Below are 72,089 nucleotides of genomic sequence, written 5' to 3'. Positions count from 1 at the left end.
GGGTGCTATAGCTGACAATTATCTATATTTAATCCCAATGGCCCTGCTCTTCCCCACATGCCTTTCACTTAGTTTAGTTTCTACCCTGACTCCAAAGAGGCAGGTGAATAAATAAGATATGTCACACATGTCATGTAAAAAACCAGGATATATTTATTCTGTCTGCGGTAACTAGATGGAGGGGAAATTATGCACTGCACTACATGGAAAGGAATGGGATATGTAGATTGTACTTTGCACGTTCATCACAGAGTATCCCATATGCCAAACTTGAAATCAAATCGGGTACTTTCTAGTTCCACTTTACTCACTGGTCTCAACCATCATCACAAATTCTTTCCAACAAATTGATTCGTTGGGCAGTAAGGAAAGTAAAGACGCTTGACTTACTCTACTGCAGAGTAAGGCAGGTAGATTAGGCAGGTAGGTGGACCTTTTGCTATAGAAGAATAGAGGGACATCACTGATCTCTCTACAGAAGAAGAGCTCCCTACTTTCTTCATCCAAGCAATTATTCAATCGTCCTTTCATTCTTCTCCTATATACATCCGTAGCCACCATTATTTGCCCTTTACTTTTTCTCATCCAGTCTTTCACCCAAATTCACAATCCTTTATCCATTCATTCAGTACCCACACTATCCAGCCTTTCATGCAATCATCCTTTCACCCACCTACCCACCCATTTACCCAATTCCAATACTCACCCATGCATACTTTTTCATCCCCCACACATCCTTTTCTTTCACTCTTTTCACCCATCCTTTCTTTTAACCTTCTGTTCTTTCACGTTTCCATCAAGCCCTCATTTTTAGCATATATTATGTGTGCTTTTTCTGAGTTTCAGATAGAAGAGGCCATAAGCAACCAAACCACCACTGTAGCCGTCATGTGGGGTGGTTCATGAATCTGATCATGACAATGCCCTTGTAGCTAGTAAGTAAGAGTAATTGTGAATAAGCAAACAATGTGACTTACCATCCCCTGCTCCATCTGCTCCTGCAGCAGACAAAATTGAGCCAGCTCCACTGGTTGGTGTGGCTACAAAAAACAGTTTACAGTTTTTAGAAGCCAAGTACAGCTCCCATTCTTAAGTTTTTTAAATAAAAAAATGCAATTGCAATGTTACAGTTCAGTCAGCACTGCAGTATCTTCTGTCAAAAATATCAATGTGGGCATTTTATTGGAATGTTAGAAAAGCCAGGTAGTCAAGCCAGTTAAAATCTTTGCATAATAGAGGGACAGAGTTATAGACTATGATTGACGATGAATCAGAATAATTGAAAAGCAAGGAAGGGGTGGAATACAAAATGGTCAATGAAAGACAGAATAAAAGATAATGCGGTGATAGCAGGAATGAAAACTTGGATAGGGGAGTTGGAAAAAAGGGAGACAGTATAAAAAATAAACAAGTCAAAATTAAAAGTAGTATAAAAGTGGGGAGAGGTAAAAGTTAGGGAAATAATAATAATAATAATAATAATAATAAATATTAGGACTTACTGGGATGAGAAGCCCCATCAGCATCGGTGCTGGTGGTTGGCGCCTTCCCAGCCCCTTCTGGTCCCACCGGTGCAGTGCCCCTCTTCTTGCCCTTGGGTGCTGATGTAAGATTAGAAATGAAGATACAAAATGCTTTAGGGTTATCGTTAATCTCCACACAATTACTTTATAACAGACAGCTGCAATAACATTGTACTTAAATCAGATTGCCTATGGTATTATACTAGTATGATCAACTATGTTGAGTTGACTATACTTCTAAAATCCCTATGCCAAATTTCCTTAACAAAGCCTACATTTGGAATTAATGCATTGCAATGAATGATCTTTCATTCTATTCTCATTTCTCAAGCCCCTTGATGGACCAACTCAGGCTCTATTTTTTGCAATGCATGCATACTCGCATCACTGTGAAATTGCTTGGGACTGTACGAGCTACATAAACTCACTGATATCACTACTACACTATGGAGATAGGAGGACAGAGGAGCCTGAGCTGCAATGGCTTTCTAAATAATACGCCAAAATGAGTACCTTCCTACGAGTACGATTATGTAGCGCCGAGCACCTGCCTAGCTCTAACTGGATCATATAATAAATAATATTCTTAACATAAACTAAACATAACTCACCTCCGGGTGGAAGTCGCATGTTATTCAGAAAAAAAAGTTAGCATTGTAGAACACAACCATAATCAAAATATAATACTCACCAAGCCTCGGGATCTTGGCGCTTAGCAGGTCAAGCAGGTCCTGCTTCACGGTCAAATATAAATGCCCATTGGTGCGTCAGATGCTGGGGGGTGCGCTGGACCTGGATGGTGGCCCTGTCTAACAGACGCACCCTAGCCCAGCGCTACCAACGCTCCTTCAGTGGGTAACCACTCCAAGAGTAGCCGCCTGCTGTCAGTGTGGAGGGGAGGTGGCACTGCACATAAAAAAATATTGCTGCCACCTACTCCTCACTGAAGATCGGCCAAGGCTGCACCCCTTGATGGAAGCGCCTCCCACAAGGTAGGCAGCTGCTGTTGCCCTGCTCTTCCATGGTTCTGGGTCTGGTACTGGCGGTAGGGTGAAGAAGACAATAAAAGAAACAGGAGTAAGAGGAAGGAAGAAATAAGGGAAAAATAAACAAATACAAAAAGTCACGGAAAACTCAAAAAATTAAAACAATGTAAAAATAATGAGACACAAAAAGATACACTAATACGATAAATAAAAAATAGAGGTAATAGAGGTAGATCAAGTTTAAGATTAGACGATTACAAAGATTGGGGTCAGAGTGAAAGTTGAAGGCCCAGAACCATAAACAGAGTGAAAAACAAGATGGCCGCGCCCATGCTTGATGTCATTCGCATGCGATTTTGAACGTGAGTACATACTTTGTGTTGTGTTTCACATCAAATGCAACACAAACAGGCGAAACAGAGACCTCTGCCTCTTTGTGGAACTCCACGTAGCGTGGCGGAGGTTTTTAGCTTCACAGAGTTTTGTGTAGCGCAACTCTGCTCACTCTGCCCAGGCCTAATTAAAAAGACAGGCTGAACTAAAAGGCACCTAGTACAAAGTTAAAGTAAAACACAAAACAACTTAAGACATAAAGTATAAAAGAAATGGTTTCCTTTACTAAAAAATGTCAAACAGTAAACCTACCCTCTCCACCCACAACAAGCCCACCTGTCCCCAGAACACTATCTCTCAAATGTATATCCAAAATGTAAATGTCCATAACACTCCAAAATTAAGGCCTCCCAAAAAAATACCATGCCTAATTTCCACCCTCTCCAGCCACAACAAATCTCCCTCCCACTAAAAAAATGTAAATAAAAAAGGGCTTAGAAGAGGGCATTCTCCAGTAGGGTCTGCATGTCTTTAACCTGGGCCTTGAGGCGTGCCGTACTACAGTCCAAGTGCACCACCTCATGCAGCACTTGGAGATGTAGAAGCCAGTCCTAAGGGGCGCGGGGCAGCAACAACAGCGCTGCTGGCACTGATGTGGCCTGGAGGCTGGTGGTACAGGTGGCTGGCTTGCGGAACTAGAGCTCAGGGCAGGAGCATGTGCCTTTTCCTTCTCCTCCACCAGCCGTTGATACTCTGCCTGGGTTGCCTCCAACTGCTGCCGACAGCGCTAGTGTGCTATCTTCTGCTAAGTTGTGTAAGAGCTTGGCAACTCACCTGAAAGGCATGTTGTCTGCAGGGGTGATGACTGTTCCCCCTTTCCTTCCAGGACACCTCTTGGCACTGCTGATGTAATATGGGAGTCCCAGCAAGTGTCCCCAAAAGGGTGTGGGGATTGGATGGAGAAGAAAGATGTTGCCTCTGCTGCCTAATCCAGCAGGGTTCTTGATGCTTTGGGGTGTAGCTAATTGCTGTCAGCGTTAGTTGTTGAGTGACCAGAGCTTATGTAAACAGCTGCCAGCGTGCATAGGCTGAAGAAGTTGTTTCCTCTCTTGTTGCCCAGCTACAATACAGAAGCTTTCCAAGGAATTCCCAGGAGCAAACTCTCGATGTTAGCTTCAAGAACAACCGGAACAAAGCCAAGGCTTTTTATAGTTTGTGCAGGAATGAGTCATGAGTGATGAATCATGATTAGCACATGGCTTTTGAAAATACGAGTGCTGCCTAACAATCAGAGAAGACAGCTGTCCAACAACGTGCAGGGGCTCAGGTGTTTCTAATTAACCCCGTAGGTGCTCCAAAGAACCTCATGGAGGGTGAGTAAACAAGCCTTGATCAAATCAAGCAACACTGAGTAAACAAGCCTTGGTAAAAACATGGTGTACATATTTCTCAATCTACAAAGACAACAAGCTTTGGCCAAATAACTGTAAACATTACACTTTAACATAACTACCCCAACTGAACATATTCAAGCCAACAACCCAATGGTTGTTTATTAGAAACAATACAAGAAGCAGATAAAGGTGAGGGAATCACAACAGGTTGGTCGTGGACCAGCAGGAGTAGCTATATCAAGAAAGTAAAAAAAGAAAAAAGACAAATTGTAAACAATGTTCTGTGCAAACACCTATTTAAAATTATATAGTGGCACAGTAGTAGTACATCGCTGGTACCATTGTGCCATTGGAATTTTCGATGTGATTAGGAGAGTCACAGGGACATGATTTTACCAACAAATGCCTCACATAAAAGCACTGACTGGCTGAAAGGAATTAAGGCAGCATAACCCCAGATTAAAAAAACAGAGTGATTTTTTTTCTTATGAAGAATTTCCTAAAAAGGTAAACCACACAGACACTTTGCATGGAAAAAGAAAAATAACTCTCATGAATGAGTAAGGCATCATCCACCGTGGAGTACAAGTATTCTATTCTTGCATGAAAACAAAGGAGGCGTGCTAGCTAGCGCATTGGGTATTAATTTACTACTCTCTGCAGTCTGTTGCTGGGGCAGCTGCAATAGACAATTATCTTACTTTGATTGGGATGACCCTGCGCTTCTTCAAATGCCTTTCAATTCTACCCTGACTCCAAAGAGGCAGACAAATGATATATATCACACACCTCATGTTTAACATGCGGATAGTAGATATCCTGTGTGCCGTAAGTAGACGGTGGGAAAAACGATGCACTGCAGTACAGGGAAAGGAACAGGATATATAGATCTTATTGGACACATTCATCACACAGTATCCCATCCGCAAATCACTAAATCACAGGCACTTAACCCCACTTTACTTCCAGGCCTCGCCCTCAAATGCTAATTCTTTGAAGTAAACACATTCGCATGGCAATAAGGAAAGTAAACTTACAGGGAAAAGGCCGGGTAGGTACGGTAGAGGTTTTTCTATAGAATAGTGGGGTGTCACTGATCATCATGTACCTAAGCTTTGGCATAGTCACTCAATGTAGTTGAAACTGAAAGTTGATGAATGGGCGTAAATCTATTATGGAAACCATTAAATAAATATATGAGCCACTTGGCCCGTGACATGTAGTACATGGCAAGAACATTTTTTTTCAATGTTTTTGGCAGTCCGGGACAGATCTTAGGAACAAATAAAGGAGTGAAGTAGTAGGAGGTGACCGGGTGGGCACTGGGATGGAAGGGAAAGGGGTAAATACGGGCCCTTGTTCTTATTTAAGAAATAAAGAAGAGTACAAAAATATATTAGTGGTACAGTTATTCTTTTAGAAAATATTGTGACAGCTAAAGGCAAGCTCAGTAACACATTGACATTGTACTTTTTCAAATCAAATCAGATCACCTATATAACTAGTATTGAGTAGACCTATTCCTAATTTCCTAAACCTTTCCTACGCCCTAATCCAAAGTTCCTAAACAACATTTGGAATGGCTAATACACTTCAACAAATGATCTTTGGTTCACAACCCCCTTTGATGGGCCAACTCAGTCAGTTTTTCTTTTCAATGCATAGATGCATACTACATATCACTGGGAGGTTGCTTGGGACTGTAGGAGCTACAAAAAAAGAAAGACACAGAGAGACAGATTTAAGAAGCCCCTAGTGCCACCTTGCACCACAATTACGTCATTTTTTTTACACAAATGTGGCATTAAGGTGGAATTCCCCCACACCATATTCACATATTCACAAAGTGGCGCAACACATGCATTGCGCCACTTTGTCAACCCTTGCGCCACATTATTCCTGTGCCAGGCATAATGTATGCAAGGGAGGTATTCCGGTACTAAGAGGTCCGAAAAAATGGTGCAGATAAATTTGAAAAATATCACTGCGCTATTTTTTCTGTCATTTTTAACGCCTGCTCAGAACAGGCGTTAAACGACACACCCATTTAAATCAATGAGCCTCCTTGCACTTTGCTACACTAGCGTCAACATTTTTGATGCTAGTGTAGCAAAACGCCACAAAAGCGTAAAAAATATTGATGCTTTTATTATAACTACCACCATGGTGCGCCGTATGTTAAACACGGTGCAACCATGGTGTTGTTAGGTGCCGGTAGAGTGGGCACAGTAAAAGTGTAGCATCAGAGCTGATGTGCCACTTTTTCATAAATCTGGGCTAGAGAACGCTAACTCCATATTATTACTACTACGACAGTATCACTGTCTTAGTGACAGGGCAGAAGACCCTGCATAACTTCCTAAATAATCAGCTCAAGCAAGCACCTACAGCGATGAGTACAACTAGGTAGCACTGAACACCTGGCTTGCCCAAATTCAATTACATAATATTTGTAACATTACTTGAACTTAATTTACCTCTGTGTGTGTGAGCAGCAATCTGGGCCAGAGAATGCTAACTCACTAATATTACTACTACAACAGTACCACTGTCTTAGCGACATGACAGGGCAAAGGAGCTTGCATAACTTCCTAAATAATCAGCCTAAGCGAGCGCCTACAGCGATGAGAACAACTAGGTAGCACCGAAAACCTGGCTTGCCCAAATTCAATCACATAATATTCATAACATTACTTGAACTTAACTTACCTCTGTGTGTGAGCAGCATGATATTTGACAAACAAATTAGCATTGTAGGACATAACAAATTCATAATGAGTAATTATTCACCAAGCCCTGCAACCTGGATGGCCAGCAGATCAAACAGGTCCCGCTCCTGGTCAAAGATGTTGACCCAGCAGTGCGCCAACTGCTGTGGTATGTGCCGAAATCTAGTACACCTCTGCACACACCGGTTTATCCTACCCCACAGCAGCCGATGCTCGGCAGGCTGTACCCACTCCCGGGCCTGCCGTCTTCTTACAGCACTGAGGGAAGGTAGCACTGCAAAAAACAAACTAGTGCAGCCACCACTGCTTTGGAGGAAATGGCACAGGGCTGCACCCTTTGGCAGTGCTGACGACTGCAAGGTGTGCAGTTAGCACCTCCTGCATTGGCACCACCTCGCCCATGCTCTGCATGGCGCTGGGTGAGGGGAAAAAGACATAGGAAATAGAAGGAATAGAAAGGGAACAATGATGAAGTCAAGGGAAAACAAAAAAGAGCAAAAATTCACAGAAAATAAAAAGAAAACATAAAATACTCAACTCAACACACCGGTACATACGCTAATATAATAAAGGTAAAACAGGGGTGGATAAGTGGGATAGGAGAAGTATTACAGAGATTGACAGTAGATTGAAAATTAGCCCCAGCACCATGCACAGAACAGGAAAAATAAAATGGCCGCATGTGCATGCGACAGCGTGGTGCCTTTTGTAATTGTAATTGAATTTATATAGTGCTTACTACCCCTGACGAGGCGTCCAAGCACATTTCGGCGAGTAGCACACCACTCTGGAACCCAAAAGGAATTACTGGTGGATTAGTATAGGGAAATATGAGTACAGTATTAGTATTATTATGAGTTAGTTTGAGCAGAGGATATGTGAATTTGTTAGTTGGATTGACTAGAGTAATGGCGGGATAGAGGAGGGAAGAATCCAGAAGTGTTAATTAGGAGTTATAGTAATAGGATGAGGCTTGGGATGAGTAAAGGAGAGATGGATGAGGGAAGAGTCTGTGGAAAGGGTTAGGGAGATCATAGTAGCAGGAGGGGTTTTGGATGAATCAAAGGTGAGATAAATGAGGGAGAATTTAGTAGGGTTGTTTGGGAGGTAGCAGGAGGGGTTTTGGATGAGTCAAAGGTGAGATTAATGACGGAGAATTTAGTAGGCTTGTATGGGAGGTCATGGTAGTAAACTGAGGTTTGGAGTGAGCTAGATGTGGTAGGGGAGGGAATATTTGTTAAAAAACTATACATATCTAGAATATACACATAATCAGGTTATAAATATTTATCAACACAGACATATGCAGCCATTTGCTGTTTGAATATGGTGGTTATGAACGAAAGAGCCAATTCTTGAGTAGTGTTCTGAAGGCAAGATAGTTATCCGTGGATCTAGTGTTTGGGGGTAATGAATTCCATAGTTTGGCTGCTTGAACGGAGAAATATGTACCACCTATTTCTTGTATGGTAGTGTTCTAAGGCGGGGTGTCAATCTTGAGTAGAGGTTTCTTTGTTGAATATATTTGGTTATTTTGTTTCTGATGAAAAGCGGTCATGTTCCATGTATAGCTTTGTGGGTGAGACAAAGCAGCTTGAAGGTGGATCTTCTGGCAATGGGTAACCACTGTAGTACTCTCAAGGCAGGGGAGATGTGGGCTTGTGGCTTTACATGTAATAGTAGCCTGGCAGCTGAATTCTGAATACGTTGTTATTTTTTCATATTAGATAGAGATGATCCATGGTAGAGGCCTTTGGCATAATCCAGTTTGAATAGTACAAGAGAGATAGTAGCCTGCACCTTGTATGGGAATCCAAGGTGGGGGAAGATGCGTCGCAGAGGCTTCAAGGTGATGAAGCTTGATCATGCTGATTTGTCCACTTGGGCATTCATTGTTAACTTGGAGTCCATTGTAATTACAAGGTTTTTAACTTCCTTGGATACTTGAGGAGGTGGTCCAAGATTGTCAGACCAGATGCACAGTGGGTCATCATTTTTCCAGTTGCCACATGTGAGTATTTCCATTTTGGAAGCATTCAGTTTGAGATGGCTCCAAGTCATCCACTGATCAAAAGCTCTGAGGCAACTGAAGATTTGTGAGTTTTCAATGTCTTTGGGGCATTCCAATTTAAGTAGTATGCGTGTGTCATCTGCATAGTTGTAGCATGTGAGTTGAAAATCATTGATCAATTCTGGTAATAACATCATGTAGATGTTGAAAAGCATAGTTGAGATGATTGAGCCTTGTGGAACCTTTGCTTTTGTGAGGTAGGGTTTGGACGAGAAGGGGGGAAGAATAGATAATATTAGTTCTGTTTTGAAGGTAGGATGTAATCCAGTTGAGAGCAGTCCCTTCCATGCTAGCTTTGTGGAGTCTCTGAATTAGGGTGTCATGGTCAACAGTATCAAAGGCAGCGGAGAGGTCCAAGAGAAGTAGTGCAGCAACTCCATTGCGGTCGACTGTGTTTTTAAGATCATCCCAGATTGCTATGAGTGCTGTTTCAGTGCCTATTTCAAGGCGGAATCCAGTTTGGTAGTCTGAAAGTATAGAATTGTCTTCAATGAATTGCAACATCTGGGTGAATGCTGCTCTTTCTATTAGTTTGCCCAGGAAAAGTCGGCTTGTGATCGGTCTGTAGTTGTTGGGGTCCTGTGGGTCTAGGTTTGTTTTCTTTAATAATGGACGTATGTATACCTTTTTCAGTTCTTCAGGAAAAGGTCCTGTAGTTAAAGTTATTGATGATTCTTTTTACAGGTGTGTCAGCAGAAGTAGATAAAAGAATGTTCTTGAAGATGTGTGGTGGACAAGTGTCAGAAGGGCAACGGGAAGGCTGCTTGCTTTGACCAAATCCAGAAATTCACCTTGTGATGTTTGTTTGAAGGAGTGCAGAGGCTGGGTTGGTTTATTCTTGGAGGGGATATCAGGAAAGGGGTTGGTGCTGATGGTTTTTTAAATTTAAATAGGAGTCCAATATGTCTGCCTTGGTTGTGTAATGAGTTGCTAGTTTGTTTGTGAAATCTTGAGTAGTGGGATAACTTCCTTCCGTGCATTTAGGTTTTCGAAATTCATTGAGTATTTTATCAAATTCTTTAGTTGCAGATTTAGCATTTTGAATTCTGTCTGAGTAGTACCTTTTTTAGCTTTTTTAATTTATTTGGTATATTCTGTTAAGTTTGTGTAGCTGAAATTTGTCTTGAATGTTGTTTTGAGCCAGGTCCGTTGCAACCTGCTGATTTGTTTTTCGCTCGCTTCATAATGTGGAACACGCTACTCACTCCAATCAATGTAAACGGGCAGCTGAACAAAACTCTGTCCATTCACAGAGTGAGTCGGAGCTCTTGCTGATTTTTCAAGTCACTTCATGGAATTCTGCTCAGCAGAACTCCTCGAGTTCTGCCCAGGCCTAATTTATTTACACTATGTTTCACATGATTTAAATATAAAAGATCTTCTTTCTTAATATTTGTCATAATGTAAACTTGTTCTTTCTCACAATTGGTCCTTATGATGATATGGTTCCCTCAGCTTCATTCCATTATGAATAATTTGAATTGTCACCTCTTGAGGACAAACAATTCAGTTTAATCATTGCATTTTTGTGAAAATGATATTCTTGTCAGCAAATTACCTTTATTTTGGTTAATACCCAAGCCCGCAAGGGGTTATGGGGTTGCCCATTTATTTGTGAAGTTTAGATTCCAGCGCATTAGGAAGTCCCAGGAGATAGATTTGCCTAGATATTTAAATGTGGTGCTCTTACTTTGGATTTGCTTGTCACTTCAACAGCATGGTTCCACCTCGTCCCTCAGCAGAAGTAGTGTAGATTTCCCTCTGTTTACTGTAATACACAACACTTCACCACAGACCCTAAGCATATGCATCAGACGTGCGATACATTGACTCCTTTGGTGCACATATAGCAGTACATAATCTGCATAGATTGCATTATGATCTGCAAACCCTCCAGGCCGTTTTATGCACCAGACTTGCACATCTTGCCTCACCCATTCTGCAAGGGGCTCCATGATGAAGCAGATAGAAGGGGGAGATGGAACAGCCATGTTTCGTACCCCTCTGTATATGGAAAGGTTGGCATGCCTCGCCGTTAAACCGCACTTGAGGCCACATTAATGTGTAGAGCAGTTCCACATGTGCTTTAATAAGGGTGCCAAATTTCCTCACCTACAAGGCCCCATGGAAGAAGGACTGGTCTACGGAATCAAATACTTTCTCAGAATCAACCCAGAGAAGTGCTGTCAGGGGTTGGACCTCCTCCACTTGAGCCAGTGCTACTTGCAGCTGCCGGATGTAATGTCTTGTCTCTCTACCTGGTGCTAGAGATTTCGATAAAAATACATTTCATTTAATTAATAACCTGCATACGTGAACTGTAGGCCTAACCAAATGCTGCATTTTAAACATCCATTTTCCTTTCTAAACTCTGCATGGCCCGCACTTGCTTGACTTGCTCGATTTGCTAAGGTTAACAGATTCCAAAGTGCTTTAGCCTATCAGAAATGTTTTTATTGTGATTTTCTCATGGCCTTCTCATGACACAAAACTTCCTATGCTAAAATAGAAAGTTATATTTTCTATTCATTAACTGCCTGACCTACATTGGAATCTCAAAATTTGTTAAACTATTCTTTAACTTGCTTCATTCTGAATAGGTGAAAGGAGATGATTTAATGTGATCATGCCTAAAACTTACATGAATGTTCTTTCTTTCAGAGACCTAAGCTGCTGAGAACATTGTGCGAAGTATTGCTGTAGCTTAAAACCTTTACAAAACGTATCTTGTATTTAGAACTCTGTTTGTTAGAAACTGCCATCTAGATGGAAACTGTCACTGTCCCACAATGTTCTTGCTTCCTCATTGGTTATTTGCACAACTTATACCAAAAACCTGTTATACTGTTGTATCATTGTATTTTCATATAAAGGTCTCCCAGGGAAAGAACAGCGACTAGACTAGACTCGCTATCAATCAATCAATATTTATAAAGCACAGCTTATCACCAAGGGGGTCTCAAGGCGCTAGCTGGGGGGGTGTGGGTAAGTCGAAGAGCCAGGTCTTGAGGTCTCTCCTGAATTGAGCCACAGATGGAGACAGTCTGAGGTGGAGAGCCATCGTGTTGCAGGTCTGCGTGGTGACATTGGAGAAGGATCTTCTTTCAGCCATGCTCTTCTGGATCCTGGGGGTGGTGGCGAGGGCCAGTTGCGCTGAGAGGAGTGGTCTGGAGGGGGTGTAGAAGGAGAGGTGGTAGTTGAGGTAAGCAGGTCCGACATGGGGAGGGTTTTGGTGTCTGGGTCAGAAGTTTGAAGGTGATGTGTTTGTTGATGGGGAGCCAGTGTAGGCCCATCAGGTGGGCGGAGATGTGGCTATGGCGGGGGATGTCCAGGATCAGTTTGGCCACAGTGTTCTGCATTCTCTGGAGTCTTGATTGTAGATTTATGTTGATTCCAGCATAGAGTGCGTTGCTGTAGTCGAGTTTACTGCTGACGGGTGCCTGGGTGACTGTTCTTCTTGCATAGATGGGGATCCACTTGAAGATCTTCCAGAGCAGGCAAAGGGTGTGGAATCATAATGATTAGACTGTGTTGACTTGGCGAGCCTTGGACAATGATGCTGAGGTTGCAGGCGTGGTCTGTCAGAGGTGAGGTAGTTCCGAGACTACTGGGTCACCAGGAGTTGTCCCAGGTGGAAGTAGCGGGCCCAGGATAAGGAACTATGGCCCTCATTACAACCCTCGTAGTAAATGCCACTTACCGCCGTGCAGAAGACCGCCAAACATACCGCTGCGCACGCGGAATTCCGCTACAGCTATTACGACCCACAGCTCGGAATCCGCCATAAAACAGACACCCACACAAGTCCGCCACACCAAAGGTCAGTGATAAACTGGCAATAACAAAACCTCCACCGTCACGCCAACAGGAATACGCCCACACTATCACAACCCACAAATCCACGCGGCGGTCTTTCAACCACGGTATTCCATTGGCAGTACACACCGCTGCGCTCAAAATACACACACATTTACAAAACACAACCACATTGGACAATTCGAAATATGCACACCTGATACACATACACACACCACACCCACACACCAAATCCAATATAAAACACCCACCCACATCACACACAAACCCTTACTACCAGAATTCTGATACCACGCCAGAGAGAGACACCACCATAAACAACACCAGCATCCATAGACACACAACACTATCACTTACACAACATCCACGCACCTCAAACAACACACAACACATCCCCTCAAACATCACAACACACACCACCTCACCCATCACCCACACCACATCATGGCACCTCAACGACACCCCAGGTTCTCTGAGGAGGAGCTCAAGGTCATGGTGGAGGAAATCATCCGGGTAGAGCCACAGCTATACGGATCACAGGTACAGCACACCTCCATTGCAAGGAATATGGAGCTATGGCGCAGAATCGTCGACAGGGTCAACGCAATGGGACAGCATCCAAGAGCACGGGATGACATCAGGAAGAGGTGGAACGACCTACGGGGGAAGGTGCGTTCCGTGGTCTCCAGACATCAGATTGCTGTTCAGAGGACTGGCGGCGGACCCCCACCTCCTCCCCCACAACTAACAACATGGGAGGAGCAGGTCTTGGCAATACTGCATCCTGAGGGCCTCGCAGGAGTAGCAGGAGGACTCAACTCTGGTAAGTCAAAGCTTAACTATTATATCCCCCACCCTACCTGCATGCCATCACATACTCCCACCCTCACCCTCATCCCTATCACTCCAACACCTCACATATGTCCCACTATCACAACCCACCCATCCCAACAGCAAGCCCTGCATGCAACACCAAAGCATGGACACCCATCACCAAAGCATGTCCACTACAGATACCCACACAGACCCCAACCCAAATATCACACAAGGACCAAGACAAGAATGCAAGCATTGGAGTACAGGGTCACTCACCCATTGCACACGATGGCACACACAGATGCAATAATCATGCCTTTACATCCCTGCAGGACCCCAACCCAACGTCACCGGACAGGAGGTACCAGACATGTCCAGTCCGCCCACAGAGGAAACCCACAGTGATGACAGCAGCTCTGCACAACTGGATCAAGATGAACAGCCCGGCCCATCAGGGACCTCAGGACAGTTGGTTCCCCTGACACTGGCACAAGCCACCACAGAGCCTTCCCCCTCAGGAAACACCAGCACAGCACCCACCCAGCGGGCCCATCCCTCTGTCCCCAGGACGCGTCAATCAGCAGCGTGTCCACCACCACAGGGACCCCAGGCAAACTCACTAACCCAAGACAATCAGGGACCTGGGGGCAGTGGCAGTGGGCACATGGTTCAGGGGACAGAGGCTCAGGAAAACAGAGAAACTGGAAGGACTGCTGTGCGACAGGGGGAGGACAGGCCCAGGGAACCCACTCTCCACGAGGCCCTCTCCAACATCATGGGAGCTTATCATCATTCCCAGGAGACGATGGCAACGTTACTGGCCAAGTTTCAGGAGACCCAGCGGCTGCAGGAGGAACACTATCTGGGGATCAGGGAGAGCCTGAAGTCCATTAACAACACCCTGGTCACCATTGTAGGGGTGCTGCAAGACCTTGCCAACACCAGGGGGGACACTGTGGCACAACAAGTGGGCCCTGACACTAGCCTGGATGATGAACAGCCACCCACCTTCACCGGCGCTAGTGGACAGGAGGCACCACCACAGGAACACGACACCAGCACCCCACCCCTGCAGATGGAGAACCACCCCGCAAACGGTCCCTGCGAGCCAGAAATAAGACAGAAAACATTGCCAAGACCCCCGCCAGGAAATTAGACCCCCCTGAATGTCACCCTTCTGTCCCACTTTGTCACCCTGTCCATCCTTCAACTGCCATTGCTCCACTTCCTATGTCCCTTTGGACAATGCACCTGTGAAACAAATAGACTGGACTCTGCCATGGACATTCCTCCACCATCATCCCTGCCCATTTTACAACCCCCTCCACTTATTTGCACAGAAATAAACACACTTCAATCACAAAACAATCTGGAGTCAGTCTGTGCTTTCACAAACGTGTAATTGCAATAACCATGGAATATAGCAGTCAATTTGATTGTTCACATACCGATGTAACACAGCTGTAGGGCTGGAGGTAATATAGCAGAGGGCTCAAAATGGGACCCACATCTGTGAAATGGAAAGGCAAAGTGACAAGTCAGGGTCCATACACTGAGTGAAAATGACAGACTTATGCTAGCTCCAACAATAGTATGAGATGTGGCAGACAGTGACATCTTCTTACCTGTGTCTCACTGGAAGTATTGCATGATTATGTTGTTTCTGTTGTCGATATCCTCTTCTTCTGCCTCCTCTTCTTCACCGTCCACAGGCTCCACAGCTGCCACAAGACCACCAGTTGGACCATCCTCCTGCAGAAAAGGCACCTGCCGTTGCAAAGCCAGGTTGTGCAGCATACAGCAGGCCACGATGATCTGGCACACCTTCTTTGGTGAGTAGTAGAGAGAACCACATGTCATATGGAGGCACCAGGACCTGGCCTTCAGGAGACCGAAGGTGCGTTCAATCACTCTCCTAGTTTGCCCATGTGCCTCATTGTAGCGTTCCTCTGCCCTTGTCCTCGGATTTCTCACTGGGGTCAGTAGCCATGACAGGTTGGGGTAACCAGAGTCACCTACAAATATTGAGGGACAACTGTTAGACACACACTAACCCGTAGGGACAACCCCATACCCAGACAACTATTCACACTGTATAGGGTCCATGTCCTCACCTATCAGCCACACACGGTGCCTCTGGAGTTGCCCCATCACATAAGGGATGCTGCTATTCCTCAGAATGTAAGCGTCATGCACTGAGCCAGGAATTTTGGCATTCACATGGGAGATGTACTGGTTGGCCAAACACACCAGCTGCACATTCATAGAATGGTAGCTCTTCCGGTTTCTGTACACCTGTTCACTCCTGCATGGGGGTACCAAGGCCACATGTGTCCCATCAATGGCACCTATGATGTTGGGGATATGTCCCAGGGCATAGAAGTCACCTTTCACTGTGGGCAAATCCTCCACCTGAGGGAACACGATGTAGCTGCGCATGTGTTTCAGCAGGGCAGACAACACTCTGGACAACTCGATAGAAACCATTGGCTGGGACATCCCTGATACAATGGCCACTGTAGTTTGAAAGGAACCACTTGCCAGGAAATGGAGTACTGACAGGACCTGCACTAGAGGGGGGATTCCTGTGGGATGGCGGATAGCTGGTATCAGCTCTGGCTCCAACTGGGCACACAGTTCATGGATTATTGCACGATCAAGTCTGTAGGTGACTATTACGTGTCTCTCTTCCATTGTTGACAGGTCCACCAGCAGTCTGTACACCGGAAGATGCCGCCGCCTCATCACCTGCCCCAACACAGGTGCCCTATTGAGGAGAACAGCGAGCAGAGAGTCAGCCAACACTGAGATATCACAACATGTCATTTGCACACATTTGTTAATCCGCAATGTGTCTGTTACTGTGTGTATTCAAGGCCTACATTGGTGTGACACAGTTAATATTAATGCCATGTGGCCCCCTGAAATGGCGGCTGCCTGAACTGTAAGGTGGGACAAGGGGATGTGAGGTAACTGCGCTGGCGTTGTACACCGTCGCGGTAGGCGGTCGAAGACCGCGACGCAATCCTGCATTGGTTAACATTGGACCCTATGGGTCCGAGGAGCCAATGACGATGTACGCCGGCGGCGACGGTATGCACCGCCGCGGACGTGACCGCCATTTTCTGTCTGTTCACTCACTTGATACCTGACCTTCAACAGGAGAGGACCTACACTGCAAGTGCTGCTGTGACCTCAGTCTGGAAGCGACGATGGCTCATGTGTCTGGGGAAAGGGCCCTTGCCTTCACTTTGGAGGAGTTAAAGAAACTAGTGGATGGGGTGCTCCCCTAGTACACACAACTGTACGGTCCTCCAGACAAACAGGTGAGTACACTGTGAGCATGCGGCATGGTCAATACCTGTTTGGAGTTGTGTGGATGAAAGATAAATGGGGGGAACTGAGGCCTGCATGTGCGGACGGTGAGTGTATGTGCGTCAGGGCAAGGGTGGGAACGTGGGCCAATGAGTATGACGGTCCAGACGGGTGAAGATTTTCCTTTTCTCCTGTTCTATTCCTCTAAGTCAGCGCCCAACAGAAGAAGGCTACTTGGCGTGCCATCGCCAAGGACGTCCGGACCCTGGGGGTCCACCACAGATGGAGCACCCACTGCCCGAAAAGATGGGAGGACCTTCGCCACTGGAGCAAGAAGACAGCGGAGGCCCAGCTGGGGATGGCCTCTCAAGGTGGGAGGGGTGCCCGTCGCACCATAACCCCCCTGATGTTCCGTGTAGGAAGGTAGCCTCTTTCTAGCCTTGTTACCCCCACTTTTGGCCTGTTTGTGAGTATATGTCATATATATTTTGGGGTTCCAGGAGATCCCTATGGGCTGCAGCATTTCTTTTGCCACCCATAGGGAGCTCAGACAATTCTTACACAGGACTGCCACTGAAGCCTGAGTGAAATAACGTCCACGTTATTTCACAGCCATTTTCATTGCACATAAGTAACTTATAAGTCACCTATATGTCTAACCCTCACTTGGTGAAGGTTAGGTGCCAAGTTAGTTAGTGTGTGGGCACCCTGGCACTAGCCAAGGTGCCCCCACAGTGTTCAGGGCAAATTTCCCGGACTTTGTGAGTGTGGGGATACCATTACACGCGTGCACTACATATAGGTCAATACCTATATGTAGCGTCACCATGGTAACTCCGAACATGGCCATGTAACATGTCTAGGACCATGGAATTGTCCCCCCATGGACAATTCCATGCATCCCCGGTTCTCTAGCACAGAACCCGGGAACTGCCAAACTTCCTTTCCAGGGTCTCCACTACAGCTGATGCTGGTGCCAACCACTCAGACAGGTTTCTGCCCCCCTGGGGCATGGGCAGCCTGGTCCCAGGAAGACAGAACAAAGGATTTCCTCTGAGAGAGGGTGTTACACCATCTCCCTTTGGAAATAGGTGTAAAGGGCTGGGGAGGAGTAGCCTCCCCCAGCCTCTGGAAATGCTTTGATGGGCACAGATGGTGCCAATCTCTGCATAAGCCAGTCTACACCGGTTCAGGGATCCCCCAGCCCTGCTCTGGCGCAAAACTAGACAAAGGAAAGGGGAGTGACCACTCCCCTGACCAGTACCTCCCAGGGGAGGTGCCCAGAGCTCCTCCATTGTGTCCCAGGCCTCTACCATCTTGGATTCAGAGGTATTGGGACACACTGGACAGCTCTGAGTGGCCAGTGCCAGCAGTTGACGTCAGAGACTCCTCCTGATAGGTGCTTACCTCTTTCAGTAGCCAAGCCTCCTTTCTCAGTAGCCAACCCTCCTTTTTTGGCTATTTAGGGTCTTTCCTCTGGGCTATTCCTCAGATAATGAATGCAAGAGCTCACCAGAGTTCCTCTGTACTTCCCTCTTCGACTTCTGCCAAGGATCGACCGCTGACTGCTCCAAGACGCCTGCAAAACTGCAACAAAGTAGCAAGACAACTACCAGCAGCATTGTAGCGCCTCATCCTGCCGGCTTTATCGACTGTTTCCTGGTGGTGCATGCTCTGAGGGCTGTCTGCCTTCACCCTGCACTGCAAGCCAAGAAGAAATCTCCTGTGGGTCGAAGGGATCTTCCCCCTGCCAACACAGGCACCAAACTTCTGCATCACCGGTCCTCTGGGTCCCCTCTCATCCTGACGAACGTGGTCCCTGGAACACAGGTGCTGGATCCAAGTATCTCCCACAGTCCAGTGGCCCTTCTGTCCAAATTTGGTGGAGGTAAGTCCTTGCTTCCCCACGCCAGACAGCAAACCTGTGTAATGCGTGATTTGCAGCTGCTCCGGCTTCTGTGCACTTTTCCAGGACTTCCTTTGTGCACAGCCTAGCCTGGGTCCCCAGCACTCCGTCCTGCATTGCCCAACTTGCTGAGTTGGACTCCGACATCGTGGGACCCTCCTTTGTGACTCTGAGTCAACCGCTGTCCTCAGATCTTCTAAGTGCCTGTTCCAGTACTTCTGTGGGTGTTGCCTGCTTCTGTGGGAGCTCTCTAGGTTGCTGAGCACCCCCTCTGTCTCCTCCTCCAACAGGCAACATCCTGGTCCTTCCTGGTCCCCAGCAGCATCCAAAATCCTCAACTGCAACTCTTGCAGCTAGCAAGGCTTGTTTGTGGTATTTCTGCATGGAAACACTTCTGCAACCTTCAGCACGCCGTAGGACATCTTCTCACCAAAGGGGAAGTTCCTGGCTCCTTTTGTTGTTGCAGAATCTTTGGCTTCTATCACCTGGAGGCAGCCCTTTTGCACCTTCATCCGGGGTTTAGTGTGCTCCTGCCCACCCTGGACACTTCCGTGACTCTTGGACTTGGCCCCCTTCCTTCACAGGTCCTCAGGTCCAGGAATCCGTCAGTGTTTTGCTGGTGCTTGTGGTTCTTGCAGAATCCCCTATCACAACTATTCTGTCTTTCTGGGGTAGTGGGGTAACTTTACTCCTACTTTTCAAGGTCTTGGGGTGGGGTATTTTGGACACCCTTACTGTTTTCTCACAGTCCCAGTGACCCTCTACAACCTCCCATATACCTGGGGTCCATTAGTGATTCGCATTCCACTTTCGGAAATATGGTTTGTGTTGCCCCTAGGCCTATGTCTACCTATTGCATCCTATTGTGATTCTACATTGTTTGCACTACTTTTCTAACTGTTACTTACCTGTTTTGGGCTTGTGTACATATAATGTGTGTATATTACTTACCTCCTAAGTGAGGGTATCTTCTGAGATACTTTTGGCATATTGTCACTAAAATAAAGTACCTTTATTTTCAGTAACTCTGAGTATTGTGTTTTCCTATGATATTGTGCTATATGATATAAGTGGTATAGTAGGAGCTCTGCATGTCTCCTAGTTCAGCCTAAGCTGCTTTGCTATAGCTACCTCTAACAGCCTAAGCTGCTAGAAACACCTCTATTCTACTAATAAGGGATAACTGGACCTGGCACAAGGTGTAAGTACCACAAGGTACCCACTGTAAGCCAGGCCAGCCTCATACATCCAAATCCTGGCGTTGGCGTATCCGGAGTTGGATGGGCACTTGAGGGCATCACAGCAGCCACAAGGGGGTGAGTACACTCTCATTCAGTTGACTCGGCGCGCATTATGAGGTGTCTTGGTGGGGGAGGTTGTCAGTGGGTTCCCCTAGGCCAGGGCGATCTTGGTAGGCAAGGTCCCTTGTGAGGCAGGCTCAGTGGCACCCCAACCCCACTAGTGGTTAGTGCGGTCTACACCTAGTCAGGCTCCTGTGACTTCCATGTGTGCAGCAATCGGGCTTAGGCCTTGTACCCCATGGGAATGTGATTAATCTAGGAACTATAAGTGCATGGCGTAGTGCGGAGGGCTGCTGTGTCTGTAGTGTCTGCCAACGGTAGTGGTGTTGCATGCACTGAACATGTCTTTCTTCTGTCTTTCCCCCCCTTTTTGTGGTCTCCCTGTTCTTGTGTGCAATAGCATCATCAGGCAGAGGGGCATTGGCACCGGAGTAAGAGGAAGCTGCATTCCACTTGGCCCTGGAGGGCGAAACAACGGAGTCTGAAACCACCAGTGGGACAGAGGGCGAGGGGAGCTCCACGGCGGGGACAGGAGCAGACAGCAGTGACAGCGACTCCTCCTCTGATGAGAGCTCTCTTGCGGTGGCAGGCCCCTCTGTGCCCCCGCATCAACAGGTACAGCCGCCACCCCCTCTACCAGCACCACCCTCCCAGCAGCCCCTCAGCGTGTGTCCTGTACCCGCTCACCCAGGAGGGTGGGCATCTCCTTTGCCCCAGGCATCTCAGGCCCTGCCCCAGTCAGCCCTGCTGCCCTTAGTGAGGAAGCTATTGACCTCCTGAGATCCCTCACTGTTAGGCAGTCTACCATTCTGAATGCCATCCAGGGTGTTGAGAGGCATTTGCAAAAAACAAATGCATACCTGGAGGGCATTCATTCTGGCCAGTCAGCCCAACAGAGAGCATTTCAGGCTCTGGCCTCAGCACTGATGGCAGCCATTGTCCCCGTGTCCAGCCTCTCCCCTCCAACTTCCTCCACCCAGACCCAATCCCCTGTACCTCAGCCTATCCCAAGCACACCATCAGACCAGCATGCACTCACCTCAACACACAAGGGTGGCTCAGGCAAACATAAGCACCACACATCCCACAGGCACTCGCACAAGCATCATACCCAGGCACCCATACCAAAATCCACTGCCTCCACTGTGTCCCCCTCCTCCACGTCTCCCTCCTCCCTCCCAGTCTCGTGTCCACTCACTCCTGCATGCACTACATCCTCAGCCACTACCTCCATCACCAGCACGCCCATCACCACACACCGCTCACGTGCACTCACCACCCCCACTACCATTCACACATCCCCTGTGTCCTCTCCCAGTGTGTCTGTGAGCCCTCATCCCAAAGTACACAAACGCAGGCACACACCGACCCAACAGCTATCCACCTCACAGCAGCCTCCAGCCCATGCACCTTCACCCAAATTCAGCAGACGTACACCTCCTACAACCACTACCTCTACCTCCACTCCCAAACCCCCTCCATCTACCCGTCCCAGTGTGTCTAAAAAACTTTTCCTGGCTAATATTGACCTCTTCCCTACACCTCTCCCCCTGTCCTTCCCCTAGGCCCAGGCTTTCCAGGTCCCAGCCCAGCACCTCAGCCACCACGTCCCCAGGCACTATGGTGCCAGCAACTGCGGGGTCATCGAGTGCGCCAACTATCAGGGCTGCCAGTGTGCCACGGAGCGAGGGCAAGGCCATTCCGCCACCTGCCAAGGTGAAAAAGGTGCCCACATCCCGGAGGGAGAAGCTGTAAACACCTGCCACCAAGGGGTCAGGGAAAATGAAAGGGGATAGTGGCAAGACAGCTGCGCCACCATCAAAGGTGGGGAAGGGCCAACAACTGAAGGGCAGGTCAGGAGAGGGCATGGTGGCACCGACTGAGGGATCAGTGTCAGACCCCGCAGCCAGCACCGCCGCCATAGACCCTGCAGCCAGCACCGCCGCCACAGACCCCACAGCCCGCAATTCCGCGACTGCCACCGCCGCAAGCACCGCTGCGACTGTCACCGCCGCAAGCACCGCCAGCGGCCCCGCAACATCCTCAGCCAGTGGCACCACCGCAGACATGGCTACCATCCCCAGTGGTCAGCCGTCCGAGGCTGGTGGTGAGTTCCAGGACCCTGGGCAGCTTCCATGAAGCATCACTGTCATCACAGTTGTCACCTGCATATGGAATGCGAAGCCGCAGCAGTGTGGGGTATGTCGCTGCCTCCATGGCGTATCATGCTACCTGTACCTCGCAATCTTGTGGCACACACACCCAGGTGAGGGAATTGTACTGGCCACACTGCACGTGGAGCACTCTGGGCACCAGGCCCCCTCCAGAACCAGTGGAGAAAGGCATCCACTACCTCAGTCCTTGGCAGGATGAAGCACTCTGGGCACCAGGCCCCCTCCAGAACCAGTGGAGAAAGGCATCCACTTCCTCACTCCTTGGCAGGATGAAGCACTCTTGGCACAAAGCCCCCTCCAGAACCAGTGGAGTATCTCATCCACTACCTCAGTCCTTGGCAGGATGAAGCACTCTGGGCACCAGGCCCCCTCCAGAACCAGTGGAGAGATACATCCACTACCTCAGTCCTTGGCAGGATGAAGCACTCTGGGCACAAAGCCCCCTCCAGAACCAGTGGAGTATCTCATCCACTACCTCAGTCCTTGCCAGGATGAAGCACTCTGGGCACCAGGCCCCCTCCAGAACCACTGGAGAAAGACATCCACTACCTGAGTCCTTGGCAGGATGAAGCACTCTGGGCACAAAGCCACCTCCAGAACCAGTGGAATATCTCATCCACTACTTCAGTCCTTGGCAGGATGAAGCACTCTGGGCACAAAACCCCCTCCAGAACCAGTGGAGTACCTCATCCACTACCTCAGTCCTTGGCAGGATGAAGCACTCTGGGCACAAAGCCCCCTCTAGAACCAGTGGAGTATCTCATCCACTACCTCAGTCCTTGGCAGGATGAAGCACTCTGGGCACCAGGACCCCTCCAGAACCAGTGGAGTATCTCATCCACTACCTCAGTCCTTGGCAGGATGAAGCACTCTGGGCACAAAGCCCCCTCCAGAATCAGTGGAGACTGTTATCCACTTTAGAGACTGTGGCTTTGCACTCACCAGGATAAAGTAATGGGCAACCCACCCACTGAAAAGACTTGAAAGACTGTGGCTTTGCACTCCCCATGAGAAAGCAGTGGGCAAATCACCCACTGAAAAGACTTGAGAGACTGTGGCTTTGCACTTCCCAGGATAAAGCAGTGGGCAAACCACCCACTGAAAAGACTTGAGAGACTGTGGCATTGCACTCCCCAGGATACATTAATGGACATGGAGACCCCTCGTGGAGCAGTGGCATTGTGCGTTCATCAGGCAGAGGAACACTGGAGGTGATGCCCCTCCAGTGTTCTCTCTGTTTGGAGTCAGGTATCATGTGTAGGCCTCGCCCATGCATTTTGGGCCCAGTGGTCCACGGGCAATGATTGGTGCACTATCCAGACTTGTGTAGTTGGTGTACATATTTGTATATACTGGATTTTGACTTTTGACTAATGGATTTTTATTGATTACAATCGTTACAATAATTTCCTTTTGTCCTTCCGTTCTTCCAGGGGCGGTGGGGGGGTGTATATGTAATGTTGTAGCATGTATTTGTGTGTATGGTGTTGTGGGTGAGGGTGGGGGTGGGGGTGTTGCGTGTTGCATGTGTGTGTCACTCTCTTTTCCCTCCCCTGTGTTGTAGGTGCAGTACTCACCGTGGTCGTCGCCGCCATCGTTGGAGCTCCTGATAGAGGAGCAGGAAGACCATCGCCGGAGGATCTGCAATTCAGGCTCCATGGCGTCCTGGTTCCTTGTGGGGTGTGGAGAGGTGAGTGTTTTCCCTTCTGTGTACTGTTTCCGCCGTGTTTTTATTCGTGTTGGTTCTGCCCTGGAAAAGGTGGCGGATAGCCATGTTGTGATAGGGTGGGCGGTACATCGTCTCCCACCAGTCTATTGGCGGTGTCCGCCGCACAGTTTGTTTATACCGCCGTGGCGGTCGGAGTGTTAAAGTGGCTGTCTATGTTGGCGGTTTCTGCCATGGTCGTAATCCCATTTGTTTCTCCACCGGCCTGTTGGCGGTATTACCGCCGCTTTAACACCGACCGCCGGGGTTGTAATGAGGGCCTATGTCTTGTCTGAGTTGAGCTTGAGGCAGGTGTCCCTCATCCAGTCGGCGACTGCCTTGATTCTGTTGTGAAAGGTCTTTTTGGCTGTTGATGGTTCGATTGGGAGGGAGGGAATGAGCTGTGTGTCGTAGGTGTATTAGGCAATGTTGAAGAGGGTGGAGCCCATGGAGGAACCTTGGGGAACTCCGCATCTGGTTTCCGTTGCCTCCGAGATGAAGGATGGGAGCCTGACTGTTTGGGTTCGGCAGGTGAGGAAGGAGCGGATGCCAACGTAGTGTAGTCTAGTGCACAGGGCGGTGTGGGTGTCTGAGGAGGCAGAGAGGTTGAGGAGGATGAGGGCAGCTGTCCCACTGCAGTCCAGAAGAGTGCAGATGTCATCCGTGGCTACTAGCAGTGCGGTTTCGGTGCTGTGGTTGCTCCTGAATCCAGAATGGAAGGGGTCAAGAATGTTGTTGGTTTCGATGAACTTGGTGAGCTGCGCGTGGTTTGCTTTTTCGATTATCTTGGCTGGAAAAGGAAGCAGTGAGAACAGTCTGTAGTTTTTCAGCTCCATTGGGTCGGCAAAGGTTTTCTTCAAGAGGGGGTTTATCTCCGCATGTTTCCAGGCATCCAGAAAGGTAGTGGTTGATGATAAGGTGTAGCTCGGGAGCAATGATGGTGCTGGCTTGATTAAAGATGTGGTGGGGGCATGGGTCCAACGGTGCCCCAGAGTGGGTAGTATTCTTGAGCTTGAGGGTGTCTTCCGGGGGGAGGAGGGTCCAGGGCTCCATGATCGGATGGTGATAAGCATCCGTGGGGGTGCTGGTTTGCGAGGGGGTGGTTCTTTGCTTGCAAATCCTACATAGATACCCTGAATTTTCTGGTGGAAGAAGGTGGCGATGCTGTTGCAGAGATCTTGGGAGGGTGGGATGTCTGTGGTGCTCGTGCCGGGTTTTGTGAATTCTTTGACTGTGGTGAAAGGTTCCTTGCTGTTGTGCATGTTGGAGTCGATTCTCTCCTGAATGGCTGATTTTCTGGTCGATCTGATGAGTTTGTGATATGATGTGACAGTGTCTTTGAAGGCTTTGTGGTCTGTTGAGCTCTTACTGCTTCTCCACTTTCTCTCGCGTTGTCTGCATGCGCTCTTTGATTCCTGGCGGTCGGGGGAGAACCAGCTGGGTCTCCTGTGGTGTTGATTGCTGGTGGGATTCCTTAGGTGGGCTAGGGGGTTGGCACACTTGGTGATTCATTAGTGGAGGACAGGGCCGAGGCATTGGCATCCGCGGTGTCTGGCTGTGGAGAGTAGGGAAGCACGGTGGTTCGATGGGCTTCAGTGACCTGGGTCCAGTTCCTGCCCCTGGGCAGTGGACATTGCGCTGTTCGACCGTCTTGATGACGGAGAAGTGGATGCAGTGGTAGTCGGTCCAGTGGAGTTCGGAGGTGTGTGAGAAGGAGATGCGGTTTCCGGCGGAGAAGACAGGGTTGAGGGTATTTCCAGCTGAGTGGGTGGGGAGGTTGACCAATTGCTTGAGTCTTGGTGTTTTGCGAGGTTCTCTGTGAAGGTAGAGGTGTTCAGGTCGCTGTGGTTGTCAAGGTGAAAATTGAGGTTGCCAAGGAGTATGTAGTCCGTTGAGGTAATGGCATGGGGAGTGATAAAGTCAGCCAGTGCTCCACTGAAGGGTGGGCAGGGTCCGGGGGGTCTTTAGATGAGCGTTACGCAGGGGGTGGTGTTTTGATTAGTCTGGATCTGAAAGTTAATGTGTTCGGCGATGGGGGTCTGGACATCGATGCTGGTCAAGAAGCAGAGAGTTTTTTTGTGGATGATGTCGACACCTCTTCCTGGTCGGTGCTTGCGGTCCTGATGTATGATCTTGTAGCCGTCATGGATGGCAGTGGCAATGTCCGGAGCTGAGGAGGTGGTGATACAGGTCTCCATGAAGAAGACGATGTCAGGGGCGATGGAGTCGAGGAGGTTCCAAACACCTATTGAATGCTTGATGAGGGAGCGAGTGTTGAGTAGTAAACATCTGAGGTGTCCTGGAGGTCCAGCAGAGGGGAGGGGGGTTTAGGATGCGAAGGGAGTTAAAGGTGCACCTAGTGCACACTGGCTCGATCATATCACTCTCTTGCTGCAGATGCTGACACTTTATTCTTTATGAGCTCCAATTACTTTACTGGGCTACACAGACTCTCAGATGCTTGTTTCTTTTGCCACTTTATATTACATTGCTTGATGCTCTCTGGCTTAGATGATTTTATGCTGTTGAGCCTCAAATATTTTTTTTTTTTTGGTGAGAAAACTATTTAGGAGTTACTCGACCTCAGTGTATTTTCCTGACTTAGAAATTTTCATTAGGAATCAGATTTGTGGGACACCCTTTATGCTATGTTCTTTAATTTATGCTTGATTAATTAATAAAATGAATTACAGCCTAATGATTAATAAAAACCATTTATCATTTAACAACTTTCATTATTGACTCCTGAAAAACAAAGTTTGATTAATGTAAAAACCTTAAGGTTATAAGTTGCATTTTTTCCCCACACTTATTTCAAAAGTCCCCTACTAGGTATCCTAAGAGTTGCAGAGAACTAAAAGGTTTTAGAATCCGTGCTCCACCGCTGTCATAAAGTAGTTTTGGTCTTGTTGAATCAGTTACCTAACTACTTTGACTAGCCAGTTCACCAACACCTTTGCTAATATTATGACCTGTGTGTTGATTAGCAAAACAAGCATACAAGAGGTACAGTATGCCTGTGATTTCCCAGGCTTAGGAATTACCATCATTGTGGCCCAGCACAGATCATGTGGCAGTATTCCATTCTTGAGGACCTCTTCAACTATGTCCTTCATATGAGGGACCAGGCCAGAGGCATTATATGTACATTTTAATTGGGAAGCCATTAGGACCCTCCGTACTCCACAAGGGCGCATATTTGAAGGCCACTGAAATCTCCCCCCCCCACCCAATGGGAAGTTCCCAACCCTTCTTGGTCTTATCTTGCAACCTAACTATTGGGAAGTCTTGTTTTAGAGGCTTTTTTACTTCAAAGTTATATGGTTCTTGTTTGGTGTATAGAGTTTTATAGTAGTTGGCCAATGTGTTCGCAGTGTCTTAGGAGTTACAGATGTGCCTGAGCTACAGGTCTTGAATTCTACAGTTGAATCTAGATTCTGCATCCATATTTATGAGCTAGTAGATTAGTATCACAGACGCCATATACCCTATGCTATAATGCCATCCAAACCAGTTTTATCACTTGATAACCCCCAGGCATTTCAGTCTCAATCTGCTACCATTGCCTCTATAAGGGCAGGCCTGCATCGTTTCTAATGGGGGATAGTCAGAGAGGTATTGGGGTAAGATACATGAGCCACTGATGACATCCAGATGTTCTGATAAGTACAAAGAAGTAGTCCAGTCTAGATTTTGATTGTTGTAGTTTTGAGCAGTCAGTAAACCACTTGTCTATTGGATGCTTTAGTCGATAGGCATTGCTGGTTCCCATCGATGATGTCCATTTGGGGAGAGGCATGACCCCAGTGTGGGATCCAGTGAAGTCTTGAGCTGGATTCATCACTCTATTGCAATCAACTCCAACAATAGCCTGCCCTAATCTGGCCATTTGTAGGAGGGTTATTAACATCACTAAATACTATGCAGTAATTTACGAATATATGCATTGGCAGATGGAACATACCATAGAGGACCTTGTGTAATCACTGGTGACCCCCTAGAGAGGTCACCCAACCATATCAAGTGAGTTCAAACATATTGTTCTGTTTTATACACCCTACATTTGCATACGTCATTGTCATTATTGAGATAATGATGGACCAATAAAACGTGCAATCAATATGATCACTCAATAAAACATTTATCAGGAATAAACTTTGTGTTTGTGTATTTTTTCATGTATTTCACAATAAACTGTCATTGTAAAAACAACTCCTAGAGGCCATCACAGTGAGAGTGTAACAACATAAACATTACATCTGTGCAATTTCAGGTCTTCCAAACCTCCCTGAATGTTACCTTACACATGGCCCCGCCAGCGCAAAACACCCCAGAGGTAGGGCAAAAGCTCCAGCTTTAGGGAAGCTTGGAAAGGCATTGAAAATCCAGGGGAAGTGATAATTTTGGAGCCCTTCCCCACCAACTGAAGGGGAGGACTCTGAAGGTACATTTAAAAGAAAGGCTGTGTTGTGCTATGTGGCTTAGTGGTGGTCTTGTTGTCCTGGGACCACCACAACTAGAGGTATGGGTGAAAATGTCTTTCAAATCATAAGGCCCGCAAGGAATTGTGGGCCCATTTTTAGCAAAGTGGTAAATATCGGATCTGTGGCTCTCCTGCTGCTTTGGGGAGAACCATGTCAGTTTTATTCCTTTGTTTTTGTTTTGTTTCAGGGCCTCACGCTGTTCTTCCTTTTAGGATCAGGGTGTCCGATCCCACCCTATCACCCTAGTTCCTGTCCTTGTTGGAGAGCAGCCCGGGTGAGCCCACCCCTGGCTGCCCTTACTGGCGCCCCGTGTCAGCAGCAGGATCGCAGGGTGCAGTGGGAGCCAGCAGCTTCCTTTGGTGTCTGCCCATTCCTGCAGGCAGACATGCAGGGTGTGTGGTCGCCTCGTGCTCTCCCCAGACCCGGACATGGAGAGCGGGGAGAGCAGGGCACATGGGGGTGTTGTGGAACTTTCCTGTTCTCAGTAGGTTTGATGCGCAGGAATGGGGTCCTGGACCCCTCTTACCTCCTGCAGGGGAAGCACAGTGGCATCCCCCTGCATCTAGGACATCAGGGAAGCGAGACAGCACTTCCTCGTATTGTGAAACACTTGGGGTCCGGAATTGGGGTCCTGGCCCCCTTAAGCATGAATCCGCCCAGCTATGGGGTCCCGGGGTGAGATAGAAGAATGGGTAGGGGGCCCCATGCACGTCCTCTCCCCCAGCCTTGAATCAGACAGCTTCATTGCACCAAAACCTTGGCCCTGACCCACCCCAAGGAAATTTACTGCCCGCACAGCAGAGCCCCACCCACTCCGAGGCAGATAAAAGGGTTAAGGGTCGCCAAACTTCCAGATGCAACATCTTGGGGCCCTGTTGGGCTCATTAGGATGAACCTGGTCTTGTTTACTCCTGGTGTCAGGCTCTATCCACCAGGGGCATTTGCAGCAACCCTTCCCATCTCCAATGTGGTGCAGCCCTCAAAAAGCTGGTTTTCCTGATCCCCTGCACCACTTCTCCTTTGATTGTTGGTGCGTGCAGAAAAGTCCAGGGCTTCCCCTAACTGGTCCTCAGAGGGTGTAATGGGGGGAGACTCACTGGTCTACGGGTCAACTTGGCCGAGTGAGGAGTCAGAGGGTTTCTTCTTCCAGGTCTCTATGGCAGTCCTAGGATCCAGCAGTGAAGTGGGTTGAAATCCACAGGCAAGAGCGAGTCTCTTTCTTGTGAGAGAGTTTTTAAAGGGGAGAGGAAGGTTCCAGAAGACAGGCACCCTGGCCAATCCTGGAGTGCCACACCACCTCTCCAGCCCTGTTCCAACCCTCCTGCACAGCATGTTGGGACAATCCAAAATGGTATCAGTCAGAGGCCACTGTTCACATTAGCTCCTGCGGTTTTAGCTCCACCTCTCGCTGACATCACCCCAGGGACTTTCACACTAGAATTTCAAAGGGAGTCCCCGGGTAGGTTGGCTCCAGTTGTCTGGGCACTCTCCTTTGTTCTGTGGGCTGGGGGTAGATCCATCCCTGGTACAGTGTGACAGCTGGGTGATTGACACATATCATTCAGCCCCACCCCTTTCCTCCTCAGGAGCAGGCAGAAGTGCTGCTAATTGCTCCTTTTTTGTGGGGGCAGCCTTTGTTCCCGCTGCTGGAGAAAATTGAATTACTGGGCACAGCAGGGTGACACAAGACCTTGGTTCTTGTCCTGAGCTGAGCCAAGAAAATATAGAAACTCCGAATGACCCATAAGACATACATTTATTAGTTTCAAGGTTACATACTTGGTTTTCTTGCACAGGTTACACTCCAATTCAGGATGTCAATGGTCTGTGTAGGGCAATGGGAAGTGAAATTACACTCTAGGGCAGTTCCCTCCCTATGTGCATAATGGGGTGCCACTACAGTTAAAACAGTAAAGCACACTGACTTTACCTATTAGTGTACACTACCCTCATGAGGCCTGTCGCAGGCGAATACCTAATTCTGCAGAGTCTATATTGCACCAGGCTACCTGTGTGCTGCTACCGGGCTGTGCACATTTTCCATGTGATTACCATGGATGAGAAACTACTAGTGAGACTCACCGACAGTAAAAAGTCCAAAAACCGGGTGAGCAGAAAAGCGAAACAATCTGGGCATACTGCAGGGGCTGAACCCAGGGCACACCAAATCTTTGGGGGAGTCAATAAATAGACTAGAGGGTTGCCGGAATATGTTTTCAAATAAGGATAGGATGTGATCTATGAAACGAGATATGGGCAGTTTTCCAAAATATAATAATATAGATTAAGGTAGTCATGTGAATTATAATAGGCTATTCTCAAAGAGAAGGCACGCAGAAGATGCTAAGTAAGGGTAGGGTCATTTGAAAGAAAGAGAGGGAACAATTGAAACTTTATTGATGTTCTCATCATGTTCAGTTTCTGCCTTTATGCTCGTACCTACTCATGCAGACTATTCCATCCGAATGTATATGTTACAAAAAGGACTTTCTGGTTTGCCTGTTTGTGGACAGCAACAAATGGATTTCAAGGTAATTCACTAATTAGTGGAAGTCTTTTGGGCCAGAACTCTCAAACTATGACCAACTCCATCGATGTAAACTGGATTACTCCAGGATTTGTGTTTGTTATTTGGCCTTCATGTCCATTACCGAATTTGTATAATCTACAGTAGCTTAGGATGGTTGTTAATCATCAGAAATAGCTTCACCATAGGAAACAAAGGTGAACCAGCTATTCAAGAAGGCAGTTTAGGCACAAACAATAATGCAGAAAGCTATGTATGTTGTAACAGCTGATTTGGAAGTTCATGATAATGACAGTAGAAAAAATAAGATTAGATGGAAAGTTTGTGTAATTGGTGATTTTGTAAGACCCTTTTAAACAAGGAGGGGGGACGTTTAATATGAATTGGGAGGAGTACTAATGGCATTACCTGAACAAAGCAACTGAGAAAGAGAGTGGTATTGTAACTGACAAACCACTGAAGAATGACGTGTTAAACCTTTTATTTCCTCATGCTTTTAATACTCACATTCATACATGTTTCTTTCCCTCATGCTTTTCTCTCTCTCACAAACACGCATATATACACACACATGCACAGTAATTACTGCACTGCAAGCGTCAAATTCTATGGTATTGCCATCTACAAACTGAGCATCTGTCACTGGTCCTATATCTGAGTGGTGTCACATTCACAAGTAATAGTCAACTGGGTTGTATCTTACTATGCCATTCACTCTCTCTTTTTAGAGTTAAATTCCTCCTTCTAGTCTATAATTCCTACACATGAACATACAGCCTAACAGCAATCGTATCCGCAGGTCTGTTCAGAGAAATATGTTGACTCATGGCCCCTACGGACACATAATTGTAACCAACTATCTTTTACACTCAGTTAATCTGTATATACTATTCATGCATACATGTGCACACATGCGCACACACGCACGCAAGCACACACACACATCCCTGTAGTGAAGTTTTGAAGCAGACTTCAAAAGACAAATTGTGTTCAAAGGACTTTTCAGACCATGTAGAACATGTGGGAAGAAGAAGTTACACTCAGAGGATCCACACAAGGGGTTTATCTACTGTCTTCCTCCTGCACATAAGGTAAAGGACTGCAAGATATATTTTTCTTCAAATACATTGAAAGATAGAGAGGAGAGACTTCTCTTATTTGGCTTCAGAAATTAAAATCTAAAGAGCCTCCTCTTTCTGAAGAGGATATCAGGGACTCATCAAAAACAGGAAAAGATATAGGTCTCATGAGCATGTGCCTCCAGGGTCACCAAAAAAGGAGCTGAAGAAGACTGGTCATGGGCGTCAGGAAGCCTAGACCATCAGAAGCACGCTCTCATAAGTCAAAAAAGGAGAAAGTCTCCTCAGAACACATTCAATCTGAGCCTACCACTCCTTCTCTGCGTGTGGGATTGCATTTAAAGACATCATCCTGAGTGCTGTTGATGGTAAAATCTATCAAAGTAGCTAGTATCATCACATTTTCAATTGTCTTTGGGAACCACAACATTGTCGACTTTCATTCCAACAATGACAACGTCCATTTTTATATGGGTGGCACCATTGATGATAATATCATCGACGCCGGTAACACCGACAACAATACTGTCGACTAGAACACTGTCAACAATGACACCATCAACCAAGGCATTTGCGACAAAGACAGTGTCAACAACGGCACGGTCAGCAAAGGCCTTTTTGACGACGGAACCCTTGACAACAACATCGTTGACAAGGAGACCACATCTGACAACATTATTGACAAGGAGACCATCTCTGATAATTAAAGTTCCAGTTGGAGCCCTGATGTCCTCAATGACACTGTTGGTGGGGAAAAAGTGCACTTAGGTCTTCTGCAACCTGAATACACATCCCCAGGTAAATTGTCCCTAAACTCCAAGGCCCTCATTCTGACCCTGGTGGTTTGTAACCGCCAGGGCAGAGGGCAGAGGAAGCACCGCCAACAGGCTGGCGGTGCTTCCGGGGCAATCGCCACGGTCAGAAAAGGGGAACCGGCGGTTTCCCGCCGGTTTTCCCCTGCCCCAGGGAATCCTCTATGGCGGCGCTGCATGCAGCGCCGCCATGGGGATTCCGACCCCTTCCCGGCAGCCTGCCAGGAAGAGGCTGGCGGGAACGGGTGTCGCGGGGCCCCTGGGGGCCCCTGCAGTGCCCATGCCACTGGCATGGGCTCTGCAGGGGCCCCCTAACAGGGCCCCATTAAAATTTTCAGTGTCTGCATAGCAGACACTGAAAATTGCAACGGGTGCCACTGCACCCGTCGCACACCAGCAACTCCGCCGGCTCCATTCGGAGCCGGCTTCATCGTTGCTGGGGCTTTCCCGCTGGGCGGGCGGGCGGGCGGCCTTTTGGCAGTCGCCCGCCCGCCCAGCGGGAAAGTCAGAATGACCGCTGCGGTCAATTGACCGCGGTGCGGTCTTCTGGCGGTCTCCGCCCGGCGGGCGGCGCCCGCCGCCCGCCGGGGACGGAATGACCCCCCAACACATTTATTGGATGATGAGGAGTCAGAGGATAAAGGTCCTTTTGGAGCGGCACATAATCCGTCCGAATTACAAATTCAATTTGAAGATAATGAGGATGACAGATATTATGAGGAACAATATTATTCCTGGACCACATCAGTATATGGAAAGCCCTGATCCTCATAGAGGCCAATGCCAGCATTATGGTCATCTAGAACTCCAAAATGGCGAAATGCTTTGGCTCTGGTAAATGATTGAAAGAGGTTTCCAGAGCTTGCAATGGTTACCTCTCCATCAAAGCCAGCAAGGCCAATGCAATCACCACAGACTCAGACCCCCAGAATACACATTCTGAGTACTATCACTGCACCTATAATTCCAAAAAGGACACTGAAATTGAATTTAGCAGTGCCACCTGAAAATGAGGCACCCTCTTCGGATGAGAATAAGGAAGAAGGAGAAATTACAGATAATAGATCAGTTTCCAACAAATGGGATGACTGTTTATTCCCAGAACCATCTCCATCAGCAACACCACCAATGGACTCTCCACAGAGTGACATTGGCGTTTTTCATAACTTAATGGAAAGGGCAACAAAGAGGTTCCAACTTTTGTTAACGATAAAGCAGTCAGATTGTTTTTTGTATGACTTTAAGGAGCCTGCAAAAAAACAATCAGGGCAATCCCTATTGTTAATTTTATTTGGGGAGAAAATACAAAGACCATGAAGAATCCAACTATAGTGTTGGCAGTGTTACCTAGACAGGATAAGAAGTATAGGGCACCAGATGGTTCGCTGGCCAGGCCAAAGCCAGATGCTGTGGTAACACAAGCGACTCAGCATCGATCCAAAAACCCTTCTACTCCGAGTTTCACACCACCGGATAGCAAATGAGGACACTTAGACAATGAAGGAAAATATTTTTCTTCTAAGGCAGCTACAACTGTTAGTGCGACCAGTTCTTTAGCTATTCTGTGCCACTATGAAAGGCAAGTGTGGTCATCCATCATCACATACATCTTACCAGAAGATGTGAGAGGAGAAGCAAAGAAAACACTGCAAGAAGGGGAAAAAATTCCTCAGAGATGATTGACTGCACAATGGATGTAGCTGCAATAGGTTTATGACAACTAGCAAGGAGCTGCCGTTCTCAGGAGACAGGGATGGCGAAAGCAACATCATTCAGGCCAGAAATACAAAGTAGTATTCTAAACATGCCATACAATGGAAAGAAACTGTTTGGTAAACATGTAGGCAATGCTTTACAGGCTATTCAAACAGACACAGATACTGCCAGATCCTTGGGTACATTGCAGATGATAAAGCTGCCCTTTCGGGGAGCAAGAGGGAGAGGGCTAGAGTCCTTCAGGGGAGGATATCAAGTATATAGGGATCAACAATATCAGCTCTTTTAACAATAATAGAGGCCTTCTTATCCCCAACAACAGTTTGGACGACCACCAACAGCTGCTTACTACAAACAAGCTCCCAGAAGAAAAAAACCTTCGCAAGGGAGAGACACTGTCAAAAAACAGTGATGACTTGATAGTGATGGTTACCCCCTAAGTATCACAGAGTTATATTGAGGGCGAAATCCTAGATCACGTACATTAATGGACATTGATAACAACCAACAAATGGATTTCAGATCTAATCACCTACTAGCACACCTTGGAGTTCACCCAGAAACCCCCTAATACCTCCCCAAAAGGGGCACATCCTCCCCATCTGCATGTGAAAAATAGCAAGCATGATCAAGAAGGGTGCAATACCAAAAGTACTGGTCAGCTAGAGAGGGATTGGATTCTATTCATGGTTCTTTCTGATAAGGAAGAAGATAGGAGAGTGGCACCTCATCTTAGATCTCCAAAGGCTCAACAAATATCTAAGGAAACAATCATTTTGCATGGTTACTCTGCAGGACATCCTACATCTTCTCAATCACTGAAATTGTATGACAACTTTAGCTCTCCAGGATGCTTACTGTCACATCCCAATTCACCCAAATCATGGCAAGTTCCCAGATGTAGCAAAGGTTTTTACCCATTCTGTATCTATGGGAAAAAGTGTTCGTACATATGGCCCTAAGATTCATAGCAGCCGGTATTAACTATGTATTCAATGTTCTCCCTTTCTGATTGAAATCAGCACCCTGCATCTTCATGAAATGCTTAGCTTCAGTTGGAGCTCAGTTGAGACAAAGAGGTTTCCAGGTATTCCCATACTACGATGATTGGTTGATAAAAACTCCCACCTCTTGACAGGCAACAAAGTCAACAAGGGCCTGTTTTGCACTGGGTCTTATGGTCAACATGCAAAAATTGTCTCAATCCTTTAACAAGTGTATCTTTCTTGGGAACAGTTCTCCACACTGTTCAAGACAAAGCACTCATGTCACAAGAAAGCCAAATACGGCTCCAACTTTTAGCACAGAAATTACTAAAGTTTCAGTTTACCTATACAAGTCACTCCTCAGAATGATTCCCACTAATACTGTATTGCCATCTCCAGATGAAACCTTTACAAGTGGAATTAGGCATACAATAGCTGCAAGTTCATGGGTCATTCGATGAGGTGAGCCTAATCACTTTGGGCATGGCAATGTCTTTGCAATGGTGGATGCAGGGTACAAAGCTGTCCAGAGAGTTCACATTTCTGCCTTAGATTCCCGACTTGGTTATCACCACGGACACATCCCTGGAGGGATTGGGTGCTCATCTAAAAGATTTTACAATCAGTGGAAAGAGGGCCCAACACCAAATGAAAATGTACAAAAACCTGCTGGAGCTCAAAACCATAGCAATGAGTAAGCAGTCATTCCTACCCAGGAGACAAGGTTTATCTCTAATGATTTGTACAGACAACACTAGCAGCATGCATTGTATAAACAAGTGAAGGGGTACAAAATCACCAGCTCTATCACAAGAAGCAGAAGAGATATGGCAGTGGGCTTCACATCACCAAATAAAAATCAAATCAGAGCATGTTCTGGAAACAACCAATATCCTAGCAGATGGATTGAGCAGAACAAATACCTGGTGTAACAAATGGGAGTTCAACCAAGAAGTTCTGGACAGCATTTTTGATCACTGGGACAAACCAAACCTAGATCTGTTTGCAACAAAGGAAAATGTTGGTTTTACGAAAGCTGACACCTACAGCAAGGGACGTGGGAGAATGCGTTTTTGATCAGATGTTCAGGGATCTTTGCTTATGCTTCCCCCAATCCCTTTGATCCCAAGACTTCTCAGCAAACTGAAAAGGGAACCTTGTCAAATAATTTTGATTGCCCTGAGATTGCCCAGGCAGTACTTATTCACCTAGCAACTGCTCCTTTTGGAGAATAGTCACACTCAATTGGAGCCAATACCGACGTTATTCACAATGATACACAACCAAGTACTTCATCTGAACTCAACATCCTTACACTTGTTGGCCTGGCTCCTGAATACAATGAGATTGCAAACTTGAATATATTCCTAAAAATAGCAGAGAAATCCTTGCGAGAGATATAGCTGATGCTACTAATAAAACATACAAGCTTAAGTGGAGATGTTTCTGCTCATGGTGCCAAGAATCAAAGGTTCATCCCATTTGTGCACCACTGGAGCAGATCCTTCTCTATCTGCTCCTTCTAGCAAAATCGAGCCTGGCACACACTTCTATTAAAGTACACGTGGCGTCCATCTCAAGAGTTAGAAGATTGGATAAATAACATTTACTGTGGTCCAGAAGAGGGATCAAGCAATTCCTTAAAGGCATTTTCAGAGCAGTTCTGCCTGTAGAAAAACCTCCTCCATCTTGGCAACTTAACACAATACTTGGACAATTAAAGAAAGCCCCATTCAGGCCCATTCACTAAGCAGATCTAAAAAATTTAACATGGAAAACAGCACTTTAACTAGTGCTTACGTCAGCAAGAAGAGTTAGTGACATTCAAGCGTTTACACATAAAGAACCATGGATGCAGTTCAAACATGATAATGTGGTTTTTAGAATCAATCCTATATTCATACCTAAGGTACTATCAGATTTTCATTTAAATGAGATGGTTATCTTAAAGATATTCCTTCCAAATCCTTAGATTATGGCCAAAATATCCTTGCATACCTTAGACGTTCAAAGATGCCTCAAGTTTTACTTCCACAGGAGACAACAATTTCGAAACTCTGATCAGCAGCTATTCGTCACTTATGGAAACCTTGTAAGAGTTTCCCAGTTTCGAAGCCAACTGTAGCTCAGTGGATTGCAGCAGCTATACAACTTTCTCATAGCAATGCTGTGAGGCCACTCAAGGTTAAAGTAAGAGCACATTCTACCAGGGGTATTTCTACTACCACTGCCCTTATCGCTGGTGTTCCTATTGAAGAAAATATGCAGAACGGCAACATCGAGGATGAGGCATACGTTCAAACAGCACTACTGCCTTCAATCCTCTGAACAAAGTGATGCAGCTCTGGGACAAGCAGTGTTGTGCCATCTATTTCAATAAGGTGAACCTTGTCTTATTCTATTACCCACCATTCTCTATTGTATTATTTTGATATGAATTGTGTATGCGTTCTAACTGCTAACTATTCAGACTCAACTACAATTACAGGTAGGTGACTTATTTTCTTTTTTTAATTTGGTTGATGGATTTTAAATTACATTGGGTTCATGCTGTGCTGTATATGAAATCTTCAGCTGCTTTTTATGGCTACATTGTTCATGTATGAATGCAAGATGTGTATTCATTGTTAATGCTGAGTATTGATTTCGTTTGTCTTTGTGACTAATCACTGGAAGCAGTGTGTTTGTAATTTTGAAACAGTCAGTATTGAAAGGTCTAAAGGGGTGCATTCCAGGATCAGCTGCAATATGCGTTATATGCTTAGAATACATGTCCTCACAAGACTTAATTTTTACACCTAGTCCTTCTGGAAAGTGGATTGTCATCTTTTACTCGTCAAATGGTTTTCATAAACGTATTACAACCTCCCAATAATTAATAGTTTCTGCTTTATTCACACATTTTCTTTGGCATCTTAGATAATGTAGGACTGGATGAGCAAAGATTTTTCTATACACAAAGTTCTATTTTCTTTGCAGTTACATTGAAAAGCTAATTTCACAGAACTTGTATTAAAACGTATGATTTTCTTGTATCAAACAAGTGCAGCTGTTAAAGAAACATTCAGAGGCTACAGTGACATACGTGGGAATTTTCATAGATGTTTCTTCAGAAAACCGCCATTGGCTTCGACTGGCCAGAATCTTTAGTCCTTCTTTGGGGAGAAGGTAAGCAGTGGGTCAGTCCATGATGTTGGCATGTAGGACATTGGAAGGTAATACAACTTAGCATACCAGCCAGCAGAGTAGCGAGTCCGTGGATGTACTGCTGTCAGGGCATGTTCCATACTATCCGTGACCAGATACAGCTTGGGTGTGGTCAACTGTGTCATTTTGTGTAGGTATTTACAGTCTGTGAAGATGATAAAGAAATAGGTCCATTAAACCATTCCAAATCTCATAATGCGTACATAGCATAAACAAGAAGATAGCTAAAAGTGATGGCACAATGTGCACCAAAAGATAATTAAATATCATTTGTAGGGTGAGAGTGTTTTTTAATTCTCTTCCCATAGCTCTTTCAGGGTCAAGGCAATATTGTAAATTTCTGACCAATCTTGGCCAGATTTGGTCAACAGTTTAGAAATTCGAGGAACACTGGAATTTTTCTCCTCTTCTTATGAACCTCTTTTCAAGTGAGCAACGCATGATTGGTCCTTTCAAAGGAAATCTCCTAGGAATTATTATTTATTATCAAACCCTTTTGCTAAGCACTGTGTGTACTACATGAATTGATCTGAAACTGTTTTCATTGATATGAACATACAATTTGGAATTTGTCTCCCAATCACTCCTTGTTACTTTTTACTCTAATGCATCCCAATTGTTTACACTCTCTTTGTGGCTGAAACTGTGCTCCAATTTGAAAGCCCATCTCTTAATGGTCTCCCTACAGTTTTTATGAATTGGCATCCCATAGGAAAACAACCCATTTCACTCCACTACACAGCTGCCTTTCATCTGCCAAACAAAGCTCAACGCCCCATATTAGATTTAAAAAAATACTCACATTCTTCAAAGTACGACTGCCCATAGCTGTGTTTCACCTCCTCTGGAACAGCATCCCAAATGCGCTCTAGGCTTCTGCGAAGGTTCTCTGTATTCAGAATCTGCGTCCTGAAGAAATCTGGCTCGATGATGGACACCTTCACTCCAAATGTGATGAGCTCACGTCTATCCCAAAAAGATGAAAGCAAAGTAGAAGTGAGTATGTCTTCCACTAGATGTAAAGAGGTGATGTACCTGTCCATACATCCACTACCTGTCTACACATCCCCTAAGTTAGAAAGGGTACACCTGTCTAGATAGCACCTTCAACATCCCCTAAAGCACAGGTGGTACACCTGTCCACACAGCACTTATAGCAAAAGTGGTACACCTATTCACACATTCTCTACAGTAAAGGCAGTACACCTGTCCACATCCCCTATGACAGAGGTGGCACATTTGTCCACAGAGCACCTACAACAAAAGTGGTACATCTTCTCACAGATCCTCTACACCAGATATGGTATATCCGTCCACACAGCTCCTGCAGCAGAGTAATGATCTTCAGATATTTACCAAAACAACCAGTGCTGAAAATGGAAAAAAGAAAAGGGGAAATTAAACTGCTAAAACATCACTGAAGAGGACCTCTTGCAAAATCTCGCCACAGGATTCATTTTGTTGGGACATTAAACATCACGAATAGGACATTTTTTTAGCTTTCTGCTACTGTCTGTAGCATCCTCCCGAGCTTGGTACCTGCTGAATGACTAGGCCACACAGAGAGCTGTAAATCAAGCGTCTTTATTCATCAGTGTGCATCTGTGAACTCCAACATTCTAAAGCAAGCTCTCATACATTCTATTCTAATAATTACATTATACACTGATATGAAGTCCTTGGGGAGCCACAAAGGTTCTGTTCTAAACCATGCAAGACACTACATCTCCCCCTCTGTTTTTAGAAAATCATGAGACAGACATAAATATCTCCATATATAGAAACATGTACAATGTAGTCTCTTCAATTAATCTTCTAGCCGCTTTGATCTGTTGACCCAATCTGGTTATTGGAAGTTGTAAATGGAAGTTTTCAATGTCAGAAGTTGCCAATGATGGTAAGGAATTAGCAGCGGTCATTGATTTTTCGAAATCAGTCTTTTTTGCACCATCTTGAGTTGAAAACCAATAAAACACAGGCCTGAAGTGAGAAGAGTCTCTGGTAAGGGATTTTTCTCGTCGGTGGGCAGTCACCATGTGGCCTTTGGTAGACACTACTTGAAAAGGTTCAGCATCATAAGGAGAACCAGATTTTCATTTCCATAGCTGTGGCGCGATCACCAAATCTCCTTTTTGAAATTAGAGGTCTTTCGCATGTCGCCTCTTGTCTGTACATGCATTTTCATTTTCTGTTTTTGAACCAAGTCCCTCATACGCATCCAGTTTTCATTAGTATCTCTCTCTGTAGTTTATTGTGGTATCTTGGTTGCCATTGCGCTCCCAAAAATCAGTCGCCGGACTTTTACTAGTAGTCGAATAAGGCATCGAACGGTTAGCTCGTAAAGAGTTCAGTACTGTTTTTAAACTGAGTTTGTCAAGAGTTGCACGTTGCACTGCTTTCTTTAGTGTACTCATAAAATGCTCCATGAGTCCATTGGTCTGTGGCCACAAGGGTGTGATTTTTTGTTGCTTTATGTTCAGATGCTTCAGCAATTTCTTAACTTCTTTGCTGTGGAAGGGTGGGACATTGTCAGACTTTACAATGGCTAGCAAACCCCATGTTGCAAATTTGCCATCAGGTTTTTCAATTACTGGCTTGTGTTGTGGATGAAAGATATTGTATTATCAACAGGAGTGTAACCACTTATCCCAGTATTCACCAAGGAGTCCCTCTAGTTTCTTTTGAGAGACCCTCACCAGCTATTTTCTACCACAAGTATATTATTACTCTGGTACACTCATAGCTAATAGCATCATCATGGGGTCTCCTTCTTCACCTAACCAAGGGGATAGTTTCCACATAAGTCCAGGAAACTGTTAGAGATCAGTGAACAAAAATACTCAGAAATGCACTTTGGGATCCACTGATTCTTTGGTCCTGAAGAAAGCCAATGACCCTTTTGGGCAAGAGTGGGCTGAAATATGTTGACCGGACCTGATATGTGTGAATGACACGTAATTCGTTCCTATCACATTATATTTGTTGTTAAACATACCCTATCCCAGCCATAGCAAAAGTGGATTGTTGCTGAGTAATAGAGGCATTTTGAGATCAATTTCTCACTTTCACTGCACTTTTTAGTATTTTTGTTCACGGATCCCTAATAGTTTCCTGGACTTATGTGGAAACTACCCCATTGAATCATGGCCACGGCGGAAACTGCTCACACAGACATCCACTTTAACACACCGACCGCCACAACGGCAGCAACAAGCACCACGGCGGTAACCACCAACAGCCAGGCGGAAGACAATGTACCACCCACAATAATATGACACATTTTTCCGGGGCTGTACCACGACATCAAAAGCACGGCGGAAACAGAACACAGAAGGGAAACAACTCACCTCTGGACACTCAGGGAAGAACCACTCCGCCATGGAGCCTGAGTTGCAGGTGTTCCCCATGCTGGTCTACCTCCTTCTTCACCATGAATACCAATGCCGGCAAAGACGACCACGGTGAGTACTGCCGCCTAGCACACAAGGAAGGGGGGAGGAAAAAGCGAGTGACACACCAACACAACATCCCCACCCCCAACACCATACACACAAACAGATGCAACAACATTACATATCCACCCCATATCCCTCAGGAATAATGCAAGGACAAAAGGAATTGATTAAAGCAAGTGTAATAAGATAAAATACTAGAAATACGTACAAAAAAATCAAAACAGTATATACAAATGGAGGGACACTGCCCAGTCCACAATGTCCGTGGGCCACAGGGCCACATCACATAGGCCAAGGCCCCACTTGAATCCTGCATCAACATGGAGAGAACACTGCAGGGGCATCAGGTCAAAAATACACAGGCACCTCAGGGGGATAAGGAACGGGGGGCACCTCAGCTGGAAGATGGTACAACACCACTGGTCCTGTACGGGCCAACATGCCCATTACTCTGTCCTGGGGAGTGCAAAGCCACAGTCTCTCAAGTGGGTGGTTTGCCCACTGCTTGGTCCTGGGGAGTGCAAAGCCACAGTCTCTCAAGTGGGTGGTTTGCCCACTGCTTGGTCCTGGGGAGTACAAAGCCACAGTCTCTCTAGTGAGTGGTTTGCCCACTGCTTGGTCCTGGGGAGTGCAAAGCCACAGTCTCTCTAGTGGGTGGTTTGCCCACTGCTTGGTCCTGGGGAGTGCAAAGCCACAGTCTCTCAAGTGGGTGGTCTGCCCACTGCTTGGTCCTGGGGAGTGCAAGGCCACAGTTTCTCAAGTGGGTGGCTTCTCCACTGGTTCTGGAGGGGGCTTTGTGCCCAGTGTGCCTCATCCTGGCAAGGAGGGGGTGAGTGGATGCATTCTTCCACTGGTTCTGGGGGGGGGCTTTGTGCCCAGTGTGCTTCATCCTGGCAAGGAGGGGGTGAGTGGATGCCTTCTTCCACTGGTTCTGGAGAGGGCTTTGTGCCCTGTGATGCAGATCTTAGAGAGTGTAAGGTCACCGTCTCTCACCTGTGTGTCAGACCCGCAGGATTTGCAGGAGTCAGGATTTATTACAGTCCATGGAGGCAGGACTACACTGCCCGCCGGCGGCGACGGCTGCTCAGTGGTGGCAGTGGCGGTGCTGGTGTCGGGGCTGGCAGTGGTGGGGGGAGGTTCCAGCCCATCCCCTGCAGCCTCGGACGGCTGCCCACTGGGGCTGCCGGCAGTGGAGCTGGTGGCGGTGCATGCTGGTCTGAATGTGTGCTTGGGATAGGTTAGGGTTCAGGGAAATGGGACTGAGCAGAGGAAGTTGGAGTTGGGGAAGCTAGAGACAGGAACAATGGCTGCTATCAGGGAGAAAGCCAGAGCCTGGATTGATCTCTGTTGGGCCACCATGCCAGAGTAAATGCCCTACAGGAATGCATTTGTTTGTTGCAAATGGGCTGCCAGCCCCTGGATGGCATTCACTATGATTGACTGCCCAACAGAGATGGATCGCAGGAGGTCAATAGACTCCTCACTCAGGGCAGCAGAGCTAACTGGGGCAGGGACTGAGGTGCCTAGGGCAAAGGAGATGCCCACCCTCCTGGGTAAGCTGGCACGGAAAACTCGCTGAGGGGCTGCTGGGAGGGCGGTGCTGGTACGGGGGTGGCGGCTGTACCTGTAGTTGGGGTGGGCACAGAGGTGTCTGCCACCACCAGGGAGCTTCCATCGGAGGAGGTATCACTGTCCAAACTGTCTCCTCCTGTCTCCGCCGTGGTGCTCCCCTCGCCCTCCATCCCACTGGTGCCCTCACCGTCGGTGGATTCGGCCTCCTGGGCCCTGTGGGATGCAGCTCCCTCCGTCGCCGGTGCCTCCGCTCCTCTGCCAGATGATGCTAATGCACAAAAGGACAGGGTGACAAAACAAAAAGGTGGAGAAGAGACAGAGGATACACTTGGTCAATGGCAGCAACAACACCACCATTGGCTTACATGACACACACACACAGGGAACATCCCTATGCAATAGGCAATGCACTACCAGTCACAATACTAGTCACCAGGCCATGGACAGGAATACCTAACGCCAATTGCAGCATACCTGAGATCCACAGAGCCCTGCCCAGTAGTGGATGCCTACTAGCTTGGGTGGAGGTGGCGTTCATCAGCCCCTGCCCAACATGGAACCTACCCTGCAATGTCCGCCCTGGCCTAGGGGCACCCACAGGCCCACATCCCCCACCCGAAGACCACTCCAACACACACAAGTAGTATAACGTGAAACTGTACTCACCCCTTTGTGGCTGCTGTGATGCCCTCAAGCGCCCATCCATCTCTGGATAGGCCACCGCCAGTATGTGGAACATCAAGGGGGTCAGGGTTCGACGGGCACCCCTTCCTCATTGGGAGGCGATCCCCAGCTGGGCCTCTGCCGTCTTCCGTGCCCAGCTTCTCAGGTCCTCCCACCGATAGCGACAGTGGGTGTTCCGCCTGCCATAGACCCCCAGGGTCCGCACATCCTTGGTGATGGCACACCATGTCCCCTTTTTCTGATGGGCGCTGACCTGCAGAGTAATAAACATAGAAAAAAAGGTATCAGCCATACCGTTCGGCCTGCTACACTCATGGCCCACCATATCCCTCACATCCCCTTACGCACAGACATTGCCCACCATACATGCAGCACGCTGCCCAGGACCCTTCAACCACCCCCTCACACGAGGCCCTCACACACAGCACTCCATGCATTCATGCCCCATGCATCGTGCTCACAGTGTACTCACCTGTTGGTCTGAAGGCCCATACAGCATTCGGTACTGGGGTAGGACCCCATCCACCAGTCTCTCCAACTCCGCAGATGTGAAGGCAGGGGCCCTTTCCCGAGTGACACGAGCCATGGTAGGTTACAGACACAGGTCACAGCAGCACTTGCAGTGTAGGTCCTCTCCTGTTGAAGGTCAGGTAGCAAGTGAGTGAACAGATAGAAAATGGCAGTCACTTCCGTGGCAGTGCATACCGTCACCGCCGGCGTACATCACCATTGGCCACTGTAACCCATAGGGCCCAATGTGAACCAATGAGGAGTTGCATGGCGGTACTCGACCGCCTCCTGCAACGGCGCACAACATCAGCGGCATTACCTCATTTCCACCTGTCCATCCACACAGGACAGGCAGACGCCATTTCGGGGGGGGGGGTTAGGCCATGGCACCTAACTGCGTCACAGCACACATAGCCACCATTTGGGCCTATCCAACAACATACTGTTTCAGTCACAACATGCAATGCAGTGTACATTTTGGAAATGTGGAATACTGACAAGATGCTCAACATTTTGCCCCCTAGATTGCAACCACTGCAGATGCATAGGAGATGGAGACATCTCCCCGTGTACAGGACCCTGGTGGACTTGGCAAAAATGGAGGACAGGCGCATTATCCTCACCTACAGAATTGACACAGAGCTGTGTGCCCAATTGGAGCCAGACCTGATCTCTGCTTTCCGTCACCCCACTGGGATCCCCCCCTCTTGTGCAAGTGCTATCTGTGCTCTATTTCTTGGCAACTGGTTCTTTCCAAGTGACAGTGGGCTTGGCAGCAGGAATGTAACAGCCAATGTTCTCAATACTGTAGTGCTAACAAGATTGTTGTCTGCCCTGATGAAACACATGCGCAGCTACATTGTTTTACCCCAGGTGGAGGATTTGGCCACAGTGAAAGCTGACTTCTATGCAATGGGACATATCCCCAACCGGACTTTTTCAAGGCATGTAATTGGATGAGTTAATGAGTCCAAAAGGATGTCTCTATTCAAAGGAAAATCGTCGGTCCTGTATGATGAACAGGTTATATAAGCCAACTATCCAAAGTGTTGAGAATTGTATGTGCCAGGGCCCTGATAAGCCAGATCACCTGTCCTCTCACGGTCCCGAGAGTCAGGAAAGCCAAACAAACGGCGTGCGCGCGGTGTCTAAGTGATCACGATTTCCTTTGAATAGAGACATCCTTTTGGACTCAGTAAGTCATCCATTTACATGCCTTGAAAAAGTCCGGTTGCACGAAACACGTGTTGGCTGTCTCTGAAAATTGACGTGTTTACTTTTTCCAACATAAGGAATTAAAACTTTTTGGGTTCTTACATACTGTGGACTTATCATTTGAAGTGCCCTGGTACTTTTTGTTTTCAATCTTTGGACAGTGTTCATATGATTTCATTATTTTGACACGTCAACTTTACTTTGACTTTTCTCCACACATGCATCTAGTCTGATGTGCACACTTTTCTGAGGAAAGCACTGACATGGCACAATTGCTTTATTCACTTTCATTTTTTAACTGAGACTGAAGAACTGTTTGAGAATGATTTAGATGATGATCGACTTTGTTTAGTATCTATTTGCCTCAACTGATTTTGCTGCTTGACCTTGGGGGCGCGCATCGAATGCTGCTTCTGGAACGTTCTGGTAGCCATTTTGTCTTCACATTGTGATACACTTATTTTTTCCTTCGCTCTGTACATCGTCACAAAATGGTTCTCTTTACCACAGCCTTTGCATATCTGATCAGTGACAGATATGCAAAGTGTGGAAAAGCAAATCCACATCTAAAATGACTTCTTTTTGCATGTGGCCATCACTTTGGTGGTCATTACAACTTCAGTGGTCTTTTACCAAGACCGCCAAAGCCGCTGCTCCCAATAGACCGCCATATTTTGACTTAGGTAGGATTTCCTCCCATTTACAGATGGAAATCTGACCCCGTCGGCCTGGCGGACGGAGGAAGAGAGACGGTTCCACCACCAGCGCCTCCATGCCAACAAGACTCCACTTGCCGTATTACGATACGTGATACGGCGTAGCTGAGTACTGTGGATGGTGTGGTGCTGGCGGTGGGAAACACCAGGACCCACCCCCTCCCGGATGACTACCTCACCGGAAATGGTAAGTTGATCATCCGAAAGGGGGGGGGTTTGTGTGAATGTGAGTAGTGTCTGCATGTTTGTATGAATGCGGGGGGAGTGTGTGTGTGTGTGAGTGCATGTATGTTTGTGTGAATGCGGGGGAGGAAGTAGGTGTATGTCTGAGTGCGTGCAGGCGAGTAAATGCATATGTCTGAGTGCGTGCATGCGAGTGTATGGGTATGTCTGAGTGCGTGCATTCAAGTGAATGGGTATGTCTGAGTGCGTGCATTCAAGGGAATGGGTATGTCTAAGTGCGTCCATGCTAGTGAATGGGTATGTCTGAGTGCGTACATGCGAGTGAATGGGTGTGTCTGAGTTAGTGGGTGCGAATGTGTGGGGGTGTATGTAAGTGAATGTGTGGGTGAGTGGGGATGCGTGCATGTAGGTGTGTGGTCATGTGGGGGCATGTCTGCCGGCGACAGGAATCTCCATTCCTGTCGCTGGGTGCATGACCTCTAGAATTGTCGTGGCGGTGCGACTGCCATGAAAATGCTGGCAGTCTACAGAGTGGTAATACCGATGGCGGTATTGCGGCTACCACCTGGCCAGAGGTGCTCACCTCTGGCCTGGTGGTCCGACAGCCCTGGCGGTATGGGTGGCGTTTGCTACCGCCGCCATGACAGTCAGTTGACCGCCAAAAGCATAATGACCACCTTTGTGTCCTTCAGACTTTGTTTCAAATTACTTTTCCCACTCATGACTGACTCACTCTGGGCCTCTATGCTGGAAGCTTGTTTCTCAGAACGTTCCTCAGCTCTGGCAACCATCAACACTCGCTCCAGACTAATGGTCTGATTTAGAGTTTGGCAGGGGGGTTACTCAATCACAAACATGACAGATATTCTGTCCACGTACTATAATTCCATTGTAGCCCATGGAACTTATAGGATGGTAGATGGGATATCCATCACATTTGTGATGGAGTAACCCCTCCGCCAAATTCTAAATCCGACCCTTAGGGTTCTTTCAACATTGAACAAGCAGCCAGCAATTACTGTAAGCCGCATGCCTTCTTAATCTTTAAATTAATTGAACTTACAATGCTTGATGAGTGTGTCGAGTCTTTCCACAAATTCAACAATCATTTCACCATCTCCTTGGTATTCTTTACTGAAGACATATTGTTCATTGTCAACATTTGGTACGGGATTAAACTTGAGATTCAAAGCATTGTTCATCTGAAGGTATGTGACTTTTTCGGCATTTCTTGCCATTTTCTTTATGACTTCTTTCACAACACCACCAGCAAGATTTTTGAGATATTTGATCATCTTCCTGTTATTAGTCTCTTCAAGTGCATCAATGAAATCTTTCAAATCTCTCTATCCATGCAGTTCATCTATCGCCAAAACTTTGCTTTTTAGCAGTGTTTAATGGTAGTGGTGGTCTGAGGAAGGCAGCAGCATTGAAGCTGTTCAAGGAAGTGGCTAACATCAAGGGTAGAGCTCTGTCAAACGCTGTTGACTGTCCCCGAGAATCTGCAACATCACGGAGGCCAGGCGATGTTTCAGTCTCTGGATCATTCAGGACAGCCTTTGGAGTTTTTACCTTCTTCTTGGTCTCCATTGGAGCCTCATCACTCATGAAGACCTCTGGAGTTTTTCTGAGCTGTCACCTGGCAGCTTTGATGGTGTGCCGCTTTTTGTATTGGACAGCTCAGTAAGCCCACCTCCAGAACTTCTTCTTTTGTCTCTTCACCCAGTACTGAAGTTGTAATGCTCCACTTATTAAAACTAAGGTAAGAGTATTAGCTGCCGTTTTCCCTATTCTGTCAGCCAGCCCTATTTGATATCTGCTAACAGTATTTAATTGCACTTTGTAAACTTGTTTGACTCCACCTTTAGCGTTAATGCTCCATATATTGTATAACTTTATTTTGAGTCACAGCGCGGTCGTGGCTTCTTGACCAACGATGTGTAGACTTTTCCGTCTGCTGGAGTTGTGCTTTGACTTCACCTACGCCAACCATCGACTCGGCACTTCGACGAAGACACACGTGGCACACACAAGCAGTTTACTTGAACCGTTGCAAACTCTCCAGGAGATTACTTTCTTCATCACGTTACTTATCCTCTATCTCCTGGCTAGTTGTAGCATCCTCCATAGCCTGGTACTCGCTGAATGACTAGGCCACACAGAGAGCTGTAAATTACACTTCTTTATTACTCTGCATGTATCTGTGAACAACATTTTAAAGAAAGCTCTCATACATTCTATTCTAACAATTATGCCATACACTGATACAGAGTCCTTGGGGAAACAGAAAGGTCCCTCTCTAAATAATGCAAAACATTACACTGTCCATTCCAGGGCAGAGCTGAGTGCAACTCTGAGCTCCAACAGGTTCACTTTATTCCTAGCAAACCATTTCAGACGTGTGCACCACAAATGAATGTAGTCTTCTATGTAATAGCTAAAAACCTGCAATAAGGAACACTGCTGAGCCTTCATACTTTAAAGACAAGAAAGCATCTGCTAAAAAGACACAAGAGACTGACTACTGTAAGCTAACTATAAGAACATTTCTCACATTCCTGAACCTACATCTGTGTTCCTTTGCTTGCTGCTGGCATTTTTTAAATAGCTTTTATTTATTTAAAAAAAAAAAACCTTACTAAACTTCTCCATTGCTCCCTCAGTAACGCTGTCACTCCTTCCACCCTGATCCTTTGTTGCTCTCTCCTTGTTGCATTCTTTTTATTACTTTCCAATTTTTTTTTCTCTTTTTCTTCTCATTTTCTTCCCCAGCCCCTGTGCCTAGTTCCTGCTATCTTCCTCTCTGTCCCATTGCTCCTGCTCAACCCTCCTCCACAATCCCAGAGTATCTCAAGTTCCAAACATCTAAAATTCTGCGTTCCATACTGCAAGCCACACTTTCCAACTGCCTTCTTTCTCTCTGTTTATCCCCATCTCATCATCCTTGCAGTTCACCTTGCTGTAAAGCCCCCTCCTGTACTACTTCCTCGATCCCTGCTGTTTGTAGAGTCCAGCTGGACTCATTCTAGTCTTTCTGCCAGCCACTCTGCTGAGGGCTGGTCTTACAGATGTAACCCACACCCACCCAACACAGGCGTCACCAGTCAGGTGACCCTGCCAATAAAAGAGGCCAGGCGCACGTGCCTGAGGCCAGTTCAGTACTACCCTACCACCGTGTCTGCGTCACCTCATTTACGAGCATGAGGGCCTAGGGCCCCACATTACAATGGCGACGAGTGGGATCTGCAACCCCACATGGTTGCAGACATGAACCTAATCGGTGGATGAAAGAGGAGAAGTGAGGCCGTCGCAGCCCCAGTCCCACTGGAGTAAAAGAAGGGGGTGAGTGCTACTGATAAGCGCGTCCCGCAGCACTGCAAAAAAAAAAAAAAAAAAAAACAGCTGCGGGTGCCGAAAATAAAGCGCTACAAAGTGCGCAGATTTGATTTCCCTCAGCCCGAGGAAAAATGCACTAAGCCCCCCCCCAAAGAATCTGATCCAGTGCGGCCCGCAGCGTGAGAGAAAGCTGCTGGGTCCGCGCAGTATGTGTGGGAAATGGCGCTGTCGCGCGCCGGAGAAAAGAAAATAAAGAATTGTGGCCAGGGCTGGTATGGTAGCTTCCAAGAGGAGAGAATGCGGTCCTCAGCGTGTCAGGCTGCTGCGGCCGCGTGTGAAGAACATGGTGCCATCGGGCACCGAGAATAAAGAAAAGGGGCCGTCTACCTTTTGTTTTGCATTTAAAGTGGCGCTGTCGCGCGCCGTGCACCGTGAGAAGGTGCCAAAGTGTGGCCGGGGCTGGTCGCCCCTTTTCATTTAACAATGGTGCTCTCGCGCACCGAACAAAATATGCCCAGGGCCGCCCCCACCCCAAAAATGCCGGTAAAACGGCCGCAGCACGGAGGACTGCTGCGGCCGCAACGAGAGATCTGTAACGGTGCTGGTATGCACCTCAAAAGACAGAAAATGCCCAGAGCCGCCCCCACCAACTTTCGTGCACGTTAGGACCGAGTAAAGTGGTGCAGGCACGCACCGAAACAGACTAAACAGGATGGTGCAAACATGCACCAAAGTTCTAAAATGCCAAGGGCAGCCCCCCCCCCAAACAAACTACAAGAAAATGCGTGGAAGGAAGGGGGCAGGAGCCAACAAGCACTAGAGAAGGACAATTAAAATGCCAGGCACCGCCCCCACCCTCTCTGAACTTCATGCCGTCTGCCTGCCTCTTAAAAGAGGCTGTGCAGGAAAATGTACAACATTTTCTTAAAAGAGAAGAAAAGAAGACAGAAAGAAGTAAAATAAATAAAAACTGCACTTACCTGCAGCCCCCACCAGCATGACGAAGTCCTCCCAGCAACATGCCCTCCTCACCGGCATCTGTTGCAATAAACGAGGCCGGTAACAGGAAAGACTGTCTTGAAGCTAGAAAAAAAAGTGCACTACTGGCATCCAGTGGCCAGAGTTGGTATTGCACCCTATTTCTGTTTTAAAGGGAAAACAAGCTTGGATGAAGGCAAGTTTACAGCAGCACCTTCAGAAAGTGACTGCTCCAAACCAAGAGTGCGCCCGTAGACAGAAACGGCGCAGAAGACGGAAACGGCGAGGAAGAAGGAAGCGACACGAGCGACGCTGCAAAAGGGAAGGAGAAGATTGCAGCTGTCCCAGCCAAGCTGCAACGGTGAGAAATGGACGCAAGTGCCACGTGAGGTACGAAGAGGGCGCGCATGGTCTGCGCAGCCCCTGGCAGCTGTCCGCCGCCACCGCCGAAAGAACGCCACATGACCCAGCAGTGATGGACATCACCGCAGGACAAGAAAGGGACATGCCAGGCGTTGCCACAGGACGCCCAGAAAAAAAAAAAGAGACTGACACGTGCGCAGCGTGCACAGAGAGCTGCGCCCGAGAATGTGACGACATGGGTAAAGTCCGTGAAGATGGAGAGAGTACCCGAGAGCGTGACGTAACGCACGGGAAAAGAGGCCATGTCAGCTGGCCGCGCAGCGACGGAACATGGCCACTGTTGGCCCATCAGTGAGCAGGTCATCTGAACTGACCGACCCTGCCAGAGCAGATGGCAGGAGTGAGCGCCGTAACAGCGCAGCCTCAAGGCGCAAGAATGGCGCCATCGAGTGAAGAGAAGGAGAAGAGAGAGGTCCACCAAGAGGATCCGGGAACGGACCAGACCGGGTGAGGTCTGCCTGAAGAGCAGATCATGTCCTACCCGCAGGACTCAGCCTGTGAGAGGCTGCGACCGAGCAAGATGCACCAGAGGAGGTGCAGTGATAGGTCCATGTGACGCAGCATGCGACCTGTGGCACAACGCCACATTGAGGACGAAGAGGAAGATGCACCAGCGAAGGTGCAGTGAGAGGTCCGTGTGAAGCAGCATACGACCCGTGGCACAACGCCACGTCGAGGACAAAGAGGAAGATGTACCAGCAGAGGTGCAGCGAAAGGTCCATGTGCCGCAACATGTGACCTGTGGCACAACACCACACCAAGGAGAAGAGAGAGTGGCACGATGCCAACAAGAAATGATGAGAGGAGTGTGACAGACCGGTCACACCACAGATCAACTCCATCGCAGGTGTGAAAGTGGAAGGAAGTAGAGTGACACAACTGAGGACTCGTGCGAGCAGATGAGGAGGTACCCATCATACAAGACAGTCACCGGGGTGAGCAGACGTCACTGAAGACAGCGATGCGGGTGGTCCCCCACGCTTCCCAGTACGACCGTCCTGTCACCGGCTGCTTGGCTGTGATGGCATCCCTGACGCCGACTGCACAGGCCACCCAAGACCCGCCGTGGCCCCTATGTCCATCAAGTGGTCCTTCCGCTGACGAAGCCGCCGCCACCTGTTTGATCTGCAACAGGATGAAAAAAAACATCATCATCATGATGTGGTGCATCGCCCAATCATCGAAGGAGGAGCACAGCACCACCTGAGTGGAGACAGTCAGCAACAAGAACCGATGCTGACAAGGCATGTCTGGCAACGTAGAAACTTATCATCTGAACACTTGCCATGAGCACTGTGAACCAGACGCCTGCCGGTGAGAGCAGACCAGATCATTTGGACCATCCACCCTTGGGGTTGCACAAGACTAGGACGTGGCCCTGTTGGGAGTTCAGAGAGACTCCTTTGGCGTGGCCGACGTTGGCCCGCACAGCCCACGCAGTCCCGCCGCAAACCAGGGACAAGGGCCTCCAACAAATTCCTGTGAGAGCGGAATATCGCTGAGAGAATGCATCTGAGACAGCCCCACATCAGGCATCCGGAAGCACGGAGGTCTCATATCGAGAGACTGGTCACCTGAAGACTTTGCACCGTGGCCAGAGCACCTGAATCCGGATGGCTCGAGCAATCGGACCCTGCATCAACAACCCTTGTGGCTCCATGCGAGGCTAGGATGTGGTCCTGTAGGCTGTTCCTCTGAGACGTCTTTGCTGGGCCTGAGATAGGCAAGCACAGTCCACACAGTTCCGTGGAAGCCCGTGAAAGGGCCTCGAGGAGACTCCTGCTTGATGGAGATCTGGCACGAGAGGGAAGACTGCCGCTTCTCTGCCGCTGGACTCCCAGGTGCCCCAGGCCGTCACGTCATCTGCAGTCTTAGGAGGTAGACAATCTCCAGAGTCAGAATGCCGTCCAGAACTGTGTACAGTGGACTCCCCACTGCTCCAGATGCACCCGCATCAGAAACTGTAAATAGACTTTGACCACATGAGCCCAGGCAGGACCGGATCGACAATATCCAGCGAACTGTGAGGTCGTGGACAAGCGACTGAAGTATCTGGACTTCATCCACACAGTGTTCGTGCCCAGCTGTACCTGGTTAAATTATGGACTCGTGCGGAGGTGTCCGGGTGCTCCCAGCTGCACCATGTCCACTGCAAGTCTGCAGTCTGCCTTTTCGAGGCCGAGAGACTGATTGTGGTGCTTTGTTATTGTTTCTTTTACAGGTTGGACTTTTGTTTGGTTCCTCAATAAAGTTTGGGAGGGATGTAGAGTCCAGCTGGACTCATTCTAGTCTTTCTGCCAGCCACTCTGCTGAGGGCTGGTCTTACAGATGTAACCCACACCCACCCAACACAGGCGTCACCAGTCAGTTGACCCTGCCAATAAAAGAGGCCAGGCGCACGTGCCTGAGGCCAGTTCAGTACTACCCTACCACCGTGTCTGCGTCACCTCATTTACGAGCATGAGGGCCTAGGGCCCCACATTACACTGTTTACACTGACACCTTATCTGCTCCGATCGATGTAGCCGATTTTTTCTACCACTATTGTATTTAGCAAACGGAAATCATACGGCGCAAGGTTCCACGATGTCATTGTTTTATTTCCAAAGTACTTAAGAATGTTATGATCACCTAATAAAATTGAACTGTTTGTTTGAATATAGAAGCTGGAAAGCCATAAACCTTTGCAAGAGTGAACTTGTACTTGGTAGTGAACGCAGACATTTTCTATTTGTGTCTTTTGGGAATATACTATTCTGAGGAGGTTCTTAAACGTTTGTGTATGTGGTTTGTGCTTCATTAATAAATAGTTTATTTTTCAAACCACCTGGTTGTGGTGCTGTCTGCGCTAAAGAGGCAGTTTAAGCTCTAAACCCTTTGGTGACTGGGATTGCAAGAAACATGCTTTAATTCTGCATAGCAGAAAAACAGCCAACGTATTAAGGTTGGGGATATATTCATTATAAGAGGCTTGGGGCAATCTAGACACTTAGGCCCATAATTATACTTTTTTAGCGCCGCATTTGCGTCATTTGTTTACGCAAAAGTGGCACAAACTTACAAAATACAATTGTAGTTTGTAAGTTTGTGCTGCTTTTGCGTCAAAAAGCAGCCTGACTTATAAAAAGTTAGCGCCGCCTTTACGTCATTTTTTTGACGCAAAAGCGGCGCAAGCTTACAAAATATATGGTGTAAACTTTTCATAAATCAGGCCCTTACTGCCCAGGTTGGAGTTCTTTAGACTGTTGCTGGAATTAAAGATACAAGAGTGACTATCACCTTCTACTCTGCTTTTCAAAGAAATGCCTCATGTAATAAAAGGAGGGAGGCACCGTTTAAATGCAACTAAAGTACACACAAACTACATTTCAGAATTCTTGTCTTTCTACTGAGGAACCACCACAACCTGCCGCAATAACGTTGTTCAGAGAGAGGCTACTGCTCGGTTACCATCTACTTGCACTAGGGCAAACTGTTCCAAAATGCATACTGACCGAAACGTAGCTTTTCAAAGTTGAAAAATAACCTGTGGTAATCTGTAGTATATGAAGAAAGAAGCTGAGACACAGGTATGGAAGTAGCTGAGTCTAATACTGCCTCATCCACAGCTCCACTTCAACTGTCAGTTCACCTCTCAAAATCCTAAGTGAGTTCCCAACATGGAACTCAGAATGCTATGACCACATAAAGAACCAGTGATAGAGAGAGAGATGTGAGACATGGATAATACCACACATCCTCCCTTTATACAATAACAATAGAGGACTAAAATCAGCAATAACTTTATCTATCAATAAAACGTAAAATGTATTAAAGTAGAAGCCCTATAAGAAAAGAGATTAAAAACACAAATTTAGTCTTTATTTGTGATTAATTAAAACCGTTGTAATAAAAAAAATGAAACCAGAGTTGCAGTACATGTCAATACGAAATATATCATGTCCTTACATAATCATGAAGAGAGTAAGGAATTCTACATAATCTTTTTGGCTCAACACCTCTTGGCAACCTATTGTTGTCGTTACTATGATAATTAACATCATCTTGGGATGAAGCCTCAAAACATTCAGTAGATCCTTCACAATCAACTGACTCTTCTCTAGAAAACAGTCTCTTGGAAACTATTTTTCCAGTTTCTTTTCAAAGTCATTGTTTTTCAATTGCACCACTCCATTAAGATCCCATATTCTGACATCCTCTTTTTTGATATCATTCCTAAACAGTTTTATTACTTTTTCTAAGTTCTGTGTACTTAGATCCAGGCCTCACCCCAACAGGACCCCTTATTTTCAGCCAATCTCCTACCCTGACCTCCATCTCTCTCACCACGTCTTGCATGAAAATGATTTTACCTTTTCACTATTTTCTGATATTCTTTGCTTCTCCAGTCATCATCTACTGAAACGTTTACCAATCCTTTGCTCCAATCCATCCAACCTAGAACTAGCTTGGAGTTAGGTTTTCTGCCTCTAAACAGCTCAAATGGTGACTTCCCTGTTGTCAATTGAGGGGACAGATGATAAAACACTAGATGATTCTGTGACCCCTTTTTCCAATCTAGTCCACTGTTCTTAGCCAATTGATACCCTTTCTTTTGAGTCCTAGTTGATCTTTCCACCATTCCTTTGCATTCAGGAAGATATAAGGCTGATTTATTGTGCACTATACCATGGGATGTCAAGAATTCTTCTACCTCCTTGGAACAGAACTGCATGCCATTGTTGGTTCAAAGTTTGTTAGGAATACCTTCTCTCAAAAACCGAATGATTGCTCCTGAATTAATTTTGGAAACACACGCTACTTCCGGCCATCTTGAAAACATATTTACTACTACAAATAAATGACGAGTGGCTCATTCACCTCTCAATGAACCCACAAGGGCTATTTCCTTCCAGAGACCGCTTGGTATCTCTCTGCAGACTATGGGCACACTCCTAGTTTTGTGTATTTTGTCACTCTCCTTGCACTCTATGCATTCTCCTATGTCCCCCTCTGATTCAATGTCCGAATTCAGCCACCAAAAACCAGATCTAATTCTTTCATTTGTTTTGCAGATTCCTAGATGTCCTTTGTGAGCCATACTGATGAACCTATTCGTCATGCCTGTAGGTACTACCAGGCAATCACCTCTAAAAAATCACCCTTCATGCAGAGAAAGCTCATCTCTGATCACCCAAAAAGGACACTCACCATTATTATGTTTGTTTCTTACAGGCCATTCATTAATGGTATAATGAACAATAGCCTTCAAATTACTATCATTATTAATTCCATTCTTCCATTCTTCTTCACTAATAGCTCCATTTTCACCACACACAAACATTCATCATTCCATACCATATCTTCTCCACTGTCAATCCCATTTTCTTCACAGTCTGTGACAAACGAGAGAAACAATCTGATGAGCTGTTCTGCACACAAGTAATGTATTCTACTGAGAACATGAATTCTTGTAGTTCTACTATCCATTTGCGAATTCTAAAACTTTTTTTGAAAACATTTCTTTAAGAGGTTTATGATCTGTCGCTACTGTGAATGGTCTTCCCACAAAAAATATTTGATTTTTTTAATGGCCCAACTCACAGCCAAAGCCTCTTTCTCAATCACTAAGTAGTTACACTCTACACCTCTCAATGCATGTGATGCACATACGATAGGGTGCTCCTCTTCTCCATCCAACAGAAATAAAACTGCTCTCAACCCTTTATTGCTCACATCAGTGACCATTTGTGTCCATCTGTGTGCCTTGAATGCATCTAGTTTTTTAGCCTTTTGTAATTCATCTTTAATGGAATCAAATCATTTTGACATTGAGGACTCCACACAAACCCAATGTCATTCTTACACAGACCTCTCATCATAATAGTCTTACTCGACATAGTGCTTATAAATTTAGTATAAAATTCGACCATACTCAGAAATGAAATACTTTCCTCTTTGTTTTTGGGAGCGCACAACTTTCATATCATTTTCACCAGCTCCTTGTTTTGGTTAAACTCCTTCAGGTGTGATAGCATGTCCTGAATATGTTATTTCAGACTTTCCAAACAAACATTTATCTACATGAAGGGTTACACCAACATCTCTAAATTTACGCAGTGCCACAGAAACTCTTCAATTATGTTTCTCCCAATTCTTTCCATAAATAAGTATGTCATCCTGAAAGCACTGTACACATTCTAGTTTATCCAGCACTGATTCCATCAACCTCTGAAACACTGAGGCTACTGAGACAAGGCCAAAAGGCATCCTCAAAAATTTAATGCCAGCATAGGTGTTATAAAAGCAGTCAAATCTTCTGAATCCAGATGTAACCTAATTTGGTAGTAAGCAGAAGTGAGGTCAAGTGTGGTAAAAATTGTCACATGACAGATGGTGGCCATCATCTGTGAAATGTTGGGGAAAGGAAATGTATCAACAACAACCTTATTATTTAAAACGCTTAGGTCAACACATAAACAAATGGCTCCAGAAGATTTCTTAGCCACTACTATGGGTGCCAACCATTCTGTGGTCTCCACGGAAGTTATAATGACTTCATTTTCCAATCTTTCCAATTCTTTGCAAACATGATCTTGTACACTTAGAGGAATTCTCCTGACTTTTGTTGACACTGGTACAGCTCCAGGTTTGAGTTTTATGACATGATGGTACCCTTTAACACAACCCACCTTTTTAGTGAAAACCTCAGGGAATTCATTTGCAAAATCAGTGCTCTTTTTCATCACCAGTTTGATTCCTACCTGAGGTTGTGCATTGTGATTGAGATGAACAACCATCTCCTTTTGTTGGGGCTATCCCAGATTATTATCCCCTTTGTTCGCAACATACACTTTTGCTAGAATAATGCATCCTTGATACTCAATACTACTTACAAAGTATCCCTGCATTTTATATTTCCTGACCACCATACCCACCTGGTCTTATATCCATAAGGCACAGGCAGATCCCAGGAAATTTGTATTTCTTTACACTGCTATCTCTAATGGTAAGTTTAGAACATAAATCAAATAACATACTTATATCGACATTACCCACTTTCACTGAACTTGCAGGTTTTCTGATTTCTTTACAACAACATTGTTTTCCTTAATTTGTAATACACATTCTGGTCCAACTTCTTTAACGCCACAGTTTTTCCCAACACTCATTTTATATTTACTCGTTTTTTCAGTCAGCGAGGGATTGATTTTACCAGAATGACAACACTTCATGAAATGACCCCTTCCCCCACATTTATGACACACTACTTTCAAAGCAGGGCATCCACTATTGTTTGCTAAATGACCTACCTGTCCACATCTGAAACATTTGCCCTTGAAATTGTCTCCAGATGTCTCTGCAGGCTTCGTCTCTATAGCTTTCACCACCTCTTTCACTTTGACTGTAGTTCCTGTAGTTTTCTGTAGTTCCTTGACACAGGAAAGCATGTGTTCCACCCTTTTAGCTGTAGCCAACACATCGCAAAGTGGTGGATCATCTTTCATCCATAGCTATTCTCTCATGCAGTCACTCTTGCAATGGAATAGAAATTGATCTCTAATATGTTCCTCCACCAGCGCACCAAATTTGCAGTTGATTGCTAATTTTCTCAAACTTGTTACATATTCTTCTACGGATCCCTTTGAACAAGTCTTCCAAATAGGTTCCTCTCTAGGATTATGCTAGTATGTGGTAGATGTTGATTATCTAACGTCTTAATTACTACTTCAAACTAATTTTGTCTCTAACCCTCCTCAGTGCTAAGATCTGGCAAATTTTCCAACATTTCTTGATTGTCTGCTCCCAGAGTATGTAATAGAAGTGCTAATTTTTGTTCTGCACTTAAACTTGTTCTGCATACTCTGACATAGTCAAAAACTACTTTCTTCCACTTAGACCATTTTATGAGATGATCTCCTGGGTTATTTAGGAAAAACATAGGTGGTGTAACATTCAGCAAGGTGATTTACTTAGAACAAAGTAGTACAGGAATTGTGTCTACTAAATGTAAAAACAAAATTCCTCCAAATATTCCAAGTTATTTTGTGAAGACTGACCAATTGCCCAAATATTGTTGCTAGAACTCCAGTTTTTATTTCCCCAGATAACAAATATACATTTTGAAAAATGGGGTACAGAAAGATGGTAACACTGTGGATTATGCCCAATGTAAACTGGCTGCCACTTTCAAAGAACTATATGGTTGTAAAAATTGCTTGTTTTGTATTATTTTTAAATGAGAAGAAATTATAAGAAAACTATCATTTCTAATGTGTGCATAGTCCGACAGCCGCCAGATACTACTTTAATAATAGCTGGTACTAAACGTTGTGCACAGTATATATTTGATATTGCCTGACCCCCTAAGATGGCCTCTAGGGTTGTGCACTGTACATATATTGATAATGCCTGACCTCCTAAAATGGCCACTAGACATGCACACTGCACGCACTAATGATACTTGCTGTGTGAACTCTGCAGCCGCTGCAATGTGCAGCTTCCAGCATCAGCTGGAAACTGAGGTAGTGCTCTGTGCACGATGACCATTGTGGCAGTAAACAGAGTGATGAGACTTGAATTGTTGCTATGCATCTCTCCTTAGTTCCCAGTTCCTTGCTGCTCAGCCGGTGTAAGTGTGATGTAATAGAATGTTGATGAGTGCCTGGTTGGGATAAACGTTAGGCATTTACCATCTTACTTATTGCCTGTAACTAGGATTTATGTCTTCAAATAAACTTTATCATAAAACCTAAGTTACCTGTGCACTGAGGATCTATCTTTGATTGAAACACAAAGTCTGCCAAAATCTTGCTCCTTCTGGATTCTTCGCTCTGAAGCTGGCAGGACGGAGTACGATGTCCGCAATCATGCAGAGAGAAAGGTCAGAATTAATTTCATTATGTAATATCTTGATCACCTGGTGTTGAGGCAGGACCAGCTTGTCGCCCGTGTGGTATTCCATAGCATATGAAGAAAGAAGCTGAGACACGGGTACGGAAGTAGCTGGGTTTAATACTGTCTCATCCACAGCTCCACTCCAACTATCAGTTCACCTCTCAAATCCTAAGCAAGCTCCCAACATGAAACTCAGAACACTATGGCCACATAAGCACCAGTGATAGAGAGAGAGATGTGAGACATGGATAATACCACATAACCACAGCAGGATTTTCAGGGTTCATGTCAGGACAAAAAGAATAAACATTAAGGGGCAGATTTAAGAGCACCTAGAGCCACATTAGTATAATATTTGGTTTATGCTAATGTGGCCCAACAACGCCAAAATCGGCGAGCCAAATTTACAAAGTGGGTCAATGCATTGCGCCACTTTGTAACCCTTTGCGCTACATTACACATATGCCAGGCATAATGTATGCAAAGGGTGTGTTCCCCCTATAGGGAGGCTGAAAAAAGATGCAAAGAAATTTAAGAGATTTCATTAAGTCAGTTTTTGGCACTTTTAACGCCTGCTCAGAGCAGACATTAAAAGGAGGCACACCGTTGTTTACGATGGGCCTCAATAGGTTTTGAAGGATTAGCGTCAAACTTTTTGATGCTAATCCTGCCAAGCTCTGAGCTAGTGTAAAAAATTCTGATGCTAGTTCCTTAACTACTGCCATGGTGTGCCATATCTTAGATACGGCGCACACATGGTGGCGTTAGTTGGGCACTAAGGGGCACAAGAAAAGTGGTGCTGCACTGGGTGCAGTACCACTTTTCTTAAATCTGGCCATGAGGGCCTGATTTAGATTCTGGTGGATGGGGTTACTCCGTCACAAACAGGACAGATATCCTGTCCGCCTTATTAAGATGTAATTGTATCCTATGGAATTTTTAATACGGCAAATGGGATATCTGTCATGTTTGTGATGGTGTAACCCACCCGCCAAACTCTAAATCAGGCCTGTGTCATGGACAAAGGTGAACTTATGCAGTCAATGTTGTACTTGAGAAACTGCCTTCTGATTGGGTAAAGATGCATTTTCTTACTGCTTCAAATTAGGAAGGAATAGTAACAGCACCTATTACCTCAGACAGTCTGAGAACGCCTCCACACCAAATTTGGAAATGCTGTATCCGCCTCCACAGAGGCCCATTCTCCCCGCGATGCTGGCCACATTGACGATTCTGCCTTGAGCCTTTCTTACTAGGGGCAGCAGGCTCAGTGTCACATCAACCATCCCAACCAGATTTACATTCAGCACGCGCAGGAAGTCCTCCTTGGTCAGCCATTCGTTGGGGGCAACAGGGATCAGAATCCCTGCATTGTTCACTAGGCCCCAGAGCCCTGGAAGCACAGAGAAGAATAGCTGATTAAACTAATATGCACTTACTCCATGGTTGAGTAGAGGAGATAAATGCATAACAAATAGATTGAGCTTTAGAGACATGAGGCAGAGAGAATGCAGTGAAAGCAGCAGGGGTGGCTCCTTCGCTATGGCGGAGGAGCATCACCCCACTAGCTGTGCCACAAACAGAAAAATAAACTGTCGTTTTCTATTGTTTTATTTTTCTGCTTCTGGCACAGCAGTGCAGGGAGAGGCGGGGCTGGGCTGTGGGAGGAGGGAGGTGGGAAGAGGGGAGAGTGCTCTAAGTGCACATACGTGTTTTGCCGGCCATCTTAGGCCGGCCAAAAACACATGCGCACTTAGGTTTCTCCAACCCGGCTGCATACACAGCCTGGCTGGAGAAACTGCACAGACCCCGACTGCCGCTCAGACCGATCCTGACACTGCTTACATGCTATATATAGCATGTAAGCAGCGTAAGGATTGCTGGGGAGCCTGTCATGGTGTCCCAGCAGAGAATGCTGGGGCACCAGAAGAGGATCGAGGCGTCCACAATGATGGAAAGAGGTAAGTTAATATTTTAATTATTTTTCTTCCCTCCCCCCATCCCCTTTGCCTTGAGATTTGCGGCGGCCGCTTCTGGAAATCAAATCTTTCACTAACTGCCTTCTCTTCAAGCCAGCTACTGCTGAACAGTTCGTAGTTTGAGGACACTGGGAGAAGAAGTCAAAGATGTTGTGTCAAATAGGAGTCCTTTAGAGACATGTCGTCCACAATCATTCCCTAAGGTGTAGGAGCAAAGCTTCAGAGAGGTTTTGTGTCACAGGATTCAAAGACCTTAAGCAACTAAAAACTGAAAAACTGTAGGGTTCTCCAATACAAAATCTGTAGCTAATCAGTTAAAAAAGAGGACAGTTTTTTTTTTTTAATCATTCCGTAAGGTGTAGGAGCAAAGCTTCAGAGAGGTTTTGTGTCACAGGATTCAAAGACCTTAAGCAACTAAAAACTGAAAAACTGAAGGGTTCTCCAAAACAAAATCTGTAGCTAATCTGTAAAAAAAGAGGACATTTTTAGTTTGGATACGTGGTTTTGCAGAGTGTCTCAGATATTATGTGTTTTGCATTTTCTTATCTTGTGGATTAATGCTTTACGCTTGATTCTACTTCAAAGTTAAACTTTGTTATTCCTGAAGACTCACTTTGATAGCTTAACTCTACTGTTGACCTGACTCCTCCCTATGCCCTTTGGCATGAAGTCCTCCTTGCTGCACCTGCTCCACAGATCAGACCAGTACCACTGATGAGCGGTATCGTTATACAGCAGGAAATGGTGAATCACCTTGTTAGGGTGTTGCAAACAAAACTGATGCGCACAGGTGACAACACCCAACCATGACAGCATATGGATGGATGGTGCATTTTCAAAACATCTCCTGCCTTGCACTCCAACTCTGTGCTTGGTAGTCCTGGTTCTCCAAGCCCCCACACACTCATGACAGTTTAAAGCCAAAGTCCTCCCACTGAAGAAAAAAAAACACAGACCTGTGGATGGAGCTCTGGGATGGTCTCTAAAGGGTTGAACCATTGCAGTACAGTTTACAGGACCAGAGGAACCAGCTGGTGCCAGATCCACTCAACAATAGGGTTAAAACCAGAAATGAGGATGATCCCCCCTAGGATCTCACACACTCTTTACAGCTTCTTGAGATCTGCAGCGCAGGATTCTACTGGCTTATCTTCCAACAAACCCCCAGATAAACAGTAACAGCAGCAACGGCTGACTACAGTTCTTGGCAGGGGCGCAGTTTGGTTCGGTAAGATTGGGGGAGGGAGTGACCATCAGGTTTCCCAACAATTATGCTGCATATGTATTAAGATACATTATTTTGTGTGAGCTTCAAATTTCTCAACAATCACGCTGGCATATCATGCTAAAATACATTATTTTGTGAAGTAACTAAAAAAATTTGAAGACCTTTAAAACAGAGAAGGAGAGAGAGTGTTTGTGTTTTTGTATGTGTGCATGAAAACATTTTTAGTGAAATCCAACAGACACCTCACCCTACCCGACTGAAAGCATCTGATCCCCAACTATCTACCAGTAAATACGTTAGGAGGGTGTAACACCCCAAACACTCTGGGGTTACGCCACTGGGTCTGGGGCTGAGCAGGGTTGCCCAGGGCTGGTATGTTGCCACTAGGCCTACAGCTGGGGCCTCTTTCCATTGCCACACGTACTTGTTTTTGTGGTGATTTAGAAGGTAGGCCGAGGATAGCTTCAAATGTGTGTGTGAGGAGGGAAAAAGGATGACGTAGAGGAGGGAGAGAAAGATCTGATGTGTGATGGAAACTAGAGGAGATCGAGAGGAATAAGGACCCTCTGTGGGAGTAAGACAAAGAGATGAGAGCGAATGATGTAGAATTGACGAAGGAAGGCAGACGGAGTGCAGGACAATTAATAAAGTCCTGATCTGTCGCTGAAGGATACTGAGGAAAAAATACAAGGCTTGACAGTGAATGAAAAAACGTAAGTTCTTAAAAACACTGAAACGTTTGTAGAGTTCTTCCTCTCACCTCTGTCTCCTACTTTACGTTTCACCCATTCAGCTGCAGCAGTCACGCTCTGGCTATTGGCGACATCAAGGATAACTGTCTGCAGCCTCTGGGAGGAAGAATTCTTCAGCTGCTCTGCCCCTTTCTGCGTCAGACAAGTCGCCAACACGCGCAGCCCACGCTGATCCAGCTGCTGAGCCAGGAGATTCCCAAAGCCTGTGTCGCAGCCAGTGATCAGGACATACTTCTCCTGGAGGTTTGGGAGTATCTCCCTCTCCCGGTACCAGCGGAAGAGATAGTACAGGCACAACAGTGCTGCCACATAAAGCAACATTGTGGCCTCCAAATATAGCCACATTAAGGACCTTACACTCTCTGCAGATTGGATAAATGCACAAAAAGTGTGTTTGTCAGCTGGTCTACTTTCTGTAAGAGATGGAGAGCGACTGTCTGGCTGGAGTAGATAGCGATAAGAAATGCTTACGTCATTTGTTTCAAGATAACCCTGGAAAATGCCCAAGCTAAACAAAACGGAATCAGCAGTTAAAAAACCAAAGCAAACATTCTAACGCAGATTACACAGTTCTGAACATTTCACATGCTTTTTGAGGGTTTCTGCTTTGTTCTCAGGGACCATCGTTGTGGTGCTGATTGCTTCCACTTTTACATCCAGCCCCTTCCATCGTCTATGATGTGGCTGCCACAGGCCTTGAATGTGGCTTAGCTCCACAAATATAGCTTTGCACTTCGTGTCATTTTTCATTTCCTAAAGTTGCATCATTTTCCTTTTCTTTACATCAGAATTGCTTGAAAAGCCTCAATTTTTAGGGTTAAGCCTGCGATAGCGAGACGCTGTTAGAGTTATAATGGCCGAGCCTGTGATAGCATGCGCTACCATATGGATATTGCTAGCGGGACACTGTTGGAGTTAGAAAAGGGCTTGAAGCTCACCCATTGCTGATCATTTGTAGATCACTTCTTGACGGCCTGGTAATTGGCATGGATGGACGGAATGCCGAACCAATCAAACATTCACCCCCAGTCATAGATATGTGTTTAATCCATCTAGTCTTTGCTCACCATCCCAACCCAGTTTGGACCCAGCCATATGCAAATCAGTCTTGACCACGTTCCCCATGGGAACAGTCCAGCCTGAACTGCCAGGCCAGGTCTTCCCTGGACCAGAAACAAGCATCCTGGAACCGGTTTCAGGGTATCACCCTTCATCAGCCAGCTAGCTTGAATCCAGTGGCATAGTGAGGAAACAGGGCAGACCGGCAAAGCTATGGCTTCTGGGTTGCTTCCTTGCTTGCCGTCCTACAAGTACACTGCAGATTCCCTGCAGATAAAGCTCTGCATGTGTCATCCATGGGGAAGCCAACCCCCCTCCGTGTTTCTGTGCAGCATGTGTGTTCAAAGCTGCAATGTCATGTGCCCTGTGCATGTTGTACGGTCGTAAGTGTACACAAAAATTGTTCTCTAAGGACTTTTTGTTGAGCCAATGCCCATTTGCAGGTGTTCTCTGTGTGTTTCATTCATCTGTGTCACAAACTGCCATTTTGGGAGTAGTATAAAATAATCTTGGATACCTGCTCAACATGCACACCAACTTGAATTTAAACACTGTCATTATCACTGAGTTTAAATGTAATCATTTTAATTGTAAATGACAAGCAGTTTTGGGATATCTACTAAACAGTCGTGTGACCTAAAGATTATATAAACTGCGTCTGCCCCCAATGCCTTCAACCTGATGCGCTCTCACAGTATCTTTTTTTGCAGAACAGACACTCAACCCACTGTGCTGTGACAGCAACGGGCGCCTATTCCCTTTTTAGGGTTGAGAACACAAGCGCTGTAGCCTGTTGTAATCTCTATGTGGACTTTTAACCATGCCCACTCTTGCTATTCATTCTTTGTTGTGCTGGTCTTAAATGCTTTATTTGTATTTGTGCATTTAGTGAAATGTCCCTCCTTTGTGTGCTGAGTTCCCTCCCAGACGACTTCACTTACTGAACATTTGTGTTGACCATCACACTACGTCACTCTTCCTCCTGGTACAGCGTGTGATGCCTCCTCCTCTGGTTTCGGTTTGGCTTTCATCCCAGCCTGAAACCTTTCTAGACATTCACGCAGGGGGCCAATAACTCTCATGCTCACATTCATGGCAGTCATGGAGCCTTGAATAGGCTCGCTTATGTCAACTGTTTTACTTTTCATTTTCAATTTATGTGGCAAGAAAAGTCCACTTAGGAATTTACAATGCTTATAGCTCTAACTCGAGCAAACGCTGAGACCCATTGCATTACAAATGCTTTTTTTATTGTGCAAGTCTTCTTTTCTTGCTTTGCGCTCATGTTTTGCTTAACTTTGCCCATTGTCGCTGTTCTCAAAAGATGACTAATATCTTGTTTTTTTTGGCAATTATTCTTTTCTCATATTGCACTCATATTTTGTTTTGTTTTTGCTCGTGGATGCTGTTCTCAAAAGATGAATATTATCTTGTTCTAAATATTGCAAAGCAACGTTGTTTCTTTCTTATGTGTAATTGTCAAAATGATGCTTTAACACACAATTGTACAGTATGTCCCAATCCACTCCACTCCAATCCACCCCACTCCTAACCAAATCACTCACCCCAGTCCAAACCAGTTATTCCAACTCACTCCAATACAGCAGTTCAAAATAGTCTGCCCCACAATAGATCAACATCTGCCCCACCCCAATCCAAAACAATCCGTTCCACTCCAATCTACCTCCAATCCAAAACAATGTGCCCTACTCCAATCAAAAACAATCTGCCCCACTGCAAAACAATATACCCCACTCCAGTGAGCCCTACTCCAATCCAATCTGCCACACTCCACTCCAATCCACCACAATCCAATCCACCTCACCCAATCCCAACCCACCTCACTCAAGTACTCCCAACCTACCCACTCAAATATGCCCTACTTCAATGCAAAACAATCTGCCACTCAAAAATACACAGTCCGACACCATCTGCCCCACTGCAATCCACAACAATCTTCCCCATCCCAATCCAAACCAAGCTGCCCCACTCCAATCCAAAACAATTGGCCCCACTCCAACCTTCCCCATTCCAATCCAAAACAATCTGCCCCACTCCAATCCAAAACAATCTGCCTCACTCCAACCTTCCCCATTCCAATCTAAAACAATCTGCCCCACTCCAATCCAAAATAATCTGCCCCATTCCAATCTGCCTCATTCCAATTCAAAACAATCTGTCTAACTCCTATCTGCCCCACTCCGATCCAAAACAATCTGTCCCACTCCAGTCCGCCCCACACCAATCCAATCCACCGTGCTCCAATCCAGTCCACCTCACCACGATCCACCCCACTTCAATCTGCCCCACTCAAATCTGCCACACTGTGATCTGCCCCACTCCAATCCAAAACAATCTGCCACACTTCAATCCAAAACAATCTACCCAAATCAGTCCAAATCAATCTGCCCCACTCCAATCCAAAACAGTCTGCCCCACTTCAATCCAAAACAATCTGCCCCACTCCAATCCAAAACAATCTTCTACACTCCAGTCCGCCCCACTACAGTCAAAAAACATGCCCCACTACAGTCCAAAACAATTTGCCCCAGTCCAATCTGTCCCAGTGCAGACCAAAACAATCTGCCCCCCCTGACCTAAAACAATCTGCCCACTCAATCCAAAGCGTCTGCCCCATTTCATTCTGCCCCACTTCAATCCAAAACAATCAGCTCCACTCCATTCCTAAACAATCTGCCCCACTCCAGTCCAAAACAATTTGCACACGCTAATCCAAAGCAATCTGTCCCACTCCTCTCCAAAACAATCAGCCCCACTCCAATCCAAAACAATCTGCCCCACTCCAGTCTATCCCACACCAATTCAAAACTATCTGTGCCACTTCAATCCAAAACAATCTGCCCCACTCCACTCTGCCCCACTCCAATACTAAACAATCTGCCCCACCCCACTCCATAAACTGTCTCACTCTAGTCTGCCCCACTCCAATCCAAAACAATTTGTCTCTAACCAATTTGCCCCACTCATATCCCAAAACATCTACCCCTCTCCAATCCAAAACAATCTGCCCTACTCCCATATGCTCCACTGAAAATCAAAATAATCTCCCCCACTCAAATCCAAAACAATCTGCCACACTCCAATCCACAACAATCTGCCACACCCCAATCCAAAACAATTTCCCCACTCCAACCTTCCCTACTCCAATCCTAAACAATCTGCCCACTCCAATTCAAAACAATCTGCATGACTCCAAAACAATTTGCTCCACTCCAATCCAAAACAATCTGCCCAACTCCAATCTACCCCACTCAAATACAAAACAATCTGCGCCACTACAGTCCAAAGGAATCTGCCCTTCTGTAGTTCGCCCCACTCCAGTCCAAACCAACCCACCCCACCCCACTCCAATCCAGTCCACTTCGCCCCCATCCACAGCAATTCAAAACAGTCTGCATTATTTCAATCCCCAAAAATCAGACCCACTCCAATCCAAAACAATATTCCACACTCCAGTCTGCCCGCTACAATGCACAAAATCTGCCCCACTACTATACAAAATAATCTGCCCCACTACAGTCCATATCAATCTGCCCCACTCCAATCTGTCCCAGTACAAAACAAAACAATCAGTCCCACTCCAATCCAAAACAATCTGCCCACTCCAACCAAAACTAACCTGCCGCACTCCATTCCAAAACAATCAGCCACACTACAATCCAATCCACCCCACTACAATCCAGTCCACCTCACCCCGATCCACCCCACTCCAATCTGCCCCACCCCGATCTGCCCTACTCCAATCTGCTCCACTCAATCTGTCACACTCCGATCCGCCCACTCCAATCTAAAACAATCTGCCACACTCCAATCCAAAACAATCTGCCCACTCAGTGCAAATCAATCTGCCCCACTCCAATTTGCCCCAATCCAATCCAATCCAAAAGAGTCTGCCTCATTTCAGTCAAAAACAATCTGCCCCACTCCAATCCAAAACAATCTTCCACACTCCAGTCTGCCCACTACAAACCACATAATCTGCTCCACTGCAATACAAACCAATCTACCCCACTACAGTCCAAAACAATCCTCACCACTCCAATCTGTCCCAGTACAAACCAAAACAATCTGCTTCACTCCAATCCAAAATAATCTGCCCTCTTCATTTCAAAGCAACCTGCCCCACTGCATTCCAAAACAATCAGCCCCACTCCAATCCAAAACAATCTGCTCCTCTCCAATCTGCCCCATTCCAATCCAAAACAATCTGCCCACTCCTATCCAAAGCAATGTGTCCCACTCCAATCTGCCCCACTCCAATCCAAAATAATCATATTGCACGATATAGACCCTGAAAACCACTCCAATTCAAAACCATCTGCCCCACTCTAATCCAAAACTATCTGCCCCACTCCAATCCTAAACAATCTGCCTCAAACCAATCTTCCCTACTCCAGTCCCAAATAATCTGCCCCACTCTAATCCAAAACAATCTGTCCCACTCCAAACTTTCCCACTGCATATCAAAACAATCTGCAGCACTCCAGTCTGCCCCACTCCAATCCAAACCAATCTGCAACACTTCAATTCAAAACAATCTGCCCCACTCCATTCCAAAACAATCTGCTCCAGTTCAGCCCAAAACAATCTGTCCCACTCCAATCCATAACAATCTGGCCCACTCCAATCTGCCCCACATCAATCCAAAACAGGGTGCCCCACTCCAATCTGCCCCGTTCCAATCAAAAGCAATCTGCCCCACGCCAGAATGCCCCACTCCAGACCGCCCGCTCCAATCCAGTCTACCTTTCCCAAATCCAATCCACCACACTCTATTCCAATTCACCCCCACTCCATCACAATTCATCCCACTCCAATCCACCACAATCCACCCCACGCCAATCCAATCCATCCCACTCCAGACCAATCCAATCCACCCCAATCCAGCCCAATCAAATCTATCCCAATCCAACCTACCTCACTCCAATCCACCAAAATCTAACCCACTCCAGCCCAACCCACCCTACTCCACCCCAGTCTAATCCAGTTCACCTTAATCCACCCCACTCCAATCCAAAATACCCCACGCCAGGTTAATCTGACATACTCCAATCCAATCCACCCCAATCCACACCAATCCAGTCCACCATACTCCACACCAATCTAAGCCACCCCACTACAATCCAACAGTTCATCCTACTCAAATCCAGTCCAGTCCAGTCCACTCCAATCCACCGCAATCCAACCTACCACACCCCAATCCAATCCACCCACCCCAGTCAAATCCACCCCACCCAATCCACCTCACTACATTCTTTTCCACTCCAATTCAATTCACCCCACTCAATCCATCTCACCCCACTCCCATCCAGTAGCCCACCTAAATGCATCCCATACCCCTCCAATCCACCCTACCACACCCCAATCCAAACCTCCCAACCAATCCATTTCACCTGCCCCACTCCAATCCAAACCAATCAATCCAATCGACCCCACTCCAGTCTTCCCAACTCCAATCCACCCCACTCCAATCCACCCCATCAAATCCATCCCACCCCACCCCATTTCAGTCCACCCCACTCCAATCCAGTCCACCCCATCCACTCCACTCCAATCCACGTCACCACACTCTACACAATCCACCCCACTCTAATCCCATCCTACCTACCTCACTTAACTACAATCCACCCCACTGCTCTCCAATCCACCCAACTTCTCTGTACTCCAATCCACCCCATTCTACCCCAATCCAACCACACCACCCCAGTTCAGTCCACCCACTCCAATCCAATCTATCCCACTCCAGGCCAATTCACCATAACCCACTCCACTCCAGTCCAATACAGGCCATCTCTTCTCAATAGTTATTGGTAGTAATAAGCCTGGGTAGCAGACAACGTACTGACGATATTTTCAGGACAAACACTTCCATTTTTTAACTGACATAGGGAAACCCCGCTAGTGGACAATGCGCTGTGATTTACCAGTTCAGTCCATCACAAATAAACTACTACTGCTACGGGTGGTGATTATGCGATTGCTGGTAAAACATGATGAAATCTGATACTAATTATGTGGCCTGTTAATCTACCATAGATGAAAGTGGGGGCCTGTGCCTTAATGAGATTTTCTGTTGTCCCGATGCAGTAAGTTTGGGGAACATTGACTCCAGTGAAGCTGCTTTTCTTTTCAAAAGCATAAAGATTAGCTAGAAAACCTTATAAATCGTTTTTTCTTTCCCTCTGCATGGGCTTTATTGAACTTGTCTGTGAAAAGAGAGG

At 46.5% G+C, this 72,089-nt stretch overlaps 1 protein-coding gene across 1 annotated transcript; it reads right to left on the bottom strand.

The window, feature by feature from the left end:
* Positions 1–38,540: 38,540 nt before the first annotated feature.
* On the bottom strand, positions 38,541–65,217 carry LOC138292336 (retinol dehydrogenase 7-like). Its single transcript, XM_069230887.1, has 4 exons — positions 64,797–65,217; positions 61,964–62,222; positions 39,683–39,846; positions 38,541–39,025 (listed from the first exon to the last, which is right to left on the bottom strand). The coding sequence occupies exons 1-4, from the start codon at positions 65,131–65,133 to the stop codon at positions 38,820–38,822; spliced, it is 966 nt and encodes a 321-aa protein (XP_069086988.1). The 5' UTR covers positions 65,134–65,217; the 3' UTR covers positions 38,541–38,819.
* Positions 65,218–72,089: the final 6,872 nt, after the last annotated feature.

The sequence above is a fragment of the Pleurodeles waltl genome, chromosome 4_2 (assembly GCF_031143425.1).
Source record: "Pleurodeles waltl isolate 20211129_DDA chromosome 4_2, aPleWal1.hap1.20221129, whole genome shotgun sequence".
Classification (NCBI taxonomy): Eukaryota; Metazoa; Chordata; class Amphibia; order Caudata; family Salamandridae; genus Pleurodeles; species Pleurodeles waltl.
The sequence above is the reverse complement of the archived record's forward strand: the minus strand, read 5'-3'. Positions and strand labels throughout refer to the sequence as shown.

Coding starts and splice junctions, on each gene's coding strand:
- LOC138292336 (XM_069230887.1), bottom strand. CDS start 65,133: ATGTGGCTATATTTGGAGGCCACAATGTTGCTTTATGTGGCAGCACTG. Junction 62,223..64,796: donor ACGTAAAGTAGGAGACAGAG/GTGAGAGGAAGA, acceptor CTGTGCTTCCAG/GGCTCTGGGGCCTAGTGAAC. Junction 39,847..61,963: donor GCGTTCTCAGACTGTCTGAG/GTAATAGGTGCT, acceptor TTTTTGGGATAG/ACGTGAGCTCATCACATTTG.